Genomic DNA, 72089 nt, shown 5'->3' with positions numbered 1-72089 from the left:
CTCACTCATAGTCAGACATTCAGATAGAGCTAGCACCCATGATGCATCCATAAACACAACACAGACACACATAAACACATACATATAGGGAAATAGGCTGATCATGTAACGGCAGCTATAGGCATTGTGTAGGTGTGTGCATCCCTATACTGACAGGATTTATACTTGTCGATCAGGGTGCTGTGGAGGCGACAGGAGCAGTAATACACCTCCAAGAATATGCATACACATGAAAACCAAAAAAAAAAAAAAAAATAGGGATGGTGATCTTCAGCTTGATCTTCCACATACATTATTTACATCTAGTGACATGAAAGTTGCACAATAGCACAAAGTGAGTCTTGATTACCTTATACAGACCAGTTAATGTTGTCAAATTGATGTACACATTTACACTGCGTTTCAGTTGCTTCTTGTGTTTTTGTGAATAAATGACCAAAAAACAGTAGATGTCAGGTCCAGGTTATGCATCAGGATGTGTTTTCAGTGCATTTGCTTCAGATTACAGTTCTTTTCCCCCTTCTTTGGTGCACTTTGTTTGGTCTAGTGTGAACACAGTAATTGTACTTGGATGTGGACTGCAACAACCACAGCCAGAACATTTAGAAGAGGTGGTCTCAAAGTCTTGAACAGTTCATTTGTGTTGACAACGTGGACCATCCTTGACCTGATCCAAACACCAGGCGAAGTATGTGTATTTGAGCTAAATGGCTGCTGTAGCCCAGTGTGCTTTGCATTCTGGAATGCAGAAGAAGATACAAACTGTAGTGGTAGTAGTAGTAGTAGTGGTAGTAGTAGTAGTAGTAGTAGTAGTAGTAGCCGCCAGGTGTAGAACGTTTCTGTCACAGAAAAAAACACTTTCTTCATTTGCTTTCTTGGTCACAATGAGAGGAAGGGCATGATCATATGATTTGCTCTGCTGCATTTTGTTTCACTTGGATTTTTCATTATGTGAAAAGAAACAGAACCAAGTGGAAAACAGTCCAAGTTTACAAACTCATCAACTGATTCATACCAGACTGTGCATCAGATTAGCATAACTTTCTCCAAAACGTGATGACCTGGAGATCCTTTGAAAACAAAGGTTGTTTAAAAGACTATTAAAGATGGGGGGGGGGGGGGGTGTTGTTGTTGTTCAGAATCATTAGAAAGATGTGGGAATCAGATATGAAATGAAGACAGTAAGAGTATCAATGCAGGGAAAACTACTATGCAGAAGATGGAATATTGTTCATCTACATGGTTAGAAAGCAAAGCAATTCATACACATGGTAATTCAAAGTGCTTTACACAAATAAAAGACAAGTTATAAAGAGATAAGTATTAAGATTAAAAACAGCAAAATACAGAATTTTAAAAAGAATATTTAAAAATTTTTTATACCTAACATAAAAAGAGAGCGGATAAAACCATTTCAGCTGGAATTTGCAAAGCGAAAAAGAAGCGGTTTCTGCTTGAATCTTAGAAGACTCATCAAGGATCCCGAAAAATATTGGCTGATTAATAGGTGCGAATAAGTTGTTTTCCAAACTACTGGTATTTTCACAACTTGTCTCTGATAATGGCCAATGAATACTAATGTTAATATTACACTTTCCAACTAGAATTACTGACTTTGATGGAAAATGATGACTAAAAACCCTAAAATCACTTACATTTTTAACACTTATGCCCTGTCAGTACTAATGTGGATGTCTTTTCTGTTTGGGCCTCTTGTCCACAGGTACATGCTGTTTTAGGCCAAAAAACAGACTTTTAAAAAACACTTTACATAGTGAAGATTTATAAAAACTATTTGTATGTATTCATGTGAGCATGCCCACTGTTGCTTTGTGTGAGGTGCATGTGTCTGTAACCACAGTACCAAAAACAACAAACAAATAATGGTGAATATATACTTACATTCACATTCGACTCGCGTAAGTAGTTATGAATTTAAACTTTAAGGCGCCATTTCTGAGGGACCTCCTTCATTCTCAGACTGAAGTGGAAACAGAGATGAGAGAACCAGTCAGTGGGGTGCATCCTCTACTGCTTAATTATCCATCAGTAAAATAATCTCACTGCACATGCTCAGAAGCTTCTTCACTGAGTTTTTTTATGTACTCTTGCTGTACATATGAAACCCCATACTATGTACTACATACAGAACATCTATATTAACTGCATACTGTAACTGCCTGTACTGCATTGGGATCTGTCTAATACAGATCAAGGTTATAATAGTTTTGGATTTTTCATTATAGTTTAGTTTTATTTAGTTTGACTTTTTTTTCTCTAATTCAGTTAGTTTTAATTAGTTTTTAGAGCAGGTTTGCTAGTTTTTATTAGTTTTTGTTTTTTTTTCTAAATGCTTAGTTTTAGTATTAGTTTTCGTTTTATCGTATCTTTTATCTTCCTCGCTGTCATATTCAAAGAAATCCCATACAAGACTCTGCTGCTTTCTCCCAACTTCAGTCTCCATGTTGCCGGTAGAGTGGGAACGAGAAGCCGACTCTAAATGACAAGTGACCAGAACTGACAGACCGTGAAGTGCCGTATGGTGCCGCCAGCTAAAATTGCTCGAGCTAAATAAATCAATTTCATAGCAATCTGATGTTGACAAAAATGAAAACAAAGGGAATGTTATCCATAATTTTTACACATTTTAGTTAGTTTTGTAAGCACACAACACAGTTTCAGTAGTTATAATTTTTTTCTTTGAATTACAATTTTTATTCATTTCAGTTTTCAGTTCTAGTTTTTGTCATTTCATTAACGATACTTACCCTGATACAGATTGCCTGTATCTGTGTAATACAACGGACTGTTATCTTTAATACTGTTTGCTTTCCTGGCAACTTTGCAACACTATAAACTACACTGACATCTGTGTAACACTACTGACTACTGGGTGCAAGCTTCTGTTTCCCTTCTGGCATTGTCCATGGTTGCCATGATCGCATTGTATTATGGGATATACAGTTGCCCTCAAAATTATTCATACCCCTGCCATTTTTTGTGATTTTTTGTTTTTGTTTTTGTGATGAAATGAATGAGTTTTGTCAAGTTTTTTGTGAATTATATGTGATACACAAGTGAAGGAATAACAACAAATGATACTTGAAGAAATCCTTTATTCCAGGAGTATTTTATTAATGGATTTCCAAAAAACGCTGTGTTCAAAATTATTCATACCGTAGGTTTACTAAGTCCAAAGTCTTTTCTTAGTATTCAACAGAGTAGCCTTTGTTCTGGATGATGGGTCCTGTTCGTGTCCACCGCCTCTCTTATGTCTCCTATGGGATGTTGGTCCAGTCTTCCTGGGCCAAAACCTCCAGCTGGGTGTGGTTGAATGGTCTCCTACCCATCACTCAGGTCTTCAGTTCCCTCCACATATTCTCCATATGATTTAGGTCAGGACTTTGACTGGGCCATGTCCTTGAACCACTGCTGCAATACCTTGGTGGTATGCTTGGGGTCATCGTCTTGCTGGGACGTCCAATCAGGAACAATCTGGAGTTTCTCAGCAGACGCTTTCACGTATGTGCTGGTGAGGTGTTCAGTGCTTGCATTGAGTAGTATTTACACATAAACAGTATGAAATTCACATACTACTAGTTATATATTGTGATTTTGGACACACTAAAAACTTTTGGCCTAATAATCAGCATGTTGTTGTCATGTCAGATCCCAGACTGGGTCTGGATTTGTCTGTCTTTTCTGTTTTGTCTGTCATTTCCTGTTTTATTTTGTTAAGTTTCCCTCATGTGTCATGTCTGGTGTCTTTACTTCCTTTCCCTGATTGTGTCCACCTGTGCTGATTACCTGACTCCTCCCTGATTGTCTCCACCTGTGTCCAATTGTCTTCCCGCCCTCTTGTGTATTTAAACCCTGTGTCTTCCCCTGTTTGTTTGCCAGTTTGTGTTCTACAACTTGTTGTGCTCACTCACCAGCGTTTTTGGATCCTGTTAGTCTGTCTGCCTGTTTTTGACCGGTTTTGCCCCTCGACCACCGATTCTGTCTGTGCCTACCCTGCCTGCTCGTCAACGACCTGGTTCGTGTACCTGACTCTGTCTCTGCCTTCTCCCCTTTAATACCTCAACCTCCACCGATTACCTGTGCTTCGACCATCGCCTGGATTACTGACCGTGAGTTCTGCCTGTCCCCATGTACCGTTGCTTGTTTGACTGCTTTCCCGTGTATGACCTGGCTTGTTTTTTGACCACCCTCTGTTTGTCCCTAGTGGGGATTCCGTTGGGGTTTTCCCGGCTCGGCCAAGCCGGTCGTCAGCCGTATCCACCCGCGGCCCAGACGACAGAATAGTCTTCTGCATCCCCATGACCCTCAAGAAGACTAAGCATGAATGGTTTAGTCTGCTTACATCCTCAACTAAAAACACTTCCTAATTTTCACTTTCACTTCCCTTTTTTTTAATAATTTTGAATGTTCTCCATCTAGATTACATACAGTCACGGAAAAAATACTAGATCACCCTTGTTTTCTTCAATTTCTTGGTCATTTTAGTGCCTGGTCCAACTAAAGGTACATTTGTTTGGGCAAATATAATTAGAACAACAAAAATAGCTCATAAGAGTTTAATTTCAGAGCTGATATTTAGCCATTTTCCATGTTTTCTTGATAATAACCAAAATCACTTCAGTTCTTACATCAATACCTATGGCATTGTACTGACAAAAACATTGCTTTTAGACATTGCATGTTTTCTTTTCTGTCTGTTTTAGTCACATGTCCGTGACTGTACATGATCATCATTTGGTTTTGTCAACTTCGCTGAGGTCCAAAAACCAACCTTTAAATTTTGAACAAATACTGATTTGACATTTATTACAATAGTTATGAATGTCATCTGGTGTAATGATAAAATTTTTGGCTATATCATGAGACATAGGACAAAATAAGAATGTTACACGATGACCACACCAATGACAAGTTCGAGTACAAGTTTCTCCTCTAAACAGCCACATTTAGGCCGTGTTTGGAACTAACATTAACATCTGTTGTGTCAAATCTGACCACATGCACAACAGTACTGATGCCACGTGTGAACTCACTTAGAATGTATTGCAGACACATTTAAATCCGATCACTGGCGACGCATCGGAGGTGGTCTGGGCCACATGGGTCCATGTTCTCTTAGCAGTCTGAATAGGAATGCATCATGGGACAGCTTGAAGTACTGCCTACTCAGTGAAACTCGGTGCACCGACCACCTCATAAAAATATTTAGTATGAGTGCTTCGTACATGTAGCGCTACCTGAGAGCCTCCACACTTTTTTTTCCATCTGAGGAAATACAATATCCACAGGTGAATGTGGTACAAATTCATAAACATGTTTTATGCATGAAGGCTGAGTCACCAAAAGTGTATCATGGAAAATGGCCATTAACCAAATGGAATGGTCAAAGTTGTGATATTGATATTTAAAGTGTAACTGATCCATAACATCCCCTCATATACAAAGTGACAAGCAAGAAAACACCTGAACAGCCGCTGCCAGTATCAACAGTCGCTTTTTCATCGGACGAATGTGCAAAACTTTACTGATATTTTCTAAATGTCAAAAAAGCAGAAGTGCATAATCTTTTTTTCTATTAAATCACAAATGCAATGATTTGTTTATTTATTATCGCAAGATGGCACGAGAAGTCATTCCATAAACATGGCGTCAAACATAAATATGTTGATTTACAGATATATTCATCATTATCATTATTAGCATTATTAGCATTATTATTATTATTGTTATTATTATTGTATCTTACCCCTCTATCCTGTACTAAATTAAAAAATGATTCAGTTTCCTGGTGTGTCCACACATACTAACTACAAAACTAACTAACTACTAACTACAAAAACTTTTAATTGGAAAATAAGAGTTTTTGCAAAATTGTCGTTTGCCATTAGGTACATTTTTATGCACGAGTAATATTCGCACACTTTGAGGGTCAATGGAAAAGTGACTAGTGAATTAAATGTGCAAAGAAGCATCTCCAAGCTAGACTGTTCAACATGAAATGAAAGCTTCAACTGTGCTTTAGGTTATAAATTCTTTATTTGCATATCTTGCATTGAAGTAAGATTTAATCATAAGTGATCAGTCGAGACACATTCAGGGATGCATTTTAATTCCCGGTGTGAACAGACACGAATGAGGAGTTAGGACCTTATCCTTACCAGTCACAGTTCCTTTCTGAAAAGTTATGAGATTTTGCAGCCATTTGTTCATGTGACTGCAAGAGTTTGCCTACATATCTCTTGTTTTAATCTCTTTATACAGTCAGTGTAGTCATTTTTCAGGTGAGGGTGGGCTGAAAGAAGAGGTGCATCAGATGATACACCCCCACTTGAAAATAAATAAATAAAAAAGCAAAGGGCTGCAATGGTTTAAACGTGATGCCTCAGGCAGCTGTGTTATGGTGACTAATATCTATATTGTGAGATACAGAACTGTGACAATCCATTTGCTAAAACCTACAACAAACCTACACATTTTCTCCCTGTATGTTACACTACCTTGGCTGTGCAGCTGATCACTAAAGCCTCATCATTCTTTTGTTTAATGCAACTCTAGAAACTGCACATAACCCCCACCAGACCACAGTGAAATGGAGAAAAAAAACCCAGACTTGATACAGTAGATGGAATAAATGCAGCGATAGATGTCAAGCAGGAGGGCGCAGAAAAAAAAAGACTGCAAAGAGGGACGGTGGGGGAAGGGAGTGCAGGAGGCAATATAGAGGAATGGGTGAGGGGTATGTTATGTGGTTGTAAGAGAGCCAATGCACGAGATAGTGAAAAAGTGAGTGGAAAAGAGAGGGGGAGAGGTGCTGGTGCTTTTTAAATAGCCTACGTGGAACACCAAATCCCCTCAGCAGCACAAATCAGCTGACTGACTGCCACTTGCCAAGGAGTAGGTGGGGGTGGAGGGGAGGGCAGGGCTTATAACTCTCCCCACTGACACATTCACCATGCAGAAACGAGAGAGAGCTTTATCCATGTTGGCCCCGGAGAACTCTATCCTGTCTAAACATAGACCTCCTGGTGCATGAAGGGATGGCGGAGACTGGCAGAGAAAGAAAGACTAGAAAGAGATCAGCTGTCTTTCTCTTTTCATGCATTCACTTGACTTTGCTATCAGGATGTGACAGTGCATTTCACTGCTTTATTCAACTTTAAGCCTGTACAACTCAGATTTTTTTTTTTTTCAGTGGCTGTGAAACATAATCAAGTCATTTTGTCAGTAAATCATCTTTAAAACCAGACAAAATTCAGTTTGTTTTTTTTTGTATATCTATAATATCTGTGATAAGTGTTGCTATTACATACTGATGCCTTTATTTGACAGAATGTGTATTTTCCAAGTGATTTTATGGAAAGTTTCCTTGTAAATTCCTGTTATTAACAAGGACATTTTCTATATGAGACAGACAATTTTGGTACTGATTGTACAGGAAAAAGACAATAAATGGAAAATGTGTCGTACTGACTCACAATTTTATTGGCAGTTTGTGGAAATTAGGTAGAAATGCTACTGTTTTATGAGTGTAAATGCTAGGTCGGTGAAGGTTTACAGCATGTAGTGCGTTTTATTTGTTGATCATCATATCAGTTCTAAATGTAAGTATATGTAAACTAACCAAAACATAAATATGGACGTAACCCAACTGTCACTAAATGTCAGTAGATCATGGGGTTGACATCACCTTGGCTTATTTAACCTCAGAGATATTTTAGTGCAACATCAGTTAATGAGTGTCTGTAAAGAAAAAGTGGTGATGGCTTGAAATCGGGCAAAAAGATGAACATCCCATTAAAACAATAATAATAATTAAAAAAAAAAAAAACTCTCTGGAGAGAATAACCATCTACCATCTGATGAAAGCAACTCTGCTGAGTTGTTTCACACTTCCCGCCTCATCAAGACTTTATTTTTTTACAACATGAACATTTTTATCAGACGCCACTGCTATACTTCATTTTAATTTCATTTAAATACTCATATGCAACCATAACAATAATACTTCAAAATTAAATTAATGCCAAGATGGTGCTGACATGAGAAATGTACAAGATCTTGTATTTTAGACCTTTAAATCTACAACTACAAGAAACTAATATTAGAAAGTCATGTTCTTGGGACGTTACCTTAACTAGCCATTGAACAGTCTTACATTTGCTACGTATAGGACATCTGTGGCAGTGAGAATGGAGTTCACAGATATAAACATTTATGCATTTAGTCACTTAATGTGTTGCTAATGATAAATGTATACCTGAAACATTACGCCACCATTTTTATAACTAGTTAAAGTCACAACTTAATAACATGTAGATAAAATGCCCATAAGGACACACTGATGTCATACACAGTCGTTCATTCATTTATATACGTATGGGTGTTTATGTACAAATATTTGATGGGATCTGCAGGTCCGACAACAGATATTGTTTCACATTTGGAGAACGGTGCATTTTTCTTTTCTTAACTCACAGCTGAACATTAAAGTCCATGTTACTACATACAGGCTGGCAGAGGATTTATGAAGTTCATTACAGACCATGGACACACATAAACGAACCAAAAAAAGATATACTGTGTTTATTTTAGTTTGAGAACTCATGGAGTAATTTTTTCCATTGTTATAACATTACACATAACTTTCTGTAATCATCATTTTGAAGTATTGGAATGACGTAGACAGAAGGGCTGAAATAGGCATCTCAGAACTATTCTCATAATCTTTAAGGACTATCAATAAAAACTTTCACTTGCTTTGAAAAGACACACTACTTTGTTGTAGCAAACAATGAAAAACATGTCTGAAACTTGTCTTTCTAGTGTTTGTTTTATGTTGTGTACAGCATTTATTCATGCTGAAATGATGTAAAACGATTGGCTTAGTAAGAGTGTGGTCTTCACCAGCTCTAATTATAAAGTGTCATGATATAACTTTTATTATGATTGATTTCTATAAACATAAAATTTGATTAATTGATTCAATGTGATAAACAACCACATAACTTCACCTAAAAAAACCCTTATAAATACTTTTTAAAAAGCTTTTGTGTGCTGACTGCTAACTGCTGACAATTGTGTGCTAACTGAGCTAATATTAATTAGCATCTCATCATGCTGGTTATTGTAAAATGAATGCTCTATTGTTAAATTAGCTCATCTTTTTCCTGTTTACTTTTCTCCCCTTTCTCCCAGTTTCTAATGTCTGGGGCAGGAACAGTAACTAAAGGAACCAGGAGCAAAGGGTCAGTTATACGATATCAGGTGGACATAAACATAGTGTCTAATATATGTTACATTTTGCTCACAAGGCCAGGTCAGTATTCTACATCCTGCAATGAATACCTTGTTAAATAATGAAAAATATGTCTAGAATGTAATGTTACTGTAAAGATGCCCTTGGGTCATTAAAATGTACCTGATCGGTGGGACAAGTGGGGTGAGAGTAATTACTGATTACACATTCACCTGGGGGATAAGTTAAAGTAGAAAACCTACCATTTAGTGTCTTACTGAGGTGTTTGTCAACCACATGGTGTGCTCCTTGGCATTGATTCTGGTCAGTGAACTCTACTGGAGGGATGAACTCAGGCTCAACTCAAGCCACCCCAGTTCAGTTTTGACTTGACATTGAATGTATAGATGAGCGCATCATCAATTTGTCTGAGGAACATCTGTGTCTATATGACAAGTCTTAAAATATACTCTGATAAAACAAACAGAGGAAGTAGTGCTGACCCCTGAAAGCTGGATGATTTGACTGTTATGTCAGAGACGTCTCTACCCAGACCTTTCAAGTTGAACTTATGCTGCGTTTCCACAATGTGGTACCGGCTCGACTCGACTCAGCCTTTTTGCGTTTCCATTACGTAAAAGAACCTGGAATCTGGTACCCAGTACTACTTTTTTAGTCCTTCCTTGGCCAAGATTCCAAAATGGGTGAAGAGATACTAAAATGTGATGTGTGAACACTGCAGACCACTAATTGGTCAGAAAGTTGGCTCTGCGTCATTGCGTTATCAATGCACGACACACCATTCAAAACAAAACAAAACGACACTGTGGTCGGTCATTGGGTTCAGACATTTCTGTCCTTGGTAGCCGATGAAAAGATTCAGCATGAGCTTGACAGGGCAACATGCAATGGGCAAGTTTATCAGCAACTCTCTGAGCAGATGTTGCAGAAGTTCTGCGCAACGTTGCTATGACGTCCAGGTACTCTAAAGTTGGAAGTATCCTGTAATGGAAATGGTCTCCAGGAATAGTATCTGGTACCCGAGTCGAGTTGAATCAAGCCGGCACCACGTAGTGGAAACGTGGCACTACAGTGGAAGTGTTTGAGACTTTAAGCATAACAGGGTAAAATTTTTCATCATTACCTGCCAGTATATTGTACTTCAAGTGGTCCGAGAGAAAATGAAACTTCTATATCTAATCCTTGCCTGTGTTTTCAGGCTGTGGGAAATCTAGCCTTCATTTTAGCTAATCACAGGTGTTTTCAGACAGGTAAGAGGGTTAAAAATGCGATTGACATGGTTCTACTGCTGTACTCCATTTACTGACATGGAAGTTTAGAATAAGGCTAATGACGTTCATTTTGTCTTATGTTTTTTATACTTTCCTTTTTTTCTTTTGTTCAGACAAGGTATAGCCGACCAGCTGATAAATGACACGACAGCAGCACATCGGATGACGCTTCTGAGGAAGACTGGAGTCACGGTCGAAACTGTCAAGCAGGTAATATCTAAAAAACTATACCTCGTCTGAATAAAAGAAAAAAAGGAAAGTGGAAGTTTAGAAAACTGGCTTAATTTTCTGGTCGTCTGGTCATTTATATTCAGTTTTTCATTCGGACCGAAGAGACAGAGTTGCTTGAGGACGGTGTGTATTGTCAAATGCATTCTTTTTTCTCTTTGATTTCAGCTCATACAGCTGTAAAAAACAGCATCAGGAACATAAGGAAAACAGACACATCTGACAAATATACTCAAAGTTAATTGAGTTAAGGTTTGGTTCTATTTTGGACTATGTGAAAAGATACAAAGCTGAAAATTCTCCAAGTTCATCTAATTTAATTCAGGCTAGAGCAAACAAACTGTTGATGTGAAAATGACCTTCATTATCCAGAGATGGCTGACTTTAGTCGGTAAATAGAGATGGTGATGGTGCTACATGCATCACACACAGCTGTCTTTAATACATTTTTAAATGTTCCTGTGACTGTTGCATTTAATGTGGTCAAAATCATCTGAAACCTATGCCAATGCATTTGCTGATAGGCAGATAGTCAGGTCTGATTTGACTGAAAACTCTAAACTGGGTGCAGCTTTAGAACAAACTGCCCTTTGTCACGTTGAACAATAGCTGGATGGTTTTTTCCCACTTCAACTATTTTTTCCACTTGTATGAACATCCAAGTGCAACACTTGGATTGCTTTCAAGGAGGTTAAGATTCATGGGAATACAAAGACAAACACATCAAGAGGGATCTGGAAAATGGTGGGATGCAAATATTTGACCAAACAGATGCTCTTTGTCCCACCTTTGAGTGAGGCCAGACGTGTGTTTGAATGCTACAGACGCTGAAATTTCTTTACACTATTTTTTGAGGATGTGAATTTGCAGACAGTGACTGCATCATGGGTTGTGGCTATACCAAGTCCTACACTATATATATTTAACATGCCTTCTCTAAAGGTCTGGAGGAAAAAGATGGTGAAATACTCCAAAGGCTTTGAAGGTGGGTGAGACAGTGAACACTGGACAGAGGGAGAGAGAGAGAGAGAGAGAAAAAAGACAGAACGAGGCTATATATTTTTTTCTCCTTTCTCTCACTCCTGAAGTCCAGCCGGTTTCCTGCTTTCCCAGAATAATGCACAGTTTATGAGGCAGGCAGAGGGCCATGCTTTATAAATGGCACTGTCTAAACCCCTATGCTCGCTTACTCTCTCTCTCTCTCTCTCTCTCTCTCTCTCTCGCTCGTTCTGTCACCCTCCTCCACTCTGTACAGCAGTTCATGGCTTATGTGCAGGGGAGTCCATGAGCCTGAAACTGTGGATATACTGTACTGAGAAAGGAGGATGATGTCAAAAGATGAATTCAGACCATACATTTCTACTATATCAGAATCCTTTTTTCTTCATTGTCTTCATTCACTACTGCCACACTTTCCTCACCCCTATCACCTCGCTTTAGAAGGTGACCAACAAATTGTCACCCTCTCATCTCGACACACTTCTGCGAACATGCAAGACATTTCTCGGAGGAGTTGGTAAATCTCCATCCGTCCTGTGTCTCATCTTACCCTGCCATCACTCAGCTCTCACCCATTTCTCGTTCTGGTCCTTCGAATTCTTCTTTGTTGAGTGACTAACATTTTGGAGGATGAGGATGGAAAAAATGTCTAACCGTGCTTAATGAATATCAGAGACGGGTGTGTCACATGCTTGTGATTCATATCCGCTGTTATCTTGAAGGCTCTGCTCAGCATAACATGGATCTAAAATATGATGAAAAAAAACTGAAGTGGGATGAGTCCAGTTGCTCTGAAATGAACAAAAATGGACTTACTGGACATGAACTTTAACGTCTACAGCTAAATAAATATACTTTATCAGAGAATTATTACCCGGTGAGACGTATAATTTGTCTTTACACTAGAGCAATGCAAATAAATAATAAAATTAAATAAACTGAACAAAATTTTGGCTTCATTTAGTTATGATGCAGTGACTACAAGCCTCTATAGTCCCAAACTGCTGAGCTGTAAACCCACCACTGTCAACACAAAACTCTTGAGGGTTTTTATGTGTTTTATAATGCAACACTGTAATTTGTAAGATGAAAATAAATACCATCTGCTATTTTTTTTTTTTTTTTAAACACGCCAACAAACTACATATGTGATAAATAATTGTCATATTACATAACTGTGACCAGACCTCAACGTTGACCAAAAGGAACCAAAAGTTTTTAAAAAATCCAGATTTGAAACATAAAACCCTTCCTCCAATTAATATTGGAAAAAAATATAAACATATTAATAGTAAACAGGCAAATATAGGTTAATTTTCTGGAGTTGGTCCCTGAGTGCCTTCAGTGGCAGCTCACTGCTCCTAATTTGTGCTAATGCTAATGGCTAACGCTTGGTACTTTGTGTGTATTGGGATGGTAAAATGCAGAGACCGACTTTCTCTATAGGGATAATAAAATGAGTTAAACTTTAACCTTTAATAGTTCCCCTTCTTTCTTAAGCCCATCAGGCCAAACAAGCACGACTATTAGTAGAACAGCCAATAGGAGTATAGATACAGTCGGCAACAACGGGAACGCCCACAAACGTCACATCTGGTTAGAGCCGAGGGGGAAAACAAACCGGTCTCTGCCATTAGCCATAATGCCGAAGAGTTGCTGTGTGCCTTTTTTGCACTGCAAATAAACAAAAAAAAAAAAAAATCACCAATTAAAGTTTTACATTTTACCAAATAATACAACGGAACCACAACGGAGAACAAAATGGCTTCAATCTATCAGAAGAAAGGATGAGTTTGGCAGATTATGGGACCTAACAATAAAACATGTGTATGTCTGCAGTCAGCACTTCATTTCAGGTCAGTTTAATGTAATGTGAACCATTTCCAAACAATCATAAACTATGTCTGGGGTATCAGGAATATTAGATTAATTGTTTAAATGCTAGTGAACTTTGTACTACATTTGTAATTTGTGTAGCTTTCCTCGTAACACGTATAAAAGTACACATTTAGTACCTATGTAGAAGTACAGATAATTGTGTACAGAAGTCTGGTAAAAGAAGAAGTACTGATTAAAGTTTACTGAGAACAATATATGTTAAAAAAATTTTTAAAAAAGTGCCAGCTCTGAAATGTACTCTAAGTATAAAATAAAATATGGAAGTACTGTATATTTCTATTGCCTTTTTCTGTGCAAAGTTAAAAGAACCTCACGTCATATTCGACCAACAACAGTTAGATGCTTGATCGATTTATTGCCAACTTTTCAGCCAGTCACCAATTACTTTGATTTTTATTTTAAGTGTAATTTATCATTTTGAGTCATTTGTAAGAAGAAAAAAGTCCTGTTAGCGTTAGCAAAACAAGTTTAAATTCCGTGTTTTTACAAAATAGCAGATGGGGTGGGGGGTGTCTTCCCCCTCAGGTTTCCCGCCCCCAGCTGTGACATCATTGCCAACTGTATCTATCCTCTAAGAAGAAGACCTGTGATTGGCTCAACGCTTCCATCACAGACTAGCTTTTCTAAAACCTGAAAATAGCTCCAAGTGGGTTCACAAAAGTCTACTTTTCCTCGAAAACTACTTGAATTACAACATGCTGAAAGGTTATTATGCATTTCTTTGCCCATGTTGGCAAAATATACAGCCTCCCCCAGCTTTAATGCCCCAGATGCACAGTACCTAATATAGATCAAACTTTGAAAAACACTTCCCATAATGCATATCCCATATGATATACCACATCAGAGGTATCAGGAATTTTAGACAGTATTTCTGGTTCAGCAAAAGTTACCACAGGTGCAAAAAGGGCAATAAAATCACCATTGTCAGCAGTTCAAAGCAAATAAAATGGTATGTTATTCCTAATCAGCACACAAACAGCGTTTCAAGTCCTCAGTCCTGAAGCTATTTTTCACCCCATAAGAAAAATGATGTTTGTTATTAGAGGTGGCATGGAAAATCTGAGCAGAATCAGAGAATGGAGCAGTTTCTGTCACGCCAATAAACACTCAGCGCTTGTTGGCTTCATATTTAGTCATTGTCTGATGTCAGATTTGTCTGTGGAGAATGATGTTTATGTTTTTCAAAAAAAGAACATCAGTAATGTTACAGGGTTATTTTGCTGCTGTTGATGAGCTGCTTTGTTTACTGTGAAACCTAAATTTGGATACTGACAAATGGCAGGAAAACACCAGTAACATTGCTTTTTAAATTTATAGTCATTTTATCTCCTTGCTTTGGGTTGATTCTTCTGTTTCAACTGCAGCTCTTGTGATTTCAGAGGCTGCTGGTTCAGGGTCTGGTTCAGTTGTGGTTTTGTGCAGAGGTATGCACGTACATACATGGTAAAATGTAGTTAGTGCAGTTTGTTTCATTTTCATTACTGTTAACAAGGATGAAGTTAACTGTGTGCTCCAAACAATCCCAAAAATAACTAACATTGTCAGTGGTTAAGTAGAACTATGCTCACCACTGTAAGTTCACTGATGCATTTTCAAACATTTCCCTGTGGTCTACATAAACTGTAAATGCTATGTTTGGGTCTGAATTCTTCATTAACTCAACTGCACAGGTCCATCTTCAACCCAATTTCTAAGTAATGACACCAGAAAGGTCATGTTGAGCACTGGCCCTTTAACTGCAAATGAGCCTCTTCAAGCCCCACCCCCTCCAGGTTGTTGACCGTGCTTTCTGTCCCGTTCCTCCACTTGTTTGTTAATATAACCAGCAGCTGAACATTTTAGGTAATCGGCTCAAAGTTTGAACATATTTTCAGTTTTCACTACAACCGCTGCAGCTGACAAAACAATTATGTCGTTCTCGGAGAAATGTTCGTCGAAAGTCTTGACCTTACAGTATATGTGCAAATGTCGTGACATAACTAGTTATAAAATGTAACAAATTAAGCAGGAGTTAAAACGGGTTGTAGAAATCCACTCGATTTTTGACGGAATGAATATAAAGGCACCTGGAGGGTTCAAATTCAAACTTTATTAACTATTAGGGTCCAAATACATAAATAAATGTACCAAAGACTAATAAAAGTGGGTTTAGCAAAATACGACCCTTTTAAAGACTGTGCCAAAGCAAAATAGACTATGGCAGTGCAACATAATCTAGCATTAATAGGAAATACCGATAAGAATGATGTTTTTTCATACATTTATGTCTTTAGATGAGGACAACTTATGGTCTGCAGAAAATTTTTAATTCATGGGACAAATAGTTGATTTGTGTGGAAATACAGCTTTAAAGAATACATTCATGTATGGAATTTTAAAAATGGCCACTGGATTAGGAGGAACAGGGGACAAATATAGCTGTAATATAAGCAGAAAATAATGTAATATACTGCGTTATTTCTTTCCAAGCTGCAAATCAACCCTTCAGAGCCACAGAAGACATTACACGAATGTTTTCTCAGGTCAAATGATTCTTTTTATGTCATGTAAACTAAACTTCATGTGTAAAATCAGTGTAGTGCCCCTTTAAGTATGACAAGCGACAGTCCAGGCATTCTCTTACTGAAAAACATTCAAAAGCATGCAGGCATGCAACACACACATGTAATGAATGAGAGGAATGTGCACACACTCATCCGAACACACACTCCAAAATCCTGGACAGTGACTGAGCGGGATGACGTGTGAGGTTGGGGCTGAAGTGTCCTGTGGCCAGTGTAATAAAACACACTTTGATTACATTCCTCTGTGGCCCGCTGTATCCCACTTTCCATTCTCGTTGAGTGTTTTATGTACAGCCGCTGTGTTTTCATGATGCAGAGCAGTGATCTGGAGACTGTGGGGGTGACTCACCCATGATGCATCCTTTTGATGTCCTGTGCTCAAGACCTCCCAACATTTTATGTCCCACCTGCCACTTAGGTTAGAGGTGGGGGTGGTGGAGCAGAGTGCACAGCGGAGAGGAGGTGGGCATAAAAAAAAAAAAAAAAAAAAAAAAGAAGAAGGGGGGAGACATGGAAAAACCATGAAGGCTACAGCATTCAGTGGAGTGTGGAGTGGGGGGTTGTGGGGGTCGTGCAGTAAATGCATGTGTGGCTAGCATGTGTTTAATGATCTATGCATTACTATATGCATGTATATGCTCCAGCTCCAGGGGTTAACCCTTCAATGGCCACAGTCCAGGTAGGCGCTGTGCACTGCTGTAAGAGCGCCTGGAGGTTGCATCATCCTATCAGGACTTATTAGAGCCAAGTCCTCAGCTGTCCTCATACTGGGAGAACTGGAGCTTCAAACTGGGAGATGCATGCAAAGCCTGGAGGGGTCTAAGAGCATTGATTTTGCAGAAACAGACTGTTAAAATGTCTCTTTTTTGCTCTTTGTTCTCCTGATTTTATTTTTATGACTTTTGTTTGGCAATTTTATGTGTTAAGAGTTTGTTTCTTTAACCTTGATCTGCCATCGTACCATGTACTGTAATAGTGCATATACTGTTTATATTTGATTATTATAACCATACGAATATTTGCATCACTTGAATGATGACACTTGAATTAAGTGATAGATATAGGGAGACATTCCCAGTTTAATTTATGGTAAATTTAAGTCTGCTTTACTAATGTTTTATCTTTTCCAGATGATAAATGATTACTTTAACATGATTTTTCCCAAATTTTTTGGTTTTCTAACATCATATTGAATGGGTATGTTTAATAAAGTATAGGGAACTTAGGCTTTCCCCTCCATCCTGTTACATAACAGTTAAATAATAACCTATACACCATATATAGTATGTCACATCATCTCTGACACTTAAACTGTATTTTGGGAGACAGAACATAGGAGTCAAATAAGCCTGACAATTTTCTGTCGCTACACACTCTCAGATGATGCTGAATTCATTTAACCCTTTGACTGCAAAGCTCAGGAGGCAGGACTTAAGCTGAGCTGCGGGTGAAAGTCATTGGTTGCAGTGTGATGATTGACAGACTCCACAGCTGAGCTCCAATTGGCTGATGAAACCTCCTGATCCATCTCCACCAGTCCTCGCCGGTCAGGTGACTGTGACACGTTGCAAAATCAATGTTATCAATCTGTCCCCACAATCAGCAGGACCACCGCTAATGGGCAGTTGAAATTTATCAATGCAATAAACCGCTGTTGTTCCTCTGCCCTTACAAAAAGAGTTTTCCCCCTCCCACTGCTTTATTGTGGTTTATTACAGATGACATTTACGATAAGAGATTTTCGGATGCGATCAGGTTATGAGCTGTTATAAACAATCTGTTTCCTTTTAAGTCTTGGCCTCACAAAACACTGAATCTTTGGCATTATTATTATTATTGGACAGATACGTTCTTCATGTTATTGCTGCTGGATCGATTGCAGGACTCCATGTCACTGGTTTCAGCCTGACTCTCAAATGTCATCAGGTGCCATTTTTCTCTTCTCTTTGGGCTTATTTCCAGCTAGATTGGGCCACATAAAGAACACCAAAGTGGCTCATAAACAATGTTGTTTTGACACAGCTTAGAATAAAGTGAATAGCGTATTTTCTGCACCTGTTTGGAGGATGTTATGTACGAATGATCACATTTGCGTCTGAGATTTTCTGGTGAAGTGAATAAGAGGCTACACCACATCCTGGCTCTGCAGACTTTGTGGTTTCTTGCACAACACAGAAGATGTTTTATCATTTTTAGACATCTGCATTAGTCAGACCTGAGGTACTGTTTATCTCCTTCTACACTGACGTACACGACAGAGAAACCAAAGTACTGCATGAGCGCTAACCGGTGTTGTCAACTACAACATATTACCTTGAGAATGTAATTTTTCAAGCCACAGGGGGGTTTTATGACAATAATCATCCTTCTTTGAATTGTACTTTATTGTAATTTATTTAATGTGTGTGTGTGTGTGTGTTCTCCAGGAAGCAATAAACAGACTAAAACAAGGATTTATCCTAAAATATAACCAATAATACTATACTATCAAACGACTGTAATAAATAAAATTGCAAAATTAAGCCTTAATATTGTCCCTTTCAACTGATGAGAAGGCTCTGAAATACAAAATGATCTTTGAAAACATCTCAAAAGTAAAGTTATATTGAACAGGGTGTGGTTATATGGCCAAAAGTATTACCATAATTAAAATAAATCAATCAAATTTGTACATATTGTACTTTCTGTCCACTCTACTACTTCTGCAGATGAGGTCCACGATGTTCGATTTCAAGGTCAGGATTTGGGTGCAGAACTCCTACACATGTGCAGAACATCTCATCCCATTCCAGTGCAACTGCTCTGTTTACATGCAGGACTAGATTGACTTTTAATTGCATTATCTAGGTGTGTTAGTCCGAATAAGAAAACTTCTGTTTCAGTCAAGGTAACTTATTTACATGTACATTTAAAATCCAGTTTTAGTCTGACTAATGCCATAATTCAGTTTTTTAAGTGTCACTGTGTCTTGGTGGTTGATTTGATCACCCCCGATTATAAAACCAAATGTTATCAAGGCCTGTACGTCTGTTTGAAATAAAAAATAAATAAATACACCTTATATATAAACTTTGATTTGCTGGTTGCACCTGGGTAACTGTGGATGAAGTAATTTGGAAATATTTGCATGTGTATGTATTTAATAACTATAATAATGACTGCTGATTTCCAGTAAAAGGTTTTTTTTTTTTTTATTGTTTTTTCCATTACAGACTTATCTCAACAGGAGTTGAATCAACCACTCTACATGACACAGGTTAAGATTTGTGTGAGTTGTGTGCTTCTGCAGTTTTGCAAACCACCACATATGGTTAACCACTACACTTTCCTATATATTAACCTGCAAAGATGTAAACAACCTATGAAGAGCCTGTTTTTAATGATCAAAACACACTAGAAAGGTTCACAAGAAGAAGTGCTGACAAAGTAAAGAATGATCAATAGCCTCAAATACTGCATCCAGACCACAGAATCACCAGCCAACACAAAATATGTGAAAACACTGATTGGATGAAATGAACATCTTTGTCTCAGTTATCCCACTATTTCATCAGCCAAATAATTACAGAGCCAATGCCACTTGTGACATTTGGCAACAGACGCTCAACAGCAGTCCAACTGTAACACATAACAGTGACTGAGAAATCAATAGCGTGGCCTCTGGGACATATTCAAGAGCAAAACATTCACAGCAAGCCATTCTGGTTTAAAGAGGGAAAAGTCTGTAATTTCCATAAATCAGAAAATAAAGTCTTCCAAATTATTTCTCAGCTCATTTCTGTGTTACTTGGACACACATAGTAGTGACCAGAGTTATTACAGTTTTGAGTGGATACATTTATATTTTATTTTTGAGGAGCTGAGTTGTAGATTTTATTTAGTAGAGTTGTTTCCAGTTTATGAGGGAGGATTTCATTTGTCAAAGATGAAAAAGGGAGGATGACTGATATAATGAAAATGCATCTGAGAAGGGATGCAAAACACATGCAAGTGTATTTCACAGCAAAGTCCTTAGGAAATGTCTTCCCACTTTAGATGAGAAAAATATGAATGGCAGTCAATGACAGGATATAAATAATTTTTTGATCTGTTCTAAATTGTTCCAATATTAACATTTGATGTCTACCAAATTAAAAAGATAAGAAAAGTCACAGTTTGTGTCAATGATATTAAAGAACGTCTACTTTTGCAGACTGATCTCATGAAATTGCGTTGCATGTCATGTCAGTTCTTATGGCATTTGGCGTGCTAAACATATGCATTTTCAATCTTTTGGTGTTATTCAATGACATTTGATCGCATGTCAATATACGCCAAGATCTCCGGTTTACATATCCGTAACCACTAACCCCTACCCACTAATCGTGTGGTATTTGACGCAGCGTGAACATACATGCGGAAAGCTTATAATGTCTACAGATAAACTGGCGTGTTATCTGTACGCAATTCATGATATCGCGTCTACTTTTGTGTTAAACATCTCAATGAACTGTACTTATTACTGCACATAACACATTACCAACACCAAGACGAACACTACTTTCGTACATGTATTTCTCAATCTTCAACAACAAAGTGAAAAACCATCAAAGAGATGAAATCCACTACAGTCATGTTAAAGCTGCATAGACATCTTCAGTGACCCTGTTGAACAGATAGTTAAGAGAGACAATTACAATGACATTACCTCTGTGACTTTCAGTTGTTTATGTATTTCACAGTTTGAGAACAGTTTTACAATAAATGGCAACTCTTATGACTTGTAAAATGGTCTTTTATTGACTAACACATGTGAGGATGATTCAACAGTGATCAAAAAATTATTGGTCTCATCATTGAGAGACATTAGGTCCCACTGGGCACAGCAGAGGGAGGAGGACTTCAACTCTATTTGTATTAACAGCACCGCATTGTTCATTTTTAAGATGCAAGAAAAAACTAAGTTTTCCCGTCACAAACCCAGTCAACATACAAGGCAATGACTGATGTATCTGTGATACAACTCACCAGCACATACATCAACAAACTTGTAGCCTTTGGCATGTAGAGTAATAAATATACATTGCAGAAATACTATTTACTAAAAGTTACATATTGTGCAAAGATATTTTTTTCTTGTACATCATTAGCCATTAACACTCGATGCTTTATTGTCATTGCACATGATTATAAAATGAAATTTTGTTTGAAGGCAACCCATCATGGCAAATAAAAGTATAAGTGTAAACAAAATAGACTTAAAGTATAAAAGTATAAATATATAAATAAGTAAAGTAGACTAGTACACTAAAAGATTTTACCTGCAAATGTAGTTAATTTTAGTTTGTGGTGTGTTGTCCATTGTAGTTTTCATGCAGTTCTCATGTTTTTATATATATTTTTTTGTTAATTATAGTAACCCTGGTAGCGACATCATCAAACACACACACTATTTCTATTTGCACTCGTGTGATGTAGCTCAAACGAAGCCTCTTGGTGTGAACGGCCCGGCTCGAGTGCACCATGTACTTTTGTGGTAGAGTTCGGCACTTTCAACCTAATGAGTCCATGTACTGCCTGATTCATTTACTCCAAAATACATGTTGTGGGGACGAGAGGAGAGGAGAAGCGTGTCATTAGAAATCACTTGACGGAGAACCAGAAAAGAAACATCTCAGCTTTTCTTTTTCTTCTCCTCCTTCTCATCCACAGAGAGAGGAAGAGAGACAAAGGCAAAGAGACAGGAAGGACAGAGGAGGAGTGAGAGGGGTGAGGGGTGTCAAAAAAAAGTGTGAACTCCTGCTCCTTTGTGACCTGTTAAAATCACTCAGTGAGCCTTCAGGGTCAGTGAGGACGAAGGAGGGAGGGGAGTCCACTGTTTCTCTGCTCGGCAGGGAACAGCTCATGCTTGACTAACTCTCCGGATCCCCGCTGAGCTAATCTATATGCGCTTTCTTCCCCCCTTGTATCTGATTCTAAAAGTGTGTCAAAGCCAATCATTATGTTTGTTTCAGATATCATTGACCTGTGTGTGTGCGTGGGGAAACCTCCGGGCATTTTTTCGTGCACCGACTGTTTCAGCATCACATCCAAATGCCACAGCAGAGCCTCTCTGGGAAGCACAGGCTTTCTGTAAAAAGGGGGGGAGTGAGTTTTGTACTCCATGCAGCTCCAGAAGTCTAATTATGCTTGTTCTGAAAGCACAGACACCCCCATGTCAAAGACAGACTCTATAAATCACACACAGTCATTAGTGGGAAAATATGCTTTTTTCTATTCTTTTGAGGGCTTGGCAATACAACATAAAGTCATGACAAATAAAAGCAATAAACTATTTATTGTCTCAGAGGTTGAAATGGTCACATCTCTCCACACAGACAGGAATGGCATTTACGCAAACGAATTGGCTGTAAACGCTTTTTATTTGAAACCCAGGATATAATTAGAAACTTGTGGCTTTCCAAGAAAGGATATGTATATGTGTGAGAGTGTGTGCATGTGCGTGCATGACAGTGTGTTTTCTCTCTCTGTCTCTCACTTTCTCTTCTTCATGATGTCAAGTAGCTCCCAAATATTTTGTGTCAGAAATAAAGTTCCCATGAGGAATTTCACAGGTGGTCGTGGCAAAAATACATTAGACTATATGGTCAGGAAATATGAATCTGACATGCACAAGTTTTTCAGAGCGCAGTCGCACTGTGTCGTTCCTGTGTCACCTGACTTCATGGGTATTTGTAAGCAAACATTTCACTGTGCAAATGTTTAATGCAAATGAACCACACTAGTCTAACCCATTCAAGTATTCAAGAAATATGAGACAGATTTAGTTAACTGTCAACAAACTAGCATATTTCATATCCACCAAAGGTTACCAGCTGTCATTGCAAAATGTAAACTCATACTTTATGCCATCTTACAGTTTTTTGTTGTTTTTTTTTTGCAGTTGCTTAAACACTTGTTGCAGAAGTTGGCTCAAAGTGTCAAACCTTTACACACAAGCCAAGTAAAACAAAAGGTACTAACAGTTCTTTATCAAAACAACATATCTGAAATAAAATGATGGATGCAGGGACCTATGATGAAACTACAAAAGTGGAATTGGGCTTTTTTAGCATGAGGTTGTACTGGTATTAAAAAAAAAAAAAAAAAATCACTAAATAAGTGATAAAGCAGGGATACTTGAGCAAAAACAGGTAAAGGCAGAAGTCTTGTAAAGTCAAGTATCTCTTTACTCAACAGCAAATATGTTACACTGACTTAATTAGGATGTCTGTTAGTGTGTGCACTGAACCGTTTTTCTGAGTCATTTTTTTCCCCCAAACAATAAAGAATGGTGAGAGAACCAAATCTCAAATAATATTACATTTTATGGTGATTCACACAGAGGATTATGTTTTTGTGAGTACAAAAGAGTAATTTTAAGGTTCCCACAGACCTGTGTTCTTCAGATGTACACATGAGTTTGTAGGTTTCTGTATTTCCAGAGTAGGGGGTTTGTTGCAAACTTCAGACCCTGTGAACATAGAAACACGCTTGTTCAAACATGCTAATCAAGGTCATTTTCTCACCAACAGATTGTTTGCTGTGGTCTCAATCAAATGATTAGATGAACTTGGGGAATTTTCCTCTTTGTTTCAAGTGAAACATGGAACCAAACCAAATAACAAACACACTGGTACATTCCCTTTGAGTGCATTTGTCAGATGTGTCTGTGTTCCTCATGTTATCCTTTGGCATTTTTGGAAACTTCTGTCTTTTAAAGCTGCAGGAGCCAAAATAAGAGGGGAAATGCTCGTATTTGGGAATACACTCCTTTCTTCAGTCAAAACCAAAAGATTTAAGACAAATATAAATGAGTGGATGCCATTTCATACCATTATGGAAGAGTCAACCCATTTTCCCAAACTTCTATGTCAAGACACTTATGTCCAGGTTGTCACTGGCAAAACCTAATCATTTATTAGCAATTCCAGCTGCCAATCATACAGTCATGGAAAAAATTATCAGACCACCCTTGTTTTCTTCAATTTCTTGGTCATTTTAATGCCTGGTAAAACTAAAGGTACATTTGTTTGGACAAACATAATGATAACAACAAAAATAGTTCATAAGAGTTTAATTTCAGAGCTGATATCTATCCATTGTCCATGGTTTTCTTGATAATAACCAAAATCACTTCAGTTCTTACATCAATAGCTATGGCATTGTATTGGCAAAAACAGTGCTTTTAGGCATTCCATGTTTTTTTTTTCTGTCTTTTTTAGTCATATGATACACACAGGAGTTAGTACTTGATTACATAACCATTGTTTTTGATGACTCTTGGTGGTCTAATAATTTTTTCGCAACTGTGTATTTAGCCCTCATACCTGTGATAACCCAGAATCTGGACATCAGGAGGTAAATATACGCAAGGAGTAGAGGAAGAAGTCTCAGACAACTTGATTTACAATATATTTAAAGGTAAATATGGGGGGGTGCACATTTACACTAAAAACAAGCATGAAATACTGCAGCTTTAATATGAATGCATGTATGTGTTGTATATTGGCATTCACACACACACACACACACACACACAAGCATTACTTAAACCTGTCACTAAAGTCCGTATTAACAGAGCAGCTGATTCCATTATTAGGTTAGTATTTAGTTACTTTTAATAAAGATTGGTTTTCCAGGCCTTTATCAGATAGTTCTAGTGAAAATATCCAGGACATGTGGAGGAAAAAAAAACATGGCAATGACACAGCAAATGGCTGAAACCCAGGCAGCTGCCAGGAGGGTGGTTCACGCTGCACTGCATGATCCACCAGGACACCAGGTTTTGTTTTGTTTCATTCTACAGCAGAAACAAATATTGCGTCATAAGTTAACACCTAAATTTATGCTGCACAAAGCAACAAGAAATGGAAATACATCTCAATGTTGTAACAAGAAATAAAGACATATTTATATACATTTATATATTTATTTCACGTAACATGTCATAGATTCAGTGTTGACAATTCGTCAGATATGTTACTCTGCAAAATGATATTCTGGACAGCCATGTATTAGTTGTAACAGCAAACATCCCGTGCTTTATCATAATGTTTCTCCCCTCCTACACTCTTTTTACTGATATAAACTCTTATGTTGTTAATTGATCTCTCAGGCTGTCTGTGGAGTCATTCATACATTCTGCTGGTGGTGTGTTTATCAGTGTGTGTTTGAACTATATCAGACTCAGACTCTCCTGTCAGCAGCTCTTTTAATGCAGAGCAGGTGGCATGGAAACACAACCTGCAGGAGGTTTTCAGAGAGATGTTGGCCAGACGGTGATATTGCTTTCACTCCTGGAATCTTTATTATTGCTCCCCCCCTCTGAACCCTCCCCACAAATCAGATGATATGATGCTCATGTTGAGCCCTTCCTCCCGTCCCCGTCCCCCCCCCCCCCCCCGTCATCCCTCCCCCGCCGGACTCCCACTCGGCCTTCCCAGCACTGAGAGACGGCCGGGATGTGACTGTGCATGAGTTACACAAGATTAATCTGCCAGTTGATGGGAAACGTGTTGTTCTCAAGGTCTAGCAGGGGAGACAGATTTAAAAGCTGGAGTGAGATTACATTTTCATTCTTCTCTCTTTTTCCACTGCTGACAGAGACAGACGGTGTATTTACTTTACCAACCTTTTACTGCCACTCCCCCCATCGCCACCGCCTCACTCGGCCTGTCCGCTGAGCGATAAGCCTGAGGAGCCGTTAATTTCTGCCCCCACAAACCCTCGCTCTTCTTCTTTTTCACTTAACAATGTGCAGAGCTCAACATGCCCTCTACAGAGTCACTGGTGCGAGAAACACACAAGTATGTGTATACTGTATTTGTGTGCACACATACAATGGGACACCTTAAGAAAATAAACCGCAGAGTTTCACTCACTGATCGAAACATGGCCTGAAGAGTTTTTATTTTACTGCTCACTTGAGGCAGCAGTTGGAGCAGTGGATGCTAATTACAATAGCAAAAGTTCCAATATTCCAAAGGTATCTGTCAAAACTTCTCAAACCACCTTAGCAACATAATGTGTGTCTTCATTAGCTGTAGTTACATAGACAATATTATTTCAAACATCATGAAATAATTATTAAATTAACCCTTTCATGCATAGTGGTCACTACAGTGGACAGCTATTCTCTTCTATATTCATGGATTTTGTTGTTTTAGTTCCATATTAGCCAACACAGTGGATGCACACTGCAAAAATCTAAATCTAAAGAATAACTTTTCAGTGAGATATAAGAACTTATTTTTAGACAATAGATCTGCAAAATCTGATTTCAAGAAATCTTACCAAGATAATTTTCACTTGTTCCATTGGCAGATTTTTTTTTTTGCTTGAATTAAGCAAAAAATGTTACTCTATAGGTGATTATGTCTTATTTTAAGTGTGATGAGATATTTTGACTAGAAATGAGAAAAATACACTTGGTAAGATTTAGATTTTTGCAGTGCATGCACCATCCCATACACTGGAATTCATACTGTTACTGTAACTTTACTGTCCTTGATAAACCTGATCTGCACTAACATGTTTGAGAGTAAATCAATTGCTTGTTATTGTTATTAAATTGTAATTAACTGTTTTTTGTGTTTGTTTTTTTGCATATTATCTCCATGAAGTGAGTAATGACTAGTATTAGAGTATGTTAAAATGTAAGAAAACATCAGATTATCTGCATTAAAAATGTTTTCATTTCATAGTTTTCACACAGTTTATCAGTAAATACATTTCTTTGCTTCAAAAATTTAATGCATGGTGTGCAGCTGAGTGGACATTTTTGCAACTCTATGAAAAATGGGTTCATAAAAACTATTCAATCGCATTGTTTTTTTTTAATGCCTCCAGGAATAAAACACTCTCGAATAAAAATCTTGATTAAGGCTCTTATAATTCATGCATGAAAGGGTTAAATAATAATTCAGATTAGGGCCTCATTTAAATTTTCTCATGGGCATAAGCAAGGTGCGATTTGTCAAAAAAAACAGCGGGGGGGGATGTTTTTTTTTTTTTGTCTGAGTGGGGGGGCAGCAGTTATATACGTGGGGGTGCGGCACATACTTTTAACGTCCAGCTCCTGGGTTCTATTCCTCTATTATACATCCGAACTTACATAAAATTTTCACAACTTCTAACCTGTATCCACTGGACCCCCTCCACTGATCTATGGGCCCCTCACAAATGCTGGGCCCCATGAATTTGTCACGTTTACCCCTCCTTTACAGCACCCCAGTGCATGGGGACGTTCGCAAATTCTGAGACTGCCCACAGTTCGGTTCAGATGAACATCAGTGCCAGTAATGTAGGATATAGGTGTAAGAAAAGTCAGTCAAAACCTGCCTGTTATTTCAGTTGGTTGGTTGTCCCCCCCCGAGGATGAAATTCATTGAGCAGAAGTAAGGATGTAAAAACCAGAGGGGGGGTTGACAACAAATCGTGGACATAAGTAAAGTGATCTGAAAGGATGCCACGAAGCCATTACTAGCCAGATCATTTGGTCCCACCTTTGTCATGGCTCTGTAACCCCTCTGGAGGTAGTAACAGAGCCGCGATAAAGGTGGAATTATGATTCTGGAACGCGACATAAAAGGAACACCTCTCGTTCTGCAACCAAGGTGTGACGATTTGATGAGGTATTGTGTGTGTGATCCCTGTACCGGGGGGATTTAAAAATGAGCGTGGGCCATGTACAATAAACAAATATACCAACACGACCAGAAAGATGTTGAACTGGGGAGACGCCGAGATCCGTGAGCTGTTGTTACTTCAGGCGGAGGACTCTATCCATGCTACGATTTGTGGAAAGACGAAAGATGGGCCATCTCTGGAGAGGTTAGCAACAGTGCTATACTTGGGGTATTTCCAACGTGCAAGTCATACCTCAAACTATACGCTGCACTGCCTCACTGCCCCTTTGATTCCAGAACGCAGGTCTGCTGTGTAAAAGTCCAGCCTGTCTCACCTCTGTTACTCCTTCACTGTGGAAATCGATCAATGGTGGAAAAAAGGTGGGATCACCATCTCACCTTATTTACGGGACCTTTGTGTAGAAGTGGCTACTGGTTCTACTGATATTATATCAAGTTAGAATATTACAACATTTTTGGCAAGTAGGTACGCCTATCTGGCACAAATACAATAGAAGATTTACGTTTTTTTGTCCAACTTCTTTCTTTGACCAACAAACGTTTTAGCCATTGACATGTTCATCAGTCATTACCTCAGACCAGTTTTCTTTTGCTATATTTCTTTCCTGCACACTTATCATGTCACCTAAAATTACTACACAAGGGGCAAAAATGCACATAAAGAACAGACTGACTACAATTTTCAAGATGAAAATATACTTTGATTAGGTCAGGCTCCTCTGATTGTTGTGGTAACATGAAGCACTTTTATTCTGCCTTGGCTGCTGTTTTCGACATTAGTGAAATATTAATGTCATTGTATAAGTGAAGTTACTTTTCCAAGCTACCACAATAGAACAAGAAAATCATGTCCAGGTAAGGTCTGACAGATTGTATTCAGTAACAGCAGGGGTTGATCAGATATTTTACCCCTATTTAAGATATACAATCTGGAAAAGCCTGTGATTAGATGAAATCTACATCATAGCCTGTATTTTCAGGGTGTAGAAAATTTACCCAAAGAGTAGATGCAGAAGTCTCATGTCCTCTCAGACACTAAAAACGACCAAGTGCAGCAGCTTTCTGTGTGTTTTAAACATTAAGCTAAATACATCCAACTACAATGTCATTTTTAGCTCATTTAGACCACTCAGTAGTGAGGGAGGAAAGATGGATAACTAATTATGCAGCAACAAATGGCAGCAATTGGTCCAAAAAAACACTAGGCAAACAATTGTAGGCAGCAGTAGCCAGATATACTCAGGTATTGCATTTTTTTTTTTTTTAAATATGTTTTGCCTCATTTGTCTCCAAAACAAATCCTCTCCAGACAAACATCATTTTAAAACGTTTTAAAGTTTCCATTCTCATGAAAATACAAAAACACAACTGAAGCGTTGTCAAGAACATTACAAACTAAAAACTGTTTTTCCACATGGCAACGCTGCAAATGGAGTTTCTAAATACTTTGACCGTGGAAGGACTTTTCCCAAAGGGTCCATATTCACTGATTCAAAACCTGTATTTGCATGTGGATGAAAGGCCATGAGGCACAGACAAAAACATTTTTGAACATACTGTACCTGTATGTGTATGGACAAGTTTTAATGCTTCTGTCATAAGTAGAACATATCACCTACTGCCCACCAAAGAGAAGAAAGCTTTATCTTTATTAATGGTTTGACCTTAAAAGTTACACTAAAGTAATTGATATCTTGAAAATAACATTGTATTGCTCAAATTCAAACAAAAAGAATGTCACCATGACCTTTGAGGAACTTGCACTCACCTTTTTAGAGCTTAAACTATGAACTAAAACATTGTGACAGTGGCTGATTAACTGAAAACAACTCTTCTCTTAACATAGTGTTGTAACAGCACAGGGTTTAATAAAGCGGAGCTCTCAGGGGCGCCCACTCTTGTTAACATATCGAACATCACCGCCACACCTACTTTTTCCTACACAGCCCCAACTCTCCACATGTATGGCTCAGCAGACATCCATTAGGCTGCAGATAGGTGCAGTTAAGAGCAGCTGTTCACCGCCTGAATGCAGCAGCAAAGACACGTCGAAGCGAGGGGCTCCCCATCACAACCTAATGAGTCAACCACAATCCAAACAGTACGTCAGAAGCACAGGTTTTTCTGCAGAGCCGCTCTGCAGCTGGTGTGTTGGACATGCTGTCTTTTAGCCCGTTCAGGCACACACCTGCTCAGTGTCAGGTCAGGCTTCAACATGTCAAAATATACACGGGTTTGGCGTGTTACATTCATAAATGATGAGCTGTACTCTGGCCTTTTTGGCAGCACTCTCTGCAGACCTAACACCTGTCCCACCACCAGAAAATAGAGGTCCTATTCTTTAAGGATTACCCAAAAATGCTGTCTCAGTTGCATTACATTTTAACATTTTTTTCTTCCAAGTCTGCTTTATTAAAAAGAACCAAGTATAGTGATATTCTATTCTTTTGTTATTGTTGACGAATGCCATTAAAATACTAACATCAGTATTGAATTCACTCTAGCCCTGACAAGAACTGAAGTTGTAATGTAAGTGTACAAATACCAAGTCACAAGAGCTGCAATTTTAGATAAAAGTATCATGTTTTAGACCATTCATTAAAAAATGAAGCACTGTGGTTTTACAGAGGTGCCCCAGCCAAGAAATCATATTCTCTAGAGATAACAAATGATTCATCCATAGGAAACAGAAAAGAACACTTATTTTTAATAAAACAGCTCCAAAGTTTGATAATGACAGTTACTTTTAATCATGTCAGTCATTACAATTTAGTTTATAATTATACTTTGGCGCAGTTTTAGAGTTCCCTCCCATTGTAGTAGTAGTGGATATTGATGTACATGAACACATTAGTTCCGTCGAACCTCTGTTACTGCCAGCAACAGAGGTTCATCTTTAAAGTGTGCAGTTATGTCAGCAAATATAATTTACTTTGCAAATGTTGGGGTAGATAACATACACTTTGCATACTTTTACACACCATCTGAACTGCAGTATTCAAGTTTAAAAACAGCGTTATCTTTTTAGGGTGTGTAATTCATTTTTACATAATTTTTTTTTTTGCAATAATTTTTTGGAAAATACTGATTTCCGTGGCTCACATTGTCAACTTCTTGCAGAGCAGACAGACTCAACAGGTGAGCCTCAGAGTGCCATCTAGTGGTCCGCAGAAGCAGGGGTTAGATTTTTGTTTTCTTGTTTTGGTAGTTTACAGTTATTTGTATGACTAAATATACACATGAAATTTCAGTAAGAAATATTACATTAAAATGCAGCATTTCCATAACCTATTACATTTGAAGAACATCACAACGCATCATGTGTTTGAGACAAAGTGACTCCACTAGCTAATTTTCTCATACAAAAAAAGGATTGTTTTTTGAAACAGAAAATGTTTTTTGGACACCACCTTATGACAGTAAACACTCTAAAGCAGGTGGTGAGGGATTATGGCCATGAATTTAATGCATTTGGATTCATAATAACAGACAGTAGGTTTGGTCAGCTGATGTATAGTCCAATTCCACTTTTTTGCTCCTTTTTTTTTTGCCATGTTAGGTTTCATTTTTGTTAATTTTTCTTAAGTAATTTATTTCAGAAACTTGCCGTAAGTTACAAGAGTTTGAGAGCTCCTTTTGTAGAGAAATAATGTAATTGTGAAATACGTGTAGCTAGTTTGTGTACGAATACTGCAGTAACAAAAGGAAATATTCTAACGTACCTACCATTAAATCTTTAAGTCTATTTATATAAATTCAAGTCTAATGGATGGATCAATTGGATATGACATCAGATCATGTGATCTGCTCGGTGCAAGCCTCGCTGCTGCAGGAGCCAAGATTAGACACCTCCCTGAGTCTCTCTCCTCGGTCATACTTTGGTCTGCCAACTCCTCCTCCTTCTCCCTCTGTTGTACTTCCAGTCTTTAACTTCAAATCCAATGTTTTCTTTTGCAGAAGTAATTTGTGGTCAGCTTGAACACAGAGCTGATGAATCTGTTTAACTGCCCTTTAATTAAAGATACGACAGTTCTGCAGAGTTGGCCTTTGCCTGACGTCTACCTGTGGCCACAGTTGGACTTTGTGAGAGTGAGGTTTAAGATCTCAATCCTCTTAGTGAGGACTTTGCAGAGAAACGCTCTGATCCCATCCACTCTGCATGGCTTTTAGAAAGCGTAAAAGAGCGGTCGCTGCAGCTCTGCCTGGTGAGCAGCCAGACTGGAGACTTGTGAGCGGCAGTAGCTGGGTATGTGTGTCAGGACAGGAAAGGGAAACTGATCCTCTTAGCCGCCTGGACTTGGCGCTCTCTCAGGAAAGTGTCACTTGAGTTGGTCAACCTGAGAGCTCCGGGCAAGATTGTCTCGCCTCGTATCTCCTTCCCATAGCTGCCTCCTCCTCTGCTTCCACCCGGCTGTAGGAGGGCAGCTGACCTAAAGACAGTCGGCGAGTGTGAGCACATGACTGTGATCTTTCCTCGGTATGCTGCTAAGTATGCCGTACCTGGCCTCTAGGCATGAGTTCAATCTGAGGTGCCACAGTGCCTGTTTGACCAATTAGAGTGAGCCTCTGCTGGGCAGGACTTGGACCTCCTGCTGAGAGCTGCCAGGCATATCTGGAGCTAACTGCCGCCCAAACAAACAGCAGAGCCTTCACCACAAACACATCGTAACACATGCTTGCACCCTAACCTCTTTGCCTTCTCTGTGCTCCCACATGCAGCTGCCATGATTAAAAAACTACAGCTAGTTAAAAAAAAAAAATTTGGTCTAAATGTGAAACTGCTCCTCTCAGCCTTTTTAGCTCCACACATTCCTCTTTTTGCCTTCTTCTTCTTGCATCCAGATGTTTCTCGAAGCATGACAGATGGATAGTGACAGACAGCATCAGGCCATGTTCTTTCCATCAATTTATTGGAACCAGATATTATAGGAATAGTTTGTTCTTGTTGAGAAGTCCCATTACAGCAATCGATAAAGAATGGTTGGTTTTAAAAGCAAGTGTGGCATTTAAGAGATTTCAATAAAAGCTGCATTATCTCTAGAAAATGTGCAGCGCTACATTTCAGCAGCATAACGTGTGTCATAAAAGACATTTTATGATGAGAACAGTTACTGAAAAGTCTGCCCTTTACTCTCCTAGAGAGTACAAGTTTCAGTGCCACTGTGGAAATGTGGAAAACTTCACGATATGGTTGGAAAACACATAAAAACCAAACAAGAGTGTATTGACAGTTATTTACCTGCTTGATATGCATTTAAACTTGATGGAAATAGTTATGACAACACCAACTAAAAGCTTGAACTTTCAGAAAAAAATGATTGAACTTACACTCGGAACCTCAAAACAGCAAAACTAATGCTGCTGAGGACAGTGGTTAACAAACCCCAAACTGTTGTTTGATTCACTTGCATCCAATTGTCTTTTATCCAACTTGTACTGCCAACTGTCAGCTGCGATTATAAGAGGAAAAGCAGCATTCTAGCATCTTCTGACTGATCCTTACATTTTTTACTTAAAGTCTGGTAGATTTTAAATCATGCTGTACAATCATCTCATGTAAATCCCTTCAAAAATGCCCCACATGCAATTATCAGCCTGCAGAAATAAACTGCTCTTCATTAGCTGATCTTCGTGGTTCCACATGACGGACGAGGCCTGTCTTCGCTGTCAGCACTCCAGCTGAGTTAAAGAGCACCAAATGATTTTCCTCAAGACGAAGCTGGCAGTTTTTATTATTTATGCCTTTCCCTGTAACCCACAGTCAACATCATTCAACAAAATTACATCTTTATCATTCTCCTGATGGGAAAGCAACCCAACTGTGACAGGGAAAAAGTTAAGATTGAAAGTGGCTGTTTTGGCTGACTAGCACAATTAAAGCAGTGTGATACAAAGCAGACAGTTTTAAAATACTTATCTACATTATACGAATGTTTACCATGTTAGAAATGTTTCTGTTGATAAGAAAGGCCTTCATTTGTCTGCTTAGGAATGCTTAATTAATCTAAACTGTGTTTGGCCTGCAAGGTTTGTGCTGTGTCTTTCAGAATAGTACTTAAAAGCCTGACTGAGCATTTAACCTGCTAAACCAGTGATAAAGCCTGAAAAGCAGACTAGATATTGTTGATTTCTGGGGTTTATTTTGTGTAGGTCTGAGAACTGTTTGATTACTTGGCTGATTAAGATCTGAACCTCATTGTTTTGTACTTCTATGTATCAAGTACGTAGAACATCTCTTAATGTCAACCGGATTAGGAAACAGCTAAGACAGACAGACCGTAAACAAACAGGTTAGCCAAACATATAAATTTATATAAAGAAAGAGAAATAAATAAATAATATTGTTATTTTTATAATATTGTTGTAGTTGTAGTCATTTTGACACACTTATCAAAGTTACATTTTCTATTTTAACTTTGACATACATCTCTTAAGCCCTGTTCAGACCTGGCATTCACATTGCATTCTGAGTGATCTGCTCACATTCGACAGCTCTTAACGTGTCTGTTCACACCTGGCATTAAAATGCATTCCCAAATGCATCTTGAGTGATCACTTATGATCAGATTTCACATCTCAACTCTATATGCAAATAAACAAACTCATCTGTGGCCTGACACATTGCACAAGCTTTCCATCCAAGTCTAAATGGCTGGCTTTGTTATGTTTCTTCAAAAATTTAATTCACTGTGGTAAAGCATCGTTCTAGTCCATTCAGGCAGCACTACACATATCATGCACACATTTGTGGAAAAATCGGACATCTTTAAAACACTTAAATGTGACTCTTTTGGTGTGATGTTCTTGTCTTCCATGGACAACTTCAGCTGAAGAGACAGACTGCTATCAAATTAATATACTCATATTCCAGACCACCTCTGAATGAGTCATGTGTATATTGTCTTTTGCCAACATTTCTGATAGATTATGTTTCAGGATTGTTTTCCTCCCCAAAATTAAATGGTTGTATAAGGTGGATAATTAGGATACCCATTAGTTGCCACCTAGGTAGCACTTATTTTTCCAGGCATTTATATAGAACAAGTATAAAACCTAAGGAACAATGCAACACTGGTCGATGACTAGTCTCATAGACATATTATAATATTCATAAAATAGGACATAGAAACATAGTGCAAATACCTAAGACAAAGACAAATATAGTCAATATGAAAAATATACAAAATATATTAAAGTGACTTGCTAAATTTGTGTGAAAAACTTGCAGACTTTCATTCGTTTGGATGAAGGCTGGGTGACAAATTGATTCATTGATTTTCGGTTGCAGATATCAGGTGAAGGCAGGGTAAACTCTGGACGACCAGATTGCCATATAGGAATGAACAGCTATTCACTCTCACAGATTAATTAATCTATTCAAGTGGAGAGAACACACACCAACAGGGAAGAACATGCAAACTCCACTCCACACAGATAACTCCCAGATGAACGGTGCCCAGTCGGAGTCCGAGACCTCCTTCCTGTGTGGCGACAGTGCTGACCACTGCACCACTGTGCCACCTGTCCTTGTATTTGAGCAAACAGACAACTGCTGGTATATGCAGATGCTTCAGAAACGATCAGTTGCCACCCTCAGACAATATGCCACAGAGAATCAAGGCTTTTGGTGAGTCTCATGATATAATAAAAGCCAGACAATTTGAATGTCATTCTCTGTTTTGTTTTTTAACCAGGAGTAGACATCACTATCAGATCATGTCCTTTAGCTGCATTCCCACTACGTGATACTGACTCGACTTGACCTTTTTGCGTTTCCATTACGTAAAAGTACCTGGAATCTGGTACCCGGTACTATGTTTTTAGTGTCTGCTTGGCCTAGGTTCCAAAAACAGGTGAAGAGATACTAAAATGTGACGTGTAAACACTGCAGGCCACTGATTGGTCAGAGAGTTGTCCCTGTGTCATTGCATCATCAATGCACTGCCCGCCATTTTCAACAAACCAGATTTGGAAGTTGACAGTTAATATACTGGTAGGCTAAATACATCCATGATGACAGCCCGCAAAACGACACCATGGTTGGTCAAGGAGGTTCAGACATTTCTGTCCTTGGTGGCTGATGAAAAGATTCAGTGTGAGCTTGATGGAGACAACACACAACGAGCGAGTTTATCTGCAACTCTCAGAGCAGATGACAGCACATGGTTACAGAAGTTACATGCAGCGTCGCTGTGACAACCAGGTACTCCAACATCAGTACTATCCTGTGATGGAATAGGCCTCCAGGAATAGTACCTGGTACCCGAGTTGAGTTAAGCTGGTATCACGTAGTGGAAGCACGGCATTTGTCAGTATGGAGGCTCATCCTCACCTCACCAACCCACTACACTCAAACAGGTGTGGACATACCGTACTACCCAGTTCTGCCAACACATGGGTAAATAACACATGACAAACCATATAGTCAAGAAGACAGAAGAGAAAGGTATGAAGACTTAGTGTAGCAAAATGTGTTTAACTTGCTGATACAGATACTGGATGTACAAGCTACTGCAATACTTTTTACCCTCATAGTAACATACATAGTCACTTTAGCAAGGGATCTCTGTATAACCAGGCTTACTGCAGAGTTCAGAAACAGCTCTATTCAGGCCTGAAGTCCTTTTAGGTTCCAAGTCCATTTTCATGACATTTACAGAAAAAAAACAAACATGTTGCACTAACTCCTGTGGGTTAAAGTGCACCAACTGAACACACCTGCTGACAGACTCCAAATAATGACAGTAAAGAGGCTTACAATACACTTGATACTCCAACAACAATAACATCAACAACAGCCTATAATGAAACACCCTCTGAAATACTGTTAAATGATAAAGTTTAAAGAGTTTTATATAAAATTGACACAACTTTGCAAATACCAGACTTTCTATGATTGCCATTTGCCATTTATTAATATCACACCGATGCAGTATATAGCTATGATAATATTAGAGAGAGCTAATCTGAATAATATATGATGTTTTGAATTCTGATGATGTGATTGTTTTAGGAGAAATTGCAACACATCATGACCATACAACAGAACAGATTGATTTCCAGTAATTCCCCAAACACCATACTTGGATAGAAGTTTTGGACACAGAATACTATTGAGAGCATTACAAAGTATTACATAACTCTTGCAGTGTGACAGCATCATGCTTTAGGTACGTAAACAACTTGATTAGGATTAAGAAATGATCATGGTGTGGCCAAAATAAAAAGCTTACATGACAGTCATTATAAAGATAAATATAACATTGATGTTTGGGTTGAAATAGGACATGAACACTGGCCTCCTGTGTGCAGGTCTGCATAGTTTGTTATTGCACCATGTCTATCTACAGCCATCTCTTTCAAAGATTTAATTCTATTCAACTACATCGCCTGGATGCTTTTATAGAGCTACATACACACTGGTTGTTCTCATCACCTTAAAAAAATAACTTCCCAGGTTGTTTCAATGGCTGCAACAGCCTTGTCAATTCAACCACTATACTTAGGCTGTACAATAGATGGCATCTTTACAAATAATACAATACTGCACAGTTTAATGCCATGTTACACTTCATTTTCTAAATTTCCACTCGTTATACTAGAAATTCCATACTTAATCTCTATGGTTAAATCAGGCACTGAAAAAAAGTCACCTCGTCTTGGTTTTAAGTTGAACGCAAGTGTGAAATTTGACTTACAATGTCTGTAGTAATATCTAAAACCAAACCCCCATCTGTTTTACCTCTAGCCACAATGTTTTCTTGGCCTAAAACAAAAAATTTAGGGGCGTTGTGATGCAAACTCTAGTCTCTGGTGGTAAATTCCATGTATTGCTGTTTGCCTTTTTCTGACAGTTTGTTTAACGTGATGGAATTATCACATTAATGGTGTCACAGAAGAACAATAAAAGGTAAAAATAAGTAATCTAAAGTTGACCCACTTTAACTGTAGCACATTTTCAAGCGACGGACTTGAAAGTCTTCCAACCGAGGAAGTAGCTGAATAGCAGTGCTGTCAACATGATCCATAGCATGTAGTATGTAAAATGTCTGTTTTTTCTGTAAAATAATGCAGCTCGTTATGTGGTCAGTGAGTGTGCCACATGTCGATGGTATAGCTCCCATAATGTATGAAGACAACATGTTGACAGCAGGAAAATTTGCTGCTCGAATCACTCGTGGAGGAAGGAAACAAATAAATCTGTCCAGATCCTTTCGTTCCCACAAACCTCAAATTATAAAGCGCATTGTGCCAAAGTTACTGAGGACCGGTCGCAGACTTTGTGTTTCCAATTAATGATTTACGGCCTGAAATGTGCTGCATTGTGGGAATGTAATGGAGAGGAATGTTGACTGAGACACTGTAAGGAAGGAGAGATTAATAACGAGAGAATATCGGATTCCTTGAGGCTGAGAAGACAGACAGAGTGAAAGACAAAGGTGCAGAAGCGAGATGAAGACAAGACAGTTGAGTAAGACAAATGGTGTCTTATATTGCAGTTCGCTGAAACTGCAACAGAGAAAGGTTGAACATATGGTTTGGTAAATGAGACGTGCAGCTCTGTGCCAGCGCTTATCTGATTTCATTTTATCTTTTTTATTACACAAAAAAAAAAAAAAATGTCCCAAGGCAAGTTATAACACGCCTCTTCTTTAGAAACAGGATTTTAATAGTTAAAATGTATATGATTTCAGTGGATGAACATGATAATGTAATATTATGGATGCATTTTTCATTTATTACAGTAGTTTTTTTTTTCCAGTGTCTGTTTTAGTTTCTTGGGTATTTGTCATGTCTGAGAGGCAAAAAGGTCAGAAAAAGTGAGTAATAAAAATGTCATGATAATGTAAAAAGGGCAAAAATGGAAAGAAAGACATTTTCTGTACAATTTTATTTCATATGAATTTTTTGTAAATGTCATTATCAGTGCCCCCCCTCCTTTTTTTAAAACTCCTTTTTCAGTTCGTTTCTCACCCTGTTTTCTTTTTCTTTTTTTATTAATGACTAGTTTGTTACAATGTGACTATTATATTTGTCATGACTGGATGATCTGTACCTCCTCTGATGATAACTCATTTGAAAATATGTCCAGCTGTTTCATCCATTCTAGTTTACCCAGAGGACAACTTCACATCACCCTGAATTTTGTCATCTGTGGACGTGGAAGAAGTACTTAGAGGTTTTGCATATAGTAACATACAACTGTAGCATGAGTGCAAAACGACTGTTACCGTGCCTGAAGCCACCACAAGCAGAGCGGCTCTTCACTTGAATACACATGTGACTGCCTGAGGACATCACTGCTACTCAAACACTGTTTTTCCTTTTTTTTTTTTTTTTTTAAGAATTCTCTCTCTAATTTCTGATCCTCTGTGCATCAGCAAAAGAGCAAGAGCTGCTGCTTAGCATCAAAAATTAACCAAGAGAAATCCTTTTTCCACTCTGTTTTGTATCTATAATTTTTCCCTTTAATTTCCTTTGACAATTATTCTTCTTTCATTGCCTGTATTTCTTCCTCATGGGGTTTTGATCAATCAGAGGTGGAAACAGAAATAGTATTGTGTAGAAATATTGCATTATGACCAAAAGTTGTTACTCAAGTAAAAGTAGTTATTTTCCAAAATGGTTCTTTTTTTAAATCGCATGGGTAAAGTACAAGTATGTAAAAATGTGTACTGAAGTGCAGTTTGTAAAGGAGCAAAATAAACTGGGAACAAACTGTATTCAAACAAAGAGGGCACAGTTTCCCATAGGAGCTGCTTTAGGTAAATCACACCCAGGATAGACAGGCAGACAATAAACAAGCCAAAGGTCAGACGCTGAATATTTCAGACAAGAAAAAATGCAGAAAGAGAAAAAAAAAAAGTCAAGTAATAAGAAAACTAATCTTAGCTGGAGACGTTTTCTTGCTATTCCGGGGGTGTTTCCTTACCCTCTGCTTGTTTTTCATAATGCAGTCTCAACACTTTTTCTGCTTCTGTGGTGGAAATCACACAATGGCCAATACTGATTGCTTTATTTTCTCAGTGTGTACCCCCCTCTCGCGTTTGTTATTGCAGAACAGGAGGATATGCCAGACAGGGGGGTGATGCTGAGCCTGCAGAATCTGAACATTTTCTTTCTAATAATTTGAAATCCTGTGTGTGGAGGTGGTGTTGGGAAGGGGATACAGGAGGGAAGGTGCAGGGGGTCTGGATGCTTGGCCTATGAGGGGGGGCGCAAAGTGCCAGATCACCAGGTCTGCTATGTGAAAGGTGAGCTCCACTTCTGAAACTATTTGGGCAAAAGGGTCAGGTATGCAGACTAGTCTAGTCGGCATGTGCTCAGTAGCTGTGGCTGCTGTTCTGACTGACATGTGCACACTGTACGTGAACGCTGCAGGTTCTGTAAAGTAAAGCAATACCTCTTAGGCTGCACCCACCGCAGAGCATGTGGTCACACACACGCAGAGATTATATGCAAAGAAATTATTGTTTTAGTGGAGGCCACCTACACACCTGCCCAAAGGCATGTTTTATCAGTATTGCATGTGGGGGGTACCACCAATTGGAATTCACTTACATACCATTGATGCCAGCAGGGATGTGGCCAGTGGTGTGGAAACCTCCAGAGGTTTGGAAACAGTCAACACTGGAGGAAAAACATCCCTGGTGCACCCCCCCCCCCTCTCTAAACTGGTGGAAATCTGTAGATCTGTAACATTAATATTGTGTATATCACTAAAAAGTGAGGTGAAATGTACCCAAGTCTTTGCATCTGCAGCTCAGCTCACATTACCTGCCTGTTTGGTGATAACGGACTAAATTTCCAAATGGAAATCAACACCTTGGTTTTTTTCCCAGGGCTGGATGCATATGAAAGCGCTGCAGAAAAAGCAAGAAACTATAATATAAACAGAGTAAAGTGTTTAGTTGCAGTCTTCTCAGACTGGATGTAGCGGTCCCTCATATCGGGGCTCTCCGTTTACATTATTCATACGGAGGAGGGTGTGACTTGTTGGCTCTTTTTTCCGCCTGTATAAAACGAGAAGTTCGCGTAAAAGAAAATACAGATGGAGAAGGCTAGCCGGCTCGCTGTGTCACAGAGAGTCCCCTTAAGCCTACGTGACAGCTCACATACTGTCCCTTTGTGACCAGCTTAATCGGCAGAATGCCCGCTCTCTGTGTGCTTTGTCTCGCCGCCGCGCTGGCTGCGTTCACCCGGCTCGCCGGTTCCGTGGGGCCGGTGATCCGATGCGAGCCGTGCGACGCCGGGGCGCTCCTGCAGTGCAAGCCGCTGCCCAAGGACTGCGCGGAGCGGGTGCGGGAGCCCGGCTGCGGCTGCTGCATGACGTGCGCCCTCGGCGAAGGAGACGCATGTGGAGTGTACACGGCGCGCTGTGGCTCCGGCTTGACCTGTCAGCACCAGCCGGGGGAGAGCCGACCCCTGCAAGCCCTGCTGGAGGGACGGGGAGTGTGCTCCACCGCTGCGTCCAAAAAACTCTGCAGCATTCTAATTCCGGCGCAAAAACAAGGTAAGCAGCCAAGGCTTTGTGCGCATTTTAAAGTGTTTTGCGCGTACTTTTTGTGCTGCGTTGCTGGTGGTTTGACAGAAGCTCTCCCCATGAGGTGATAATCTTTGCTAACTTGGGAGTTCCCACTTTGTGGATATACTACATGTGTTGTTTTCGTAATGGATAGAGATGCTGAGACCGATCCATTGAACATAGTGGCAGAAACAAACGTACGCAAATTCAAAACTTGCCTTGGTTTGCAACCTGTCACAGTGTAAAACACAAACCCTAGAATGCTGCAGGGGAGATGCGGCATCGTTTAGTGCTTGTCTGGGTAAAACCATATACCCCCAGGCTTCTGAAAGTTTTAGTGGATGGCATCAGCAACGAGTTGAAGCTTTACGCAGCAAATAATTGTTGCGAATTAGGCGGACACTGTCCGTGGGCGCACGGCTCTGGATCAGCATGCGCAAAATCCAAATACATACAACTGCAAAGAATGAAACTATTTTAAGTCATTTGTCGTTTGCACGCTGTTTATTTTAAAAACGATAATGCAGCACTGTCCTCTATTTTCTTTCTCTCGCTCTCACATGCACGCGTATGTGCGCACACAATCTGGCTCTCTCAAACCAATAGTTAAGGAATGCCACATACATACAGTAAGTATATAGTGTTGAACTGAGGCTGAGCGCAAACCGTGTCCCTGTCTTCTGTGATGTCCTTATTTTCCCTTCACGTTTAGCTAATGGATTTTTGTACACAGTCTGAAAATATGTGCTCGAGCTTTTTCTGGTCCAGGATGTGGGCCAAAACATCGCAACTGTAGGGGGGTTACTTCTAAGCTGTAAACACAAACTCCTGACCCATTATCCCAGCCCAGATTTCATGGTTTCATACACAGAGCTTGTACATGCATGGTGTTTTGTCTGAATGGATGCTCGCTGCCCACACCGGTGAAACGGCACACATGGCACCTGTGTGTGAATACACACTGCTGTGTGTTTAGGCACCGCTGACGTCAGACCTCCAGGAGCCTCTGTGTGTGTTTTCTTCTTCCTGGTTATTTGGTTTGGCCACAGTAATGTGTGGCGTGCAAGCACTCAGCAGTCACATTGTCATACACACAAACACGTATACATTCACTGAGGTGCATGAACACGCATGTGCAAACCTTCATCAGATTACTCCAACTGCTCTGCTTTTGCTCATTTTAGGTAATTTTCTTGCTGTTTCCCTCTGATTTAACAGAAAACAAATTGTTTTAAATGTAGAAACAAAGGGATCCAAGAAATCACATTTGCAGCAAATCATCAGCAGAGGTTCAGATAGGATACTTATTTACAGTATCTACACCCCCTGGAGATTTTTTGGGGAAAAGTGGAAAATGATCCAGAGTGCCCCTGTTGGTCAGATAGTGTAAGTGCAGCCCAGAGGTTTCCACAACCATCAGTCCCCAGCTCCAACTCAGCCTCTCCTCCCAGACATTAACAAGCTGTCCTCACCGCAGTTTGTGCTGTTTACCCCTGTGCCATTATATAAACAAACTGCGTAATGTGTTTATCTAAAACGCCCTGGATGTCCGAGGAAGTTTGTATAAAAGTTTATATTGACAATAAAATTAATGTAGTCTTGATGAGGGCTCAAAACTTTTATTATTATTCTTTTAATGGAAGAAGTGCATCAATTTATGACCTATTACTCAGTCACACTGCAAAAAAAGTACAAGAATCCCAGACTTACTTGCGAGGAAAGTAAAGTTAGTCAACATTAGGTCATTCAGCGAGTGTGGTTTGATGTGGTGTGTGAGTGGTGATTAATTCTGACCAGGCTGCACCATTTGTATTAGTGCATCTTGGTTCCATGTTTGTTTCCTTTGTAGTTTTGTTACAGTGTGATAAACACACCTCCCAAACATTATGTTTTAAATGCCAAAAAATGTAGCTTTATAAAAGAGATATATGTCAAGGCCTTAAGATAATTCTATATCACTAATATAATAGTTTACAGCCTTACAACTGGCGGATCTGAAGTGTGCTACAGTTAACAGTGTGTAAAGTATTAAAACAGGCTGCTCTGGTTCAAACTAGAAAGATTTTACAATTATTATAATAACCTTCGGCTACATAGTTTTTAATATATTATCTTGTCTGTAAACATGATTTCTGCCTGAGTCATTATTCAGTCTGCTTTAGTGTTGAACATACACACACTAATGGTACCAATACAACTTCCATGATTGCACACACCATTTTGATCTTTGATTCAGAGACCTCTAGCGGCAGAAATTTCACATTGTGCATGTAAGGACTGGCAGAAACCCTGCTGTTATGATCTTGTTCCAGTCGACCCTGTTGTTGACATCCATGTTGTTAATCTGAGTTCGGGTGAGTCTGGGAGACTGTGGAGCTCCGGCACGTCACTAATTGATCAGGTGGTCACACAGAAAGGGTGGGCTGCCAGCCTGCCCGGCCACATGAGCTACACGCCTACATGCCCGCCCGCCGCCTTCACCACAGCTCTCAAACACAAAATCTGCTTTGAGTTAACAGTTTAAAACTGTGTTTGGGTGTGTGTGAGCCGCTGCATGTGTGTTCCCATCATTCCTCCATCTCTTCAGGGCTTTGCCAAACTTGTGGCAGTGTGGCTGACATGGTGGCACATGGCGGACAGTTTGGTCCTCTCCTGCTATATTAGGGAGGAGTGTTTGTAGCCCCCTCCGTTGCTTCCTCTTCATTTCCTCTTGGTCACATGGCCCCCACTCTGCTCGGTCTTTAACAATTTGACAGGAATATTTACCAGCGTGACTGGTTATTAATACATCTGCTCCCTCATCGCCCACTTTACCTCTTACTGCTCAACCTCGTCCTCTTTTAGCCCCAGTCCCCTTGATCACCACCCTTCCAGAAACACACACATACACATATTTCCTTCACAGTGTCCTTAAAAAGTCTTGTTTACACTCAGTTCTTCTTTATGAGTCTATCTCTTCATGCTGGAAATTTGTGGATATGAAATCGTCATGTTTCTGTTTATTACTTGGCTTCATCTCTGGCTCCAAACAGCCCACAAGGCAATGAGCTAACTTTATTTTGTCTGTTTGAAACAGGCCTCTTTTAGGCAGTCAGAATCCTCTGTTGGATTAAAAAGAAGAAGCAGGACTCCACCATCTTGTTTCTGTATTTTAAAATAAAATTGTTGACTTGACTGATGGCTGACATTTACAGCTTTACAGGTGTGTTTTAGAAGAATTGTCAGCTGTTCATGAACATCAAAACAGGTTTAAATTGTCTTTTTGTGTTTTCACAGTGTAAACAGAAACATAACCATTGGTCCTATTTCAAAGCCAAAATATTTATTTATTTATTAGAAGACAGTTAAGAGCAGAGGACTCATATAACTGCAATCCTCTGGTGATATAATCATATGAGCTAAAAAGAGGCGACTAGAACAAAACATTCCCAGGGTTCATGTGGACAGCTGACTACTGTTTGAAGACTACCTATCCTATAATAAGTCAACTTTGTCATTCTGTTAACACTTGTAACTTTCTGACCACTTACCTTCACAGAAAACACCGGAAATCAGGTAGAGGAAGGCATTGCCAACGTAACTGCTACAATGACGGTGTTGCCCGGCGTGGCGACAGTAAAGGGCGGGCACAGTCGGATGTCGGTGGATACCAGGCCTCCACTGCACAGCAAACTGTTCCAGAAAGATCAAAACAAGAAGACTCAGAGCTACAAGGTGGAGTCTGTGTCTGGAGGAGCCATTATGGAGATGCACAACTTCTCCCTGGAAAACAAGAGGGAGATTGAGTATGTAAGTCACAACACAGGCTGCGAGATTCCTGTTCAAAAGTGTGATTGTGTTGGAAAAATGAAAAGCAGAGAGGTTCAGTGCAATTTGAAGCCACTTAATTTAATCTTTGCTCTCATAGTATGTACCAAAATTCACCAGAGTTATCAAAAGAAGCCTTTAAGACACCAAGTAAAATGATAGGCCTATGTCACTGGAAAATGGCATAAAGGACAAAGTTTGAAAATCCTGAGCTGACTGAAGAAAAATCATAAATGAATCATACACCTGTTAAAAACTTATCTCACAATAAATTTAATTTTTCTGCTTGGAACTGATAAGTTATTGCAGAATGTCTTGATGTACTTCAGGAGCCACTAAAGGACTTTTTTTTTCTTTTTTTTTTTTTTAATAAAACAAAACCTGGTAAGATTTTCAGCCATAGCTAGAAATAAAAATTACTGTTTTCACCTCAGTAAGGTTTCCACCCTCTCAGTAGCCCTTGTTATGTGGGGTACAAGAACCCTACTTTTCTTTTTATGAGTTTACATCCTCTTTTTTCCATTTATTCTGCCATCTAGTAGCAATTTTGAAACTACTTTTCTGTCGACCTGCAGCATATTACTAAAGTATAGAGAATATTTTTAGATTTTCAAAACTTAAAATTTTACTTCACATCAATTTGGGTCACGTTTAGAATAAAAAGATAGAAATTGCAGTCCTGTTTACAGTGTTTAATGTATAGTCCCTCCCAGCTGGCCTTGGAGTGTAGACAGTGGTAGAATTTGACAGTTGGTCTGGAAAAGTTATTATGGCTGCTCTGCCTGTGTTTTTTCCACCATGAATATGATCTGGATCTATATATAAATATGCCTAACACATATAAATATGCCTGATTCCACATGTACTGCAATATGTGAAAAATACTAAAATGTTGCTCCAATTAACTATGTTTGCTCCATGTTCTACAGGCTGCAGGCCTTTCTCAATCAACAACCTAATAAAAATGTTAGCTCATAGGTTGAAGTCTGAGTGTGCCTTCTAGTTTACTTGTAAAATCACATATGGTTGGAGAAATGTATGTTTTCAGCAGATAGTCCCAGAACAAACTGATAAATTCATGTCATGGAAGGTTCACAGACTATTTATATTGGCTACACTGTCTACAGTCTAAACATATTTATCATTGACAAACATCACACTAGCAGCTTGTGTTAAGCTGCCAACAGCACTTCTTTCTATCTTTAGTAACATTTTAAAAAAAACAACAAAAAGCAAACAGCTTGCTATTGGCCATAGCTTATAATATTAACTGTAAATAAAAAGAAACACTAAATGACTTATTGTCTTATGTAGTATCTCTCTGTCACACACACGCCAATGCTAACAGCTTATGTTAGCCTATTAACTATCAACTTTAATTCTCCAAGAAATTGTGAAACCTTTACACTAGGTAGTTACTATAGCTCGTATTATTACCCATAAACAAAACAATAACTAAATAACTTTAATCATTTGTACAATATCATTCCAAGTAGTGCCTATGTCTCACACATACACCATGTCAGAAGGCTAGGCTAAGCTAAGCTAAGCTAATGGTAGTTACCTGCCTGATTTTCAAAATTCCCCTTGACTCTGAATGGCCTGATGGCCTTTTTTACTTTTTTTTTTTTTTTTTTTTTTTTTTTTTTTTTTTTTTTTTACTATTATCATTATTTTCTAAGTAGGATTAAAAATCTTTAAATGCTCTAAGGATAAAAATTAAATGAACTCACAATCTTTTACCATAATACTGTACAGTCATTTCCAGTATATAACAGTCCATGTTAAATGTTAGCAGTGCTGTGATATGAGGGTGTAAATACCACTAAGAGCCTGAGTATCTGTCCTCTCTAACAGAAAGGGAGCCACTGACCATCAGCAGGAACTTTAAGTAACACAGTTTAAGTGATAAAATAACTTTTTAACTGACTCATGCAATAATATCTTTTACTTTAAATGCAAAGTATCTGATTACTTACCTGCTGTTTAATATACTTTTCTAGTAAATGTCTTGGTCCGTGGTCTACAGGCTTCAGGCCTTTCTCCAAAAAAGTTCTAGTTTGTTTGGTACTTGTGAAATTCTGTTTGAAGAGATGTATTTTTTCAGCAGGTAGCCCTGAACTAAAAGGGACTGGGACAAACTGATCAACTCTTGTAATTGTTAGCTGATGTTTCAGCTCCACTGTGTTTTCAACAAAGTGCAAAATGAAGTGAGGTAGGTAATTATAGTCCACCCAAATTAGGTGTGTAAGTGTCATTGGATAATTGATTGGACAGTATTTCAAATCTATTGGAGGATGAATCAAAAGGCGGGATTTCTGTCCCAAGTGCCACACCCATTATTAACCACATGTCAAAGGAAGGAACACACCCTTCTCATGACACTTCACAAATAACTGCACAAAAAATGGAAGTACCAACCGCTGTCAGCTGTGACCACTTAGAAAAAACATGACAAACTGAATTATACAACTTTCAAACACAAGCACACAGACCCCTATTTAAGGATAAAAGTACAAAAAATATAATCATTCAAATCAGTCAGATGTGAGGAATTAAAAGAAACACGACAAATTCATATTCATTTATGCCACAGGATTCCACAGTATGACTTCCTGGACATTTGTTGGTATTTAGTTAACTACTTCCACTCATATTGACATGCTTGTAAATTTTTACCAGTTGTAAGGAATTAAAATAAAAATGTACCACTTACTTTTGTTTTATAAAATATCTGTCCACACTGGAATACAAAAATGACAGCAAGTCATTGTTACTGGCATCTCAGATGACACTAGACACAGCAGACACAGAGGAAAGCCAAAGCTAAATGATAAACTTAAGTTACCTTTTGTGTTGGTTTGGGCTGTTAAACTGTATTCTCCATATGTTAAAGATTTCATAGAACCTGTATGACCTACATTTAAAGTATCAGGTTTATGTTCATTTCACTAAATAACAGTAGGCATGCATGTATTGGCATGTGATACCATAGTTTAATCATCTTAAAATGTTGGTTACGCTGAAGAAAAAAGGAAGAAATGTAGAGAGAAATTTGAATTTTCCAAAATATACACATTTGTTTGGAGCAACCTGTATTGTTTTGTTTTGTTTTTTTGTTTTTTTTTTACATCTTAGCATTTTTTCCATTTTCCTTACCACAAAAATGTACATATTTGTACTGTAAGAATGACAATGACCCAAGCTACAAATCAAGCTGCTATATTTTATGTAATTATGAGAAAGGTTTATAGGAAACTATCTTAAATAGAGGACGTGTAATGTAAAGTGTTAGCAGAGTGGTTTTGAGCAGGACTTTGCAGTTCTCTCTATACTTGGCCACACTCTGACACATAAAGTGGGCATAATGTTAGAGAATCCAACAAGCACATTGTGGGAGGTCTTTAGAATCTAACAAACATCCTGTATACATTTGTGTACATTCTCTACCTCTAAACACTAAACTTTATACTCTAAACAACTCTAAACATAAAATGTTTTATAAAGAAATGTGTGTCCTCTTTTATTGTGGCTACACGTGTGCCCTCCTGCACGTGTTCCAACTTGTTCTTCAGAGCAGTTTGTGGTCAAAACTTCACAGGGTGCCTTTTAACTCATTTAAACAACATCATTTTTAATTACATAGTTTAATTGTAAGAGGGGTGACTACTTTTTCCAAAACGTTATCATCTCATTTGAGGTGCCAGTTCAACGTGGACCTCATAGTGTGTCTAATCACTGCAAACAAGTGCAAACCTACAGGAACTCATTTAACCTAGAAACAATACCCACACATATCAAGTATCACTGTGGAAATGTGGAAAAAGTAAGTCATGAGGCTTTCTGAATATTTCATTTTGCTGTGATATAGCACCAAACAGTGAACTAGATTTAACTGTTATTCCTAATGTTGTATAAGAATGACCAGTTTTTGGGAGGAACATGACTTAATCAAACATCTACAACTCCGTAGCATCATGTTGGAAAAGGGGTGAAAATTAGCGGGCACAAACGGGTGTCATGTTTCCATCACTGCCAGTCGGAGTTAAGGTCATTAAACACCTGTGACTGCAGGGACATTTGACCTGAGAGTAAATGGCAATTGTACCCTTTCACACTGAAGACAATGGCAAGATGTTCATGAGACTTTTGTCCTGTTTGAAAAGGCGTAAAACTTGATGCTGAGGAAAACAAAAGGTAAAGGAAACATTTGGTCTGATTGATTTGTGTTTCCTTAAACTTCTAGCTTAAATTTCTACAGTAAGTATTCCTATGTACAGAGTGACCCCTGGGTTAATTTCAGGTAGCTGTGAATGTCACATTGATTCATACTGTTGCCATATTACATGCCATAATAATGTTTTGCTGACGTGATACAAGGTGTAATGTGAGTGTCAGATACAAAGGAGACATGTCACCTAAAAAAAAATAGTTTGAAATGATACAAAAATGGCCTAAAGCGAGAAACATTAACGAACAAACATGCTTTGTACAGCAACATGACATGCAATGTAATGCAAATATAAGATTGACAAGTTTTTTATTTTCTCAGCCAGCTTTGTGAGACTGCAAAGTGAATCCGAGATTATTTTCTTAATGTTGACGCTGTAGTAGCCAAGGCCACTCCCTTTTTATGTACTGTTACGTACTATGTCCACTGTAAATTGTCTATTATGACCTCCAACTAATCGTCTCATTACAGTGCCCAAGATGCATTAAGCAGAATTTAGAAAATGTTTTATCATCTGCACCCTTAAATCTGCAGTGGCTTTTAGTCTTTTGACATCATGGCAAAAATTCCATGATTACGTTTTGGCACATTGTAATTCAAGTGGTCGAAGAAGAAACAAGAGCTCTCTCTCCTTCTTTGGACTTTAGAAGGTGAAATCTTTCCCTTTGACTGAAAGTTTGATCTATTCAGGTGTTTTCAGAGAGGTAGGGGAATTAACCTTTATAGGGCACTCAGAAATACTCTGAAATTCAAAATTTCATCTTTAGTGTGTTATTGGAGGACATAACAAGACTTAATTACTTATGTGAAATATTTAAAAAATGTTCATTATGCGGAAAATCAAGGCCATTGAAGTTACCATATTTGTTCCTTGTCCATAAGTGTCAAAAAAATACAAGTATGAATAAAAAGCACAAGAAAAACACATCTAAGTTGAAAGGAACATGTATTTTAGAACATTACAACAACATTTGACATGTAGACCACACTGAACCTGAGACTGTTGCCTCACTGTAACGGTTGCTGTCACTGTCTTGTAATGTGTGTGGAAATTACCAAAAAAAATAGTCCCTTGTCCGATAAAGGGTTAATATGAAGTTGTTTCATTCTTCAACAACAGTGTGTTAACAGTTAAGCTATATATCTGTTTAGTCATGTGATTTGGACAAAGAGGAAAGAGCTGCGTATTTTCCCATCCTGATCCAATATTGATCCAATCCTGATTTCAATACAGTAGCATTATTTATCGCAACTAAAAATACGTTACTCAATCTGAGTCATCAAAAACAGTCACAAATGACATGAGTTCTGTTCACGTATTCTGTCATTTGTAGTGAAACAGCAGTAACCCTGCCCTCACTGAGAATGTATAGTAAAGGTAATGTGTTTTCTTGTGTCACTAGGGACCTTGTCGACGGGAGATGGAGAGCATCCTGAACAGTCTTAAAATCAGCAACGTTCTCATCCCGGGAGGCTTCCGCATACCCAACTGTGACAGAAAAGGTTTCTACAAGAAAAAACAGGTGAATAGCTCTCCCTGCTGTTTCATCTGTCTCTTTTTTTGTGACTCACACAGACACACACACACACACACACACACATATACACACCTGTGGACATGCCAATAGACCCACCGCATGCCTGAACACTTCCAAAGATCCCTCACAGACTCATCCCACCCACTCACACAATACACAGTCCCCTTTTTTTGCAGCTTGGGTTGCCTTGACAGCCACATCAACACTATATTATCAGAAAGGCTAATAACCATGTATTACTCCGGTAAATGCACTGCAGCCGTCTGACTCATGCCTCACAGGAAATGAAGTCGGTCAGGTGTGTTTGTGGGTGTGTGGTGTGGGAGAGTGTGGGGGGTAGGGATGTAAGAATGTGGTCTGGGAGTGTGTGTGGCACAGTAGATGGAGTGTACGCATGGCGCTTGTTTGATGGCGGTAGTTTTGGTGAGGGTGTAGGTGTGGGGTGCTGTTGGTGAGGTAAAAAAAACAAACAGGCTGTCACTGGTTTAGTTTTTCTTGTCCGTGGTGCAGACTCGGGCCACCCATAGCCTGCTCATTTGTAAGACGGGTAGAAGAAGGGAAAAAAAGGAAGCTGGAAGTTGTTGATGTAGTTCATTGGGTGACATGTGCTGGCCTGAGGGGAGGTGGGGCGCGCCGGGCGGTGGGTGGCAAGGCAGGGAACGGTGGCAGAGAGATTGGGGGATGTCGAGTAAATACCAGCATCCCATTTCCTGAAGGGAGTCTTATCGGAGGGATTCCATTTGAACGAGAGCCCGTTATGAGAAACGCATGAGTCACCAAAAAACCCCCCACAAGCACCATGAGTCAGAGACCAACTCGAGCCATAACACACACAGACACACATTTCCTTGTGTTTGGGGGACATTACATTGACTTACATGCATTTCCTCAAGACTTACCCTAACCACCACATACCTAACCCTAATCTAAGTTCAAAACAACTCTTAACCCTCAAATTTAATGATTTACGTCAGCAGTTCCCGAACTTTTTAGGTCATGCACCTCCTTCAACATCCCGGCAAAGTCGACACATCCCGTATGCCTCTTTATTAAGTGTTTGCTTTTGAACGTTGTAATAGATTACGTCAGTTTAGTACAGAGAAATGGACAAAGCACCCTCTCTAATGCAGACAGGGGCATCAGACAAACCCTGATGATATATTTGTATGTAAGTGTAATGTACTCTAGTCTGATAATTACACTCTAATACACAGAAATTACAGTATGGTATTTTTAATGCATGCAAACAAAAAGAAAAGGAACCAAACAGTTTATTTTAAATGTGTCTGCTGAAGTCCTTACACATCTACACCCTGGCCAATGTTACAGGGACCTGCATTGTGCCAAACAAAAGTGGTTACTCGGGCATCAAGATAAGTGCAAGGCTTTCAAAAAACAGCATCCATGTACAAAGGCTAACGCCTGCACACATGCTCCAAACCACAAAAATGTTTTTAGCAGTAACAAAGTTTCAGTGAAAATGGAGGATCAAAACATTCCATCCTGCTCTGCCAATCTGCTAATCATACCAACCATTCAACCGTAACCATAACCAAGCAAGGCAGAGCAGAAGCAGTTCTTCACAGAATAAGAGGAGCATCATCGCTGTAAAGACTGAGAAGTCTGGAGATTTATATGAATAAAAACAGTCACTAATCGAAGACTAAAACCTTCTTGTGGCGTAGTGGCACCCTAGTTTGCCATTCCAACTTGCAACTAGAAGGTCTGATACCCTGATGGTCTGGAGCCATTCAGTGTTTTTAGTTTGCTTGTACCAGGGTTGTCCCCACTATTAAAAACAGGTACATATAGGTTAATTCTCCTGTCAGTGCCCTTTAACCAATCTACTGATGAAGATCTGGACTTGGTTCCCGAGTGCTTTCAATGGCAGCTCATTACTTCTAATTTGCAAAGTGCTAATCGCTAATGCTAGATGTTGCATGTATGGATGAATAAGGTACAGAAACTGGAGTTCTCTACGGGGATAGTAAAGTGAGTTAACCTTCAAATTTGATCAGGTTAACACTTAAGGACATTTAGTAGAACATATTTCAATAGAATTTTGATATGAAAACGTTTGAATCAAATTCAGGTTTGACTGAATAGCCACTGATCAATATATTAACATAATTTGCTTTCATTTTGGTGCTTTTTACCTTACCTTATCTCATCTGAAAGTCATATAGTCAAAAAAATATATATATGTAACACACATTGGCAGTATTTTGTCAATCATTCCCCTTGGTTAATGAGCCAAAAAGTCAACTGTGGATACTATCGACAAAATAAAATCCTTGTCTAAAAGTCTTATCTCGCTGTTTCCCCCAGTTTTTGGATGTGTCGTTTCACTGTTGCCTATACTAAATAGTTTTCCTGTAATTTCATCAACAAAAATCTGCCAGAAAAGAGTCAGCTGAGGTCAAAGTGAGTGTTTGTGTGCAGCAGTGTGCCAGCCCTTCTCGCCCTTGTCTTAGAGGACCGGTGGGGTGCGGGGTGTTGTGTTAAATCCATCCGAGGGGATGTGCCTTCACGGTGTGTTGCAGAGATTTATGACCGGAAACACAGCGAAGAGGAGACCGTGTGAACCGTCTAGGGTGACAATACTGTGAAAAGAAGGGAACAGGGGGAGGAGGGAGAGACGGGTGAGGGGTGGAGGGAACTGAGGATGGAAAAAAGGAGAATAACCATACGACCGTGAGTATCTTAAAGTGATACCTCCCCTAAAATCTATCTGACTGCTAATAGAACCTGCTGCTTCCTCCTTTATTTGGACTCTTTCCAGGTAAGTACCAGCAATTCATTACAGGCAGGACTCTTGCTTTAGATTTCACCATTTACAAAGAGTGAATTTGGATTTGGTGGTGCCTCCGATCTCACTCACATTTAATCATTTCATCAGGTATTGATAGTTAGCGTGGCACATTGTTGTGGAATGTAGAACAAGAGGGAGGTGCTGACGATACCAGGAGCAAGAGATGTAGCCCAATTGTGACTCTTATCATTGATGTAGGGAAACAGTCATGTAGAAGTTAATTGCTGAAAGCCAAATGCAGACTTCAGCTCAAACTTCACCTAAACCCATGAGCATGAAGAATCTTACATATTGAAGGGTGAAAGTGGTATTATTAGGTTTTTCTTGGTAAGAGACATAAACCTTTGTGAGGTGAGGTAAGCACTGAGGACCAAACTTTAGTCCTTCCTGAAGATCAAGCCCAGAGACACCCTTCACTGGAAACTAATGTCTGCCACTTGGATCCGTGATCTGGTTCTTTTGGCCACTACACACATAACTCAAGGCCATTTTTAGGGTCGGAACATAGTCCGACCAGTAAATTAAAACCAACCCCCGGTCATTCACCTGGAACGAGTCTGACTTATCAACAGCAGCACAAACAAAACACTCATCCTGAATCACCACTCATCCGGACTGTTTCAGTGGGCCAAACATACCCATACGCCTGAATCACACCCACAGGATCGAGGTCTGGGTTCAGTCACAGCAGAAGGAAAAGAGAGTGTGGTCAGATTATAATGAATAGCAATGCTGACAAGTTTGTATAGCAGAATAATTGCATTTTAATAAATAGCCAAAAATGTTCCATAAACAAACCTCTTATTGAACATTTGATGATGTTTTGTTATGTATTAGTGGGAAGATTTGGACAGCAGCTTGGCAAATAGGCACAGGGTTGATAATATAAAAGCTGTTTCTAATTAATCCTCTGACAACTAAAATGAAACTTCTGCAAGTTCCTGTTTCTGCATCAAAGGTTGTTTTTAACATGACTCTACACACTGCTTTGAAGTTTGATGTCAAATTTATTAGTGTACACGCGGTAAAAACAGAATCAATGTGTTTGGCCATAATTTGATTAAACTAGATTTTTAGCAGCTGATTGGATTGTTGATTAAGGAACAGAATTTCTGCGGGTGTTTTGAAGAACTTTTTAACTTTAAACAGGATGGTTTTGTGTAGAATATCACTAACTCATAAGATATGAGCATGTACAGTATGTGTGTGTGTGGACGTCTGTGTGTATGTTGCTGGTAATGTGAGTGGTTGAACTCTACCTCGGCTACAGAGAAACCTATTTTTAGCCTCAGTTATATGAATTGGCTCCCAGTTCAGGCCAAGCATACCCAACACTGACCCAGTCATTACACCCCTCTGCCTCTCACACAAACTCTCCCTTGCTGTCACTCTTATTCATCATGTCACCCACCCATCAGTACCCCCATTGTGCCCTGCCTACAGTCGTCCACCCGTCCTTTGTTCACCCATCCTGCCTTTCCTCCCACCTGGCTTTTCCTCCCAGGAATCACCCTGCAGAGGGATGTGAATGGGACGCCAGTGTCTGCGTCTTTCTGTGTACTCTTTCAGAGTCATGTGTGTTGAGAGGAAGAGGAGGAGGAAGAGGCAGTGGGTTAAGGATGTGAGCCAGGTGCCTGTGAACCCTAATCCCTCCTCCCTCCGTGGGTCCGGTCAGTGCCAGGCCCATAAGGGCTGACTTATTGAGCGTGACTCAGAAGGATCTGTGGAAACGTACACACTGACCACAATGGCTTTATAATAACTGGCCAACCTTTGGGGACCCAGACAGCTATTTTCTTCCTGTCTCTTTCCCTCTTTCTGTTCCCTGCTTGGATTTCTAATCCGCCCCGCCTTCCCGCTCTCTGGGGGACGTAGTCTTCTGTCGTATTTTTTTCACCATGCCTGTTGCATAATATGTAGGGCTGGGTATCATTTAACATTTTACAATGTCAATACGAAACTTGAGCTTCAGTATTATACTGAAGCATTCTTTCCTTACCTTACTGAAAAAATATGTGAACAGGTGAAACCTCTTCCTGAATTTTAACAAATTAGGTGTTTGTTCAGTGAAGCAAAAGGTGCACATCCATCCAGTTCCTATTGACGCCGATGGATGGAAAACTTTCAATAAGAACAATAGAAACTGGTTCAGCGTCTGCTTTAAACAAACTGATACGCCATATTAGATGAGAAACAGCAACAAATTCCCAAACACTTGAAGACCTGCAGAAGTAATTGTTAGACAAATGCTTCGACAAACTGTGGAAGATAGTCTGAAATAGTATGATTGGATCTAGCGGTTCAGTTCAGGCAGCAAAAGCCAAAGCCAACTTTGAGTTTTCCTTTTTTTTTTTTTTTTTTTTTGATAAAATATCTCTTACATCTTTCAGCTCTTCAATCAAAAGGGAATGAATGAAACACTACATCATACAAGTTTTAAACCATGATGATGTTGGTGAACCAGCTCTTAATATTGACATGACAGGACTGGATGGAAACATGCATAAATTCTCTTTTTGTTTTGCCAATTATCTGAAAATTCACTTAAAATTTGCGATACGTTTGAATGGAAAACCGACTAACATTCCTACCACAAAAACAAACTACTCCACACTTCATTTGAGATCCGACTGAGACCACTTCTTCCAAACAGTGTGGTTTTAGTCCGAAGTTAAGTACAAGTACGATGTTCAGGTCCACCAAAAAAGACTTGTACAGAGGAAGAAACAACCCAGAAACTGTTTTATTCGGACTGTATGTTCTAGGTTTTGATCAAAGAAATCCTGAGGTCCAAAACTGTGTTCGTACAGTTAGGGGTTAATACTTTTTACTACATAAGAAGTCAAAGTAATTTTCCTCATTATCATTTTTATCAGTTATTATCATTTAGAAATTCTCTTCTACAATTGACAAAAATAGCAAACTTTCGATAACTTGTAACCTGCACAATCTTGAGACTGTTACGAAAGATATGTTCAGCTTTTTATGATTATATGATAATAATAATATTTTTATTTGTATATCACTTCACAAGCACACTTAAGTGTTTCACAACTTGAATGAAAAAGAAACATTTAACTGTTTAAAATAAACTATTTGGAGGTTATACTGTGCATAAAAACACACGGAGGCTACACATACAGTATATACATCCAGTAACCTCCTGAGACCCAGGAAAGTGAAAGTTTTGGCTCTTTTACATTAAACAATTGTCTTGATTAGAAACTGCATGATGCAACAGTTTTTTCAGACACAATTTTAAAGTTATTTTTATTTTGTTATTTATTTAATGGAATGTCTTTTGCAATGGACAACATTTTTAAACTGTCAAACTTTTGTCCCCTACAGAGGACAAAAATGCATTGCTGGGTCTCAGGAGGATAAAGTAAAATAAAACTACGTTAAACAAGACTTAAAACAGAATCTCAGCCGACATAATTTTAAAACAGTATTTGTTGTTAAATGAATATCTACCATCTAATATCTCTCTCTCACAATCGTTTTTCTTCACATGTAGTTGTTATTCATATCGATTGTGCGTGTTTAAGTTCATCTTTGTACCAGCATAAGTTAATTTTAGGTTCCTATTTTTAAGGCATATAGCTATTTTCTTCTAACGTAAACAAATTATTTCACTGGAACTTTCTTTTTTTTTCTTTTTTTAGAAAAAGCAATATCCTGTAGCAATCCTCTGGCCAGTTTCTCCCAGTGCACTTACAAACGCACAGAGATGCACCGTCGTTTACACATATACATATACATGCACACCCACGCACGCACACACACACACACACACACACACACACACACACACACACACAGATTGCACTTTTATGAGCTTGTGTTTATCCTGTGGTCTGACCAGGCTCTTTTTAATGTCCGTGAAGCCCAGCGACGCTGCTATTAGCTATAAAGACCGGCATCACAAGAGCACGCATTCATACACACAACACACAAGCATACGCAGCCCATAAAGGTCGCATTATGAATGTGCGGGGTGGATGAAATGTGCTTTTTTAGTGACAGCCATGTGGACCACGCATGGCTCAGAATGTGGAGTAAAATGTTTGAGCTGAATAAATACTCCTACAAGTTACTTTATATTTTAATCATCTATCTTTAACTAATTGTCAGGGTTGTCAGATGAGGCTCAATTTTTGCATCTTTTACCCTTGGCCATTCAGGTCTGTAATCTTTTTTTTTCTTATATGTTTGTGACTATCTATCAACATGATCAATTTCTAGCAGTTTTGAATGATGTCAAAGCATATTTTCATTTTCAGTTTTTAATATACTAACTTCAGGTCTGATTTGATACTAATTCATTAATTTCTTTTTCACTTAGGACCTGGTCATACTTAGTCAGTTAATCAAACTAACACCATTGATAGTGAAATCACATAAACTCCATCACAAGGAACATGGAAACAAGTGATAATAGGAACAGGAATCACAATCCTTGGAGCGGCTTATGTTTTCAAAGGAAAGACAAATGTATTAATGTGTTTTAGTCTAGTCAAATCATGCATACTCTCATCTGATTTTGCATTTTCTACTCACTACAGAATAGTTTATCACATTTCAGTTGTAAAATGACCATATGCTAGTCATTTGGTTGGCAATTTTTTTTTTTTTTACATTAACCCATAAAGACCCAAACATCCACCATCGAGCAAGATCGCCTACTGATCAAAAGTGTTTAATACCTATTGATTCACTAATTCTATCAATACATGTGAACAATTGGTGTAAAATACGGTGTGTCATCTTTTCGTGGTCATCAGATATGACCCATTTGGACGTTCAGAGGCTCCAAAATGAATGCGGAAACACTGTCACCTTCTACAACACTGATTCACCAGTAAAACCCATGGAGTTGGATCAGTAACAGTGGATGGAGACACTTGGTTTATGATCAGTTAATGATATATTTTACTGAAACAGTCACTTTTATAAACATCTCCAAGATCAGTAAATTAAATACAGGAAAATACATGATTTTCACTGGAAAAAAATGTAAAATGCAAAGGATAGTATAACAAGAAATGGTGATAAATTATTTAGCAAAGGTTAAAAAGAGAGAAAAATTCATTTGGGAACTGACACAAAAGTAGCACTGGGTCTTTATGGGTTAAAAATATTTCTACATTATTATCACAACTCCTAAACAAAGAACTATCTGAAGCATTTTAATATTGGTACAAGTTTTCACCAGTATTATATAAATATAAATACAAGTTAATACATAATATATAAAACAAATGTGACCCACTGCTGACACAAATGAAAGTGTTATCTTTGGCTTTTCATTTAATTAAAGTAGAGCCAGGCCAGAGTGCAACTTTAAATGGAAGAGGTAAAAAAAAATCATCTGCTTTATCTTTGCAGTCATGATCTGAGGTGCAGGTTGATTCCATAGCTTTCATGAATCGAAGCACACTTTGTAACTATTGTAACTATTTCCCTCAAACCTGCTGTAGTTTTTAGAGCAGTAGAGACAAACTTTTAACTCATCTGTGACTTCATTCCCATGTGATTCGCAACAACTTCTCTAAATGACAGTAGATACCTCACTACTGAATACAGTGAGTATTGATAGCTTCCATATGCTGTAACAGTGGTGCAGTGGTTAACACTTTTTCCTCACAGCAAGATCTGGATTCCATTGCAATGGAATTTGTTCTCCTCCTATCTGTCCAAACACATGCACCTTAATGTGTCAACTGGGATAGGCTTCAGCATCCCAATACTGGATGGATGGATGGACTGTAACACTGGTAGCAACATATAGACACATTTTACTCTATTCGTCTTGACTGTATGCTCATGACAATTAGTTAGCATGCAAACTCAGGTTGGTCAAATTAATACTATATTGAGGATGTAGCTCTCAAATACACAGCATAGTCACTTCCGTCTTCTAGTGAGGTAGTTGACTGCAGATATTTGGTTGGCTATTATTTTGTTTAGCATGACAGACCAATGTTGGTCATTTGGCTGCCATGAGATTAAATAATCCATTCACAAATTTGTAAAATATCCTCAAATTAAAATGTACACAAAAGTGTTCGTCTTTGTTCGGTCTTTTCAATGAGTCTGTAACATCAATGGATTGAACAGTGAGTGATCTCTTCAACACTTTTTAATAAATTGTTTGATGTCGCTCCGGCATAAAAATAGAAAATACATCACTTTGCTTGAAACTTTGAGTCTATCTGCTGTTGGAGTTGCAGATTCCTTATGCGTACCGTTTTGTCAATTCCACTAGTTCTGAAAGCCTGTCGGGCCTCCCATACACAGTTACGGTTGCTAGTGTAGGACTGAACAGTGGCCGTTCTTGGGAGCGTCTAAATGAAAGGTCAAGGGGTTCATTTTTGCTAAATGTTCTACTTAGTTATGAGAGTTGAAAGACAATCGACTGCGTCTTTTCAAATGAAACCGGTGCATGTTTAAGTTTGTTTTAAAAAAGTTGTCCCAACACTTAACCAGCGAAGTGACATCAGGTCCTCAGCAGACGTTCGGCTGTCTTTGCCTTTGTCCCACATTGTGTGTGCGAGTGTGTGTTTATGTGTGTGTAGATCGAAGCAGTAAAGAAAGGATTGCTTGAGATGACTGCTAATAGTTCACAGATGAAAGAGAGACTGAGCGGAAATTCAAAGGTAGCCAAGCAACAGGGGGAATGCACACATGCACATTTTGCTCTTCCTCTCCCTTCCGCCTCTCCTTTGGCTTTTCAGCCCTCCCATACACACACACACACACACACACACACACTGACAGACACACACATACAGGACTCTATCATCATTAACCAGAGCAGAGGAACACAATGTTAAGCTCCTCTCCGCAGTCTCGTCCACTGGGTCAGGGCTAAAATAGAAACTGGCCGCAGACGATGGCACCGAGAGGGAATTTAGGGAGGAGAGACAGAAAACAGGGTGAGACAGACAAGACGGAGTGCAAGGAGGAGAGAGAGGAAGGAGAAAAACCTGAGAAAGAATCCCTTGATGATGCTAATGTGTGTGAACGGGGCGTGTTGTGTTGCGTACTTGCCCCCAGACTGCTGCAGTAGTTGTTGGCAAGGTATTTTAATAGGGCTGTGTCTCTATAAAGCTGCCTTTGATCATGCACTCAGGCTGCACGTGGATGTTGATTACACCGGAAACAGACACCTGGTCACACTCTAAAGCCTGTCTGTCTGCTTCTATGTGGCTGCACAATGCAGTCTATAAGTATTCGGAAAGTTTTGCTTCTGCTCAGCACACCTGGTGTTGGAATTTAAATGAACGAAATAACTGTTAGGTTTGAGTGACTTGAATGTGCTTCCGTCCCCATCTAATGAACAATGTAGGAAATATAGTCCTTTGTATGCAATTATAGTGTTTCTAGTATAAGTTTTTTGACTGCACTTACATGGATACTTATGCTCCACTCCATCTTTGAAGAGACTGCAGTCTGTCCTGATCCAAAGTCATTTTCAATAGGGTTGATAGTGGTGGTGCAAACCTTTAATAATCCCGAACATTCTGCAGGAATACATTATCATTAATAATTGAGAATCAAACTCAGAGATAGAAAAAACGTTTGTAACAACTTGGCGTGGGCATCCCCTGTGTAACGGAGAAATTGACATGAAAACTACATTCTTCAATTTCTAGTTTGAATTGCAATTTGGGGATTAATAAAGTAGTCTGAATCTGGTTGAAAATAAAACCTAGTTGTCTACTAACATTTAAGCTCTTAAGGCAGGGATGCAGAGCAAATACTTGCGACTGTGAAGGGGAAAAAACATCAGGTTTCAACCTGTCTTTTTTAAGTCCTCCACTTCTCCCACAGAGGCACAAGCAGAAGATAGTGTTTGTTATATCTTTCTCAAGTAAGGTCATGTAATGCACAAAACCGTCACTAAGATTTAATGTCCTTGTATTTAATTAATGATAATGTTGATTTGTAGAAAATTAAATTAAGTTAAAATACAATAAACAAAGCATCTGTCATTCCCCTCTTCTCAATTGAGAAGTTGGGGTCTTCACTTCGACTCCTCTTCCCACAAACGGATTTGTGAGTAAAGCAGTCAAGATGAAGAGCCGTTTAACATGAGACATCATCCCCTCAGAACCGTCATTTTAAACAGATGTCAGTTAAATATAACATGATACGACCACAACTGTACCATTGTATTTAATGACCTCTGACAAACGGGTGCATAATGTGTCAGTAGGTGATGCAGAGATGTCATATATGTTTTTGTATAACACACACATAAAGGTCATCATAGTTTAAATAAATAATACAAACTAAGATTGAGGAAAATTTTGTAAAATACTGCTCCTGCTGTGGTTCCTGCTCCAGATTCTGCATAGCTACTCCAGCCACCTCAGCTTTAGTCCATTTGTATTTTATGGAACTGAGCTGTATTTCAAGATGGTGCACCAGTCAAGCATCATGGAGTCAAGGAAATGGGAAAAGACTGCTGATCACCACAGCTGCAGACACTTTGAAACCTGCACAATCATATATGTCACCTGCCCTTAAATATGAACCTAAGTTCCCTGTTAGAAATTATGGAGGATTCCTTACTTTCGTGAAATTACTATTAAGTACCATGACAATACTCAACTCCATTCCTCACTTAAGACACGTTCCTCACTGCCTCACTGGGGTAAATGTAAGTATCATCACTTAAACGTGTTACTGTGCTGTAAAATAGTCCCTGAAATATTTGCCGTATCATTTATCACAGATCAGCACCTGTAGTTTCCATTGTACAGAAATAGGATAAGAAATGTTCTAAAGCTGTCAGACAAATGTAATGCAGTTAAAGGTGACACATTTACCCCTGAGATGTCATGGAGTAGAAAAATAAAATATCTTAAAATGGAAATATTGAAATAAAGTACAAGTTGTTAAAATTTCTACTCAAATTTGCACTTGTTTTGGCTGTGTTTGGTCCATCACCTCGCTGTTCTGTCACCACTCCCCTCTGGGCAGATGATGGACAGGAGGAGGATTATTCTGAGCCAACCTTGAGCCCGAACCGACTGATTGTGTCGTTTCATGTGGACCCCAAATGGAGCTCATAAAGTTGCCACTCTACAAAGGCCAGCCCCCAGCGGGACATTCGATATTACTGCGTACATGTGTGTAAGCAGGTGGGGGGTATGTATATGTACAGTGCATACAACTCTTGTTTGTGTGCGGCTACATGTTTGCTGATGTGTGTTTATGTGTGCGTGTGCATGCGTTCTCGTGCACACGCAGGCCGTAATCAGCTCCAGATGATTTTGAGTGTCTGCCAGGTTCCCAGAATAGAAGCGCTGGTTTCCCTGCAGCCCTCCAACTGGCCTTGGCAAATATTTTAGCAACTCCATGTTTACCTTCACACTCACTCAGTGCGTTCCTCATTCCCTGTCCCTCTTCTCAAAAAATAATCTGCTTTTTCATCATTTACCCCCACTTGTCTGCAAGCCCCGAGAAATAAACTTCTCCACAGCTCCTCCATGAGACTGATGAGACGTCAGCTGTTTGAGCGATGCTTTCCCGGTCTTAATACATTTATTATCGACTTTCAAGAGGCGAGCAGCTGCATCATTTGTAGTGTTTATCTCGGAGAGTGTCAGCACATAAAAACTCACAGGCAGCAGGGCATTCCTCCTCATGATCGATGAGATGTTTGTCTTATTAGAGTTCTGCTGAGGCATGACTTCTGACAGGCATCCAAAATCTGAGAGCCAACTGAGTGAGAGGAGAGTGTTATTATAATACACACACACATAAAGCTGTGTCAGGGTAATTCCTCACCTTGGAAACACTAATCTGTTTTCACAATGTGCCACTATTTGGGTTTTTTCTCCCTCTGCAAACTAAAGATGGAAGTCAGAGCTCCTTGCGTGATGTTTGTACTTGTTCTGCTGGTATCACTTGTCTTTCTAATGCCTCATGTAAGGGCTGCACACTTACACGGCATAGGTAGGATTCTGCAGCTGATTAAAAAAAAAAAACAATGGTAAAATTTTACTTCTTAAATGTCTTAAAATAGTATTATTTGCTAATTTGTATACTGACACTAAAGATCAATCCTGCTACAGCTAAGTCTGAAAACAGTTTTGTCTTACAACTTGACTGGTTTATTAATTAATAAGTTGCAGTAACTTAATGTTAAATGTGTTTTGGGGAATAAGTTGTATTGATTGGGCCAACCAACACAGAACTGCTTAAGTGACGCTTCTGCAACATCATTACAGTCAGACCCACTTGTACTAACAATATTAGCTCTTGTAACCCCAGGACATAAATATAACAGTGGATAAACATCATTCATGTAACAGCAGTGATTTTTTTTTTTCTGATTTTGACATTGCTAAAACTTTTAACTGCAGAACGCAAAATTTATATCATATTATCAAGGTAATTTAAGTACAATTCCCTGATTTACCACATTTTTGTGTTAAATTTCACACTCTCTTTAACTTTTCAAACTCCAAGTTGCAAAGTGCTTCACAGAAGAAGAACAACAAGTAAAAGCGTATTTAATCCCTGGGTACATGTTCAGTAGCAGCCAAACGAGCAGTGTTCCTAATGTTTTCTCCATGTCTCTTTGCAGTGCCGTCCATCCAAAGGCAGGAGGCGGGGTTACTGCTGGTGCGTGGACAAATACGGGCAGCCTCTACCCGGCTTCGACCGCAGGGAACGGGGCGAGACACAGTGCTACAACCTGGAGAGCAAATGAGAAGACAGACGGAGGGACAACAAGTGGACAGGGAGAGGAGGACAGAGAGAAAAGGGTGGGAGAGAAAATGAACAAGAGCCTGCTTTGCTCTTGCATTTAGATTCATGTAAACATTTGAAGGAGCTCTGGACCTTTGATTTCAGGTTTCTGTCGGTGAGGGAGGGACTTGGTAGAGAGCAAGGGGAGGGAAGGGGGAAGGAAGCAACTGGCCGAGCCTCCTGTCCATCACAGCTATCTGTCCTGTGCTTAGGGAAGCTCTATCCTTTCTTTCTCTGAAAAAATTAAAACCGAATAAGCTGAAAGCTGAGAGAGAAGCGGAAAGAGAGAATCCTATCATCATCTGCACTATTCTTTTAGAGAGAGAGGAAGGAGGGACTTTTCCACTCACTTTAAAGAGGACCTCTTTGTGACTGTGACCCCCAAAAAAAAAAAAAAACAATGCACCATCACCATTTCTGTGTGTGTGTGTTTGTGTGTCTGTGTTTGTGTGTCTGCATAACATACGTGTGCACAGCTGCATGTCTGTGCAAGATGCTGTGTGTGTGTGTGTGTGTGTGTTTATTTGTGTAAATACTATATGTCACTGAGCTCAGTTTAGACATGTCAGACTGCCCCTCCCCAGCTTTTGCTCCATTAAACAATGCAGAATAAAAACAGCACTCTCTGGCTCAGGGTCCATTTTGAAGTGAAGGATTGTGGGATAGCAGGGCTTTGACTTCCTCTCCAGCACAAGGGCCTTCCTTTCTGCCTCAATGCTCTGCAGTTTGAAGGTAGCGGAGGCAAACTGTGCTGTTATGTGCCTTAAAAATCAACCTTTCAGTGTCTCCCTGCCCCTTCACCCCCTGTAGTCCAGGTTAAAGGAATACTTCATTGGAAAGTCTTTTCAGGGCCAAATACTCCACAGACTTGAAGGACAGATTAGACTTGTATGGATTTTGGCCTCTCATTCAACATGCATGCAAGTGTAGACCTCTAAAGTTAGGATATTGTGCCATCACACCTAAATTAGGATGTTCCAGCACTGCTTTGTCTAATGAAAATAAAACACCAACAACGGCAGATATATATATATAAGTACTTACAGATTTGTGACCTTAGCCGTTAAAAAAGTTAATCTGCACTCCTTCGAAAACACTCAAAAACCGCACCATCTGCAGTTTTTCTTTTACCACCAGGCAATAAGCTTAGAATGTTCTTGTCTGGTATCCAACATATCGTCGATGTAGACTTTATCACCACTTGCTGGTCTGGCATATATTTTTGAGTGTCTTTTGGGATTTCAGATATTTTGTTAAACTAAGATTACATGGACTAAATTTTTCTTAAATCACAGAGGAAGATATCCATGTTACTGTGGGCGGGGCCTATAGAATGCTTTGCTCACTTTTAAAATTCAGTCATCTGAAACCAGTCCCCCTCTTGGTTTTGCAAAGCTGCCGCTATACTGATCAGCTAAAAACACAACTTCAGTTGGGTGTTGGAGCTTTAAAAAGTACTGTGTGCTGTCTGTCTACTCCAAATTTCAGCCCTTGACCCATGCCCTACCCTTCCACCATGTTTCATGAAAGTAGGTTAGTTTTTACATAATCCCACTGACAGACAGACAAACAAACAAGCACCGGTTAATTTATAGCTACATAGCCTCCTTGGCCGAGGTCATAATGAGTCTTTTGGGTATCCAAAATTTACAAGAGAGAGAAAAGCAGTGTGTAACTCTGAGTCTCCATGGGAAAACTCTGTAACTCATGTAAATCCAAGTTTTCCACAGCCAGTGAGTAAGCGAACATACAGGCAGTAAGTGTTTAAAGACGCCCTCACCTCAAAAACAAGCTGTTTTAATGTTGCTTTCACTGTGACAGGTCTGACAATGTCCACATTCATCTGTTTCTCTGAGCTCACCTTAAATCTCCCTTTAAGACGTGTACCTACCAGCAGGATCGGTGATATCACAGCTGGTCTGGAGCCAGTTATGATCTAATATGAAACTTTTACAACCGAAAACACTTCTAACCCTGTTACCATAATAAAACATTGGCATTCTATATTTATGCAAATCATGAACACATATAATCTCTGTCATATATCATATCTGTTTTTTGTTGGTATTTGTATATCAATGCTACAGTGTTTTAATGGCCATTTTGTAAATTATTAAGGCCATAATAAGATTTTAGAGGGGTTAATATACAAAAAGTCAGCAAAGACATCCAGATGCACAGTCTGTACATAACGCAAACCAGTGTTTTCATGGCCCAAACTAAAACTTATGGGAGTTGGGATATATTGTATGTGTACTCTACTATATTGTGACATTTTCTGAATCCACCTCCCACCCCAACCCCTCCTGCCTATTGAGAAAAGGAGACAAAAATAGTCGATCCTTCACTGGCTGAAATGATGCTGAACTTATACATATCTGTGTTGTTCAGAAATGTACAGTGGCAATGTTTTATTCTGGCAAAACATTAACCAACTCCAATATATTCACTGAACATTTTTTTGAAAAATAGTTATTATGCAGATCTAGTGTTTAATAGTGTCTTTTGGCATGGTTGAGAGGGATTTTTAACACCCAAAAGACTTTCTGTGAAGTATTCTTTTAAAGTGCACACATGCCACCCTGCAGTTGTGCAGTTCACCCAAGTTAGACTAGACTGTCTCTTTCCCAAAATCCTTCACTTCCTGCCTACATCCTTTTCTGTCCCTTTTCAGCTTGTGTCCACACACTTAGCGTCCTGTGTCGTCTCCTCCTCTCTTTCCGGTGTTGAAGTCCTCCCATCCTTCTATGTCCAAAAAGTTGTTCTTGTCTGGATCTCTGTGCCTAATCCCATCCCTGTCATGACTAACTCGGTCTCCAGCACCCCTCTCACCTCCAGTCCTCTTCCTGTCAGTGGTGCATCCTGGTGTAGGCTTGTTTGATCTGGGTGAGCCCCGGTGTGACCGGCTTGCCCTGCCGCAGGTGCCAGCTGCCCCTATGCTTCAAGCCCAAGCACAAGCACTTAAAGCACTTTAGCTGCGCCGCTACTCGTCAATGCATGCAGTTAAAGACAATTGGACCTATCTGCATCTGCATACCTTTCCTTAGAGGTAATGTCAGATGAAACAGCGTGATACTGTAAAATAAACAATAATAACCTGGAGTGAAAAGAAAGAAAGAAAGAAAGAAAGAAAGAAAGAAAGAAAGAAAGAAAGAAAGAAAGAAAGAAAGAAAGAAAGAAAGAAAGAAAGAAAGAAAAAGAAAAGTAAAACGAAGCTACACCAGGACTGACAGTGAACACCCCTCGGAAATTTTCCATTCAATGCAACTATTTTCTTTTTTTGTTGTTGTTGTTGTTTCTTTGAAAGATGCTTGTATGATCGTATGCCAACAAGTCTCCACAAGGTGGACACAGCACCAAATATGCATTCACACAAGTGGTAGGGGGTCTGAGGTAGGAGGCGTGGTCCTCCCTGAGGAGCTTCCTGCCTGATGCTCTCCCACATCCTGTGTAAAGACTTGAAAAGTGGAGAGTGCCGACAAAGAATGCTTGCCCAGTAGCTTGGTAGCATAAAATCGGCTGTACACTTCCTTTAATAGACAGCAGCAACTTACAACCAGCCTGTTGGTGCTATATCCCATCTATTCAAAGACTTGAGTTAAGGGGAGGAACATAAAAATATGTTTAAGCTATTACCCCTCCCTCATATTTGTAAGTGTGTCTTTTTATATATATTAATATTATTATTTCCTGGCCAGCTATGTGTCTGACTAGACATCATGTACAGTACTTAAAAATAAAAATATTTATCTAAGAAAGAATTATAAGCTGATCCAAACTAGGTTTTCTTATGAACAATTCAGTGACTCACCGATTGCACAGCAAAGTCCATATGATTCAGTGTATTTTGGGGAATATAATCACTAATGAATGTTTTTTTTTTAATTAATGAACATTTTTCTTCTCTTGCTCAGCAGTGTCATTTGTAAGCTCTACGCCCACAGGGCGAGTTTTAGCCGCAGGTAAATCTGTGTCAGTCAGGCACTCAGGTCTCTGGTCGTCTTTGTTGTAAGGCCAGTGAACCTCTCACCTCTCAGTTAAGTCACTTCTCTCCATGAAAACCCAGCCATCCCACCTCCCTAAGTGGAGAAACGGGGTCACACCTCTGTAATGTCACTTTTTCTTTTATTTTTTTTCCCTACTGGTCACGTTACAAATCTCTCTGTTCACGGGTAAATGTATTTTGTTCTTCATTTTATCCTGATTCAAGCTTTTCACAATACTAAACTAGAAATCACACAGTTATTGTTTTCTCTGAGAAAGGAAATGACTTTGATTCAAAATATAATTTGTATTTAATGTCTTTTTTTTTTTTTTAAATAAAAAGTGAACACATTTTAAGAGGCTGGCTTTGAGATGTTTCTTTTTGACGTGTTGTCTTTTCTCTTCTAAATATAATCCCAAAATTGATGATGAAAGATCCACAACCTTTCTTTTAGCTAAAATTTTAGACTTTGCCTCCAAACAGCAGAGTTTACATCCCATCTCTGTTGACTTCTAGGAACTGGGATTGTAAGCTTTTGGTGTTCATTGGCGCTCAGCAATGAGCCCAGCTATGCCATGTCTCCAAATACCTTTTTGTAACACTAGTGAGTAGACATATAGATACAGTAACGCTGTCATAAGTTAATGCTCTCACTGAAATACATTATGTACTAATATAACTCATACTAATCACAATAAGGAGCTCACTACATCTTGGTTAAGCAGTACTAGAGGCATTTATCTTTGTCAGGTATATGCCCATTATAACTTTACAACTGGCACTAATATGTTTCTGAAAAAGATTCCTGATTTCTTTGACAGTATTTTAATCATGCTGAATATAGGAGTGGCCGGTTTACTGCTCCTTTGATGGATCAGTATATTAATTTTAAAATTTTATTAACATTTTGAGGGAGCAGTAGACCAGCAGCTCCAGCACTGCAAGAAGTTATTTGTACAATTTTTTAAAATGTATTCAAAATGTTTATGTTTTGAGTCTACTCACACAGGAAGCAAATATTCCAATTTGAAAAATGGTCATTGTTTGCATTTCTTCGGAAGACAGTCAGTTTTTCCAGCTTTCATAGTGTAAATTAAGGCATCAACCAGTCAGTTGTGTAAAATGAATGTCATGTGACCTTTTCTGTCAAATGGCCCGGCATGAATATATTCAGATCTTTTATTGAACAAACTGTCACAAACTCACATCATCACTGATGTGAATAGTTTTAATATGAAATATTTGTGCATACTTTATATTTTCATGCTGTTTATTCATCACCTGGTGTGTAAAGGCCTTTAAAATGACACGTGTCCATATTGACCAACTTCAGCACCTCACTATAAACCCACTTCCTACTGATAGAAGAAGTTAATTTTTTAATGTATAAATCTGTAATTTCTTCTCTAAGTGCATACTAAGCACTGTTGGCACCTAAGCCTAACAATAGAATGTTAAATAATGCCGTCATTTCTAAATTCTGTATTTTTATTGTCTCGTTCTATTCCCTTTAAATACCAAAAGCATCACGAGTGTTTAAAACGCTACAAAATTGATAGAAACTTATGCAGAATTGTTGATATGCAACATATTTTTGGTTCAGAAATGTTGCGATTATATGTATTAGTGGTCTGCAGAAATGTACAATGGCAACATTTTATTCTGGTGGATAGATTTAATCAGGACTAGACTTTGCTCCTGTTGATGTCCTTGAATGCAATCAGGCTCCTCTCAGTCTTGGAATGTGTCAGTAAGGATAAAGCGAAGGTTCAATTTGTAAAGAATAAAAATAAATCTGGTGGTGCCAGGCAGGCTGGCAGTGGGCATGAGAGGTTGAGGCAAATTCCTGTACCCGACCAAGGCAAACAGAGAGCGGGTCAAAAGGCAGCGTGCACAGGCCGGCCAGAGCTGCCTAGTGAAAAGTCTAAAGTTAGACAGGAGCGCCACTTTAGATCACTCTGATAACACACACAAACACACTCAATATAGAAAATGCAGCCCAGAAGTGTACCTATGGGCCGACTTTCACAATCATGTCCTGATCAAGATGTTATGAATCTCATGTTTTTCATTTCGAAGGGTGTTTGTGCACAAGCAAAGCCACACAGGTGAAAGAGAGGTAAAGAGCACATACACTAGGAAAAGGAAAGTGCCACAGGCTGGTTTCACACTGCAGGCAAACTGGCCCAAATGTGACTTTTTTTTTTTGCCCATATCTGACCCATATCTGTTTTTTATGACAGTCTGAGCAGTACAAATCTGATTTCAAAAGCACGCTCATATGTGGCTGTTGTGCATATGTAGTTTTGCAATGCGACTTCAGTCTGAACGTTCATGTTGTATTTCATTTTACTTTCATTATAATGAAATAAACATCACAATTTAGCGTTGGAGGAGACTGGATTATAGATTCATATTAACTTCCATAAACACACTGTGCTGTGTGTGACATCACGTCTTCTTAGGATCGTAGACTGTTCACACAAGTCTGACAGCAGTCATACTTAACCCATAAAGACCCAAACATCCACTGGCAACCAATACCATTTACTGATATAAAAAGTTAAATAGCTGATGATAAACTATCCTATCAATACATGTAAATAATTGGAGTAAAATGCAGTTTGTCCTCTTTTCATGGTCATCAGATATGACCCATTTGGATGTTCAGAGGCTCTGTAGTGAACATGGAAACACCATCATCTTCTACAACATTGATTCAACCATAAAACCCATGGAGTTTGATAAATGACAGTGGATGGACACACTGGGTTTATGTTCAGTTAATGATATATTTTACTGAAAAAGTCACTTTTTCTTCAGTTTTCTCTGTTTCTGATATAAAAACCTACAATTTTAATTTGAACTTGTATGAACATCTACATGATCAGCAAATTTGATATTGAAAAAACTCCAATTTTCACTGGAAAAACTCAAAATACAGAGGACAATATTACAATAAATGGTGAAAAAATCACTTAGGAAAGGTTAAATAGAGAGAAAAATTAATTTGGGAACTGCCATCAGATTTAAGCAAGAATCAGAATTGATTATTCAGACCTGCAGTGTGGACGTTCACATAAATCCAAGTTGTTCAAGTCTCAACAGTCTAAATAAGGTGTTCAGCCACCATGTGTCTCCAGAATACTTTGGCATTGATTCTAAAAGTCTGTGAACTCTCCTGGGCCAATGGAACATCACTTTTCCAAAAAAAAAATTTACTTATCTGAGGCTGTTTAATCAGTGTGTCTCAGACCAGTATCACTTACTTTTAGATCACTCTGAAAGTGACTCATGTTTTTATCATTAGTTACATTCATAACATATGTAGCTGGTTTCAAACCAGCTGAATCAGGACTTTTACACAATGTCAAAAGTCATTAGCAAAGTTTCAGTGGACTTTACAGTGGAGTTTACTCCTTACTGAAGAAATTTAACAGCTGGTTAGACAGTAAAATATTTTTTGTCAGAGTTGTGTGTTTTTTCCATAAAATCTGCAGACTCTTAAATTCAC

The 72089-nt window shown here is 38.9% G+C and overlaps 1 protein-coding gene across 1 annotated transcript; it reads left to right on the top strand.

Annotated features, from left to right (window-relative positions):
- The first annotated feature begins 40947 nt into the window (after nucleotides 1-40947).
- On the top strand, nucleotides 40948-68902 carry igfbp3 (insulin-like growth factor binding protein 3). The gene is made up of 4 exons (XM_030131856.1): nucleotides 40948-41423; nucleotides 44974-45224; nucleotides 50877-50996; nucleotides 64427-68902. Exons 1-4 carry the CDS (start codon nucleotides 41060-41062, stop codon nucleotides 64550-64552), a joined length of 861 nt encoding a protein of 286 aa, XP_029987716.1. The 5' UTR covers nucleotides 40948-41059; the 3' UTR covers nucleotides 64553-68902.
- The last annotated feature ends 3187 nt before the right edge of the window (nucleotides 68903-72089 follow it).

The sequence above is a fragment of the Sphaeramia orbicularis genome, chromosome 4 (assembly GCF_902148855.1).
Source record: "Sphaeramia orbicularis chromosome 4, fSphaOr1.1, whole genome shotgun sequence".
NCBI lineage: Eukaryota > Metazoa > Chordata > Actinopteri > Kurtiformes > Apogonidae > Sphaeramia > Sphaeramia orbicularis.
The sequence above is the reverse complement of the archived record's forward strand: the minus strand, read 5'-3'. Positions and strand labels throughout refer to the sequence as shown.

Excerpts from the sequence above, each read along its gene's own strand:
- igfbp3 (XM_030131856.1), top strand. The coding sequence starts at position 41,060 with ATGCCCGCTCTCTGTGTGCTTTGTCTCGCCGCCGCGCTGGCTGCGTTC. Across the intron at positions 41,424-44,973 it reads AATTCCGGCGCAAAAACAAG|AAAACACCGGAAATCAGGTA; the intron begins GTAAGCAGCCAA and ends TTACCTTCACAG. Across the intron at positions 50,997-64,426 it reads GTTTCTACAAGAAAAAACAG|TGCCGTCCATCCAAAGGCAG; the intron begins GTGAATAGCTCT and ends GTCTCTTTGCAG.